This window comes from Protopterus annectens, chromosome 6.part0 (genome assembly GCF_019279795.1).
Source record: "Protopterus annectens isolate FY-2018-M chromosome 6.part0, PAN1.0, whole genome shotgun sequence".
In the NCBI taxonomy this organism is placed as follows: domain Eukaryota; kingdom Metazoa; phylum Chordata; order Ceratodontiformes; family Protopteridae; genus Protopterus; species Protopterus annectens.
Window position 1 is genome coordinate 1,269,911,064 of NC_056737.1, and position 72,089 is coordinate 1,269,983,152.

A 72,089-nucleotide genomic window follows, 5' to 3' on the forward strand; every position below is an offset into this window, starting at 1 on the left:
AACTTTCTGTAGTCCAGAGGTCAGTGTATGTAACAGTGTTATATGCCCCTCTAAGTTAGTCTATTGGGGGGTATGCACCATAAATAACCTAGGCTGTTACCACATGTAAGAGATATCAGGAGTAAGCTGCCTTAAGGTATATGGATGTAAATTTCCATATATTTCACCTTGGGAGAATTGCTGGCCTACTGCTTCCTGCCATACAGACTGTTCTGTTTGTCAGTGTGATTGTGATGGTTTCAGTTATGCCTTGTTATGTAAGAGATACATTCCATTGTGTCAACTTAAGTCTTTTCCCCCTTGGGATTGCATACAGAGTGTAGTTAGAGGCTGCTGAACTACACATCTGCATTACTTACTGTTGATTGATTGTTATCCTGTGGCCCAGTCTGTCTTTACTGTTATACTACTTGCAGGCCTTTGACTGGACAGCAACATATGTTATGCTTTCAGATTACTGTATTAAGTGATCTGCTTGAGAGTTGCATTAATTTGTTTGTATGCATTTCAAAGTATAAACAGCTATATGGCATGGCATATATAACTGTGATAGTACACAAATAAAACTTTCCTATGTATGCAAACCTATGTGTGGTGTCATATCCTCTGACTTCTCTGTGGGTATATGTTTCAGGCAACAATTGTCTTTTGTATGGGTGACTCATATGCTGTCTATTTGATAAGGTGGAAACTGTAGGAATACTGGTTGTTCAGTATGGTGTGCACCCTCTAAATATCTTATGTCCTATACATATCTCTGTGTGTGTATGTGTATTTACACACACACACACACACACACACATATATATATATATATATATCTATATATATATATATATATATATATATATATATATATATATATATATATATATATATATACAAACACACATACATCTACATGTATAAATACATTACCTGTACTGTTTAATGACTGTTCTGGATGATATTTTTATGAAAACATCAGGTTTCCATGTATCTGACATGGCTTATTGGTAAGCCACTTTGGCTATGATGTGCAGGGCTCTGGGTTCGAGCCTTGCAGAGGCTGTTGATTTTGTTGCTGGGCAGAACAAGGGCCGTTGAATACAGAGTGATTAAGGCACTTTTAAGCAGTTGTAAGTGGGTTTGCATGGGTTTGCATGGAAATAAGCATTGCTAACTTCTGATTACAGTTTCTTATACTCAATTAGCTTTTAAATTGCTTACCATGTGTAGGCATTGCTTACCCCATGCAAACAAGCTTAAACCCACTTACTGCTGCTTAAAAGTGCTTACTCTCCCTTACCCTTGCACTAATTTCTTTAAAAGAAATGAAAAAGGGTTGATAGGAAATAGGGGTAAAAGGGGCCAAAGAGAGAAAGACAGTAGGGAAAATAGCTAGGGATGTGCAGGATGGGTGTAGGTAAGGTCCATAGCTGCCCATTTCTTCTACAGCAACTGCTGTGCATATACACTGATTTTGGAGATAGAGCTGGACACTCAAACTCCTGAGAGAGGGGTGAGGACAACAATAATATGTTGTGAAGCCAATTAGACCAGATTACATGTGTCCAGTGGACACTTGTGCGAAATGGACAGCTATTAATGGGGCGAGATTTTTTTGGGGAACAGATTGTCCTTTTTTTTTCAGGTGAGAGTGGGATGTTGGGGAGGGATAGTAGGTATATTTGGGGAGGTAGGTTTGGTAGGATAACAGACAAGACAGACAAGACAGCATACAGGGGTGGTATATGACACATGTGTGGGGTAAACACCTTGATGGGGAGGGGTGTTTGGAAATCGGAAGCCCATGAACCCCCTAGTGGAAACATTGAGACTGAGGTCTCCACCCATGGGCAGTCACTACTGCACCTTCACAGCCCTGAAAGTGGCTGTGCTGAGGGCTGAGTAGGAGGGCCAGGCCGACCCTCTAGGTATGACACGCGGCCCTCAAGCTGGCATAGCAGATCTCCAAACTCCCTGCGGAGCTTGCTATGCACCATGCCCCGGACCTGGGGATGGGTGACAGAGTTCTGTCTACATCCACTCCCAGGGGGATGAGCCCCATCCCCTGAGGCAGTCCACTCGAAGGTGGCACAGGACCACTGGATGAGGAGGTTCCAGGGTGGACCCCAGATGTGCTGGTGCCTGGTGCCAAAGCCAGATGAGGTGGGACAGGTGGGTCTGCTGGGACTGACCTTCCCAAACGTGCTATGGTGTTTCAATTTTACAACATATGTGGGTTAGTAATAGTCAACACATTCCAGGATTAGGTATAACAGCATGCATAGATATTCCCATTAACCCAAAACACCAGATATGGAACAGTTGCATAGCAAAGAGAACACATGCATGTATGGAACCACAATGGCCATTACAACAGCATGCAGGTACATTGATGGCAGCATGCCACCAATGTGGGAGCATTTCAACAAGCACATGCATAGAAACAAGTTTAAATAATTATCAAACAATAGGACATATGTCCCAACAGTATATTTAATGCAGCACATACCGACTGAGTTGTGTATTCAGTTTATTGTTGCAGATATGGTGGGGGGAGAACAACTAATATATTCCTGTAGTTCTCATTACTTTCCTAGTTAGTGCTATGATCTTTACCTTACCGGTATTAGTACACTACCCTATGGCCTTAGTTTGCTCAGTGGTATGGATGTAGACAACTATATACATGAACTGAGTTTTACCTGCAGTATACACCTCTTACCTGGTATACCTGTGGAGGTATTATTTGTTAACACTACCTAACTGTTTCTACACATATTCCCAAATTCCAGGCTGATGTTATGCACATACCTGTCCATCTTTTATTGCACACACACTGGGCATGTCTTGACTACATGCAGATAAACCGGAACATATTTTGACTATTGCCCTCTTAAACCTTTGGTGAATTGTACAATGACAGGTTTGTTTTGATTGACATTTTCCAAATATGTACAGGCCTGACAGTCAGTTATATGACATGGAATGCTGCCTATATTTCAGACATTAGCACACTGATATGCTAGGGGACAGGGTAACAGCTGGCAGATATGGGCCAATTAACTGGACTTTCTGTTCATTTCTGCACACTTGAGGGGTATGATTCTGCATACAGCTTACTACCACTCCCAGGTTCGAGCCATGGCTGTGTCTGCTAAAAATAAAACAGTGCCCATTATAGTTGAGTGTGCTATTTAGATATTGCTGTGTATCTCTTCTCTGATTTCTGTCTATAATTCTCCTGTGATTTTACACTCTGACCTTGTAATTACAACACTCTTATACAGGATTTCCTAGACTGTTTTATTATGTAGCACAGTGTGGGTGACAGTAATGAGTAATACCTTATTATTCAGAGCAACTGCAACACTAACAATGCCATACAATACCAGAGTAAACAGTACCAGTACATGATATCAATCTTTTATTTCTATGCACGGTTTTTGTACCTGATAGACCTGTGGGGGCAATGTTTGTTAGCACTACCTGAATGTTGCCACACATATTACCAGATTCCATGTTAGTATTATGCACATATGCCTCACTGTTACTGCACGCACTCTGGTCACAGCTTGATAACATGGGAGTGGAGATACTTGGCTTATTACTCTAATAACATTTTGGGGTGTTGCTAAAGTGACAGGTTTGTTCTTATAGATATCTGACAATCAGTTGTATTTCTTATTTGCTGCCTAAATGTCTGAGATCATTCCACTGATTTGCCAGTGGACAGGGTAACAGGCAGCAGATATGGGCCAGTTTAGTGGACATTCCAGACATATCTGTATAGTTGTGGGGTATAATTCTGCAAACAGCCTACTACCACTCCCAGGATTCGAACCACGGCTGTGTGTGCTAAAAATACAACAGTTCACTTCTCAGCTGAGTGTGCTATTTGGATTATGCTGTTTGCCTTTTCACTGTTTTCTAAGTCTCTCTTGGTTGTACTATATGACCTCTCTTGATTACAGCAGTCATATACAGACATTGCTACACATCTCATTTATGTAGCACAGTGTGGGTAACAGTGGGCAATTCAACAGTACTATTAAGAGATTGCAACTCTACATTACCATATGATACCAGAGTAAACACATGCAGTCCAGCAGTTAGACCTTTATTGTCAGGATATTATGCCTTTATTTACATACAACCTTTATGAGACTCTTCCTGCCATATTCTCTGGTGTATGCAGTACTTGCTGTAAACAATATGGGTTTAAAACAGGTGATTAATTCTCTACTAATTTTAGATTTATTTCCTGTGACAGTACATGCAAGAGTATTACTAACCTGCCTCACATTATAACCATTGCAATCTACAGGCATGGGCTTCCTGATTCGCAGCCTGCTCATCTGCCACTGTGAAGGACATAAGAGGAATATTTAGCCATACCTATCCATAATATACATGAGCTGGCAAATTATTAAACAGGTAGTGGACTGATACACATGGCTAGGACATCCCCTGCCTCCTAGCCTCTTGGATCCACTGATCCAAGAGATCCCCTTTCTCTGCTTCGGGTCGGCATAGTGATGCCTGACCTGCTCACCAGCACCTCAGCACTTTATTACAATGACACCTCACATCTGGGCTTAATGCAGTACTCCAGTTCACATATTTATGTTATGTAGTAGGTTATACAACATAAAACTGTATATAGATTTCTTTCACATGTTCAGTTTGATTTTCCTATAGTGAGGATCTGTTTGGTGATACTTCAATCTTACGGACTGCTGTAATGGTCTAGTGGTTACCTGCTGTGACTATAGTGTATTGTGTCTTGGGTTCAAGACCTGCACAAGCTGTTTATTTTGTTTCTGGCCAGAACAGTGGCTGTTGCATCTAGAGTGATTAAAGCACTTTTAAGCAATTGTCAGAGGATTTGCATGGGTTTGCGCAAAGGTAAGCAATGCTAACCTCTGGTTAAATATGCTTACAGAGAGTTAGCTTCAATATTGCTTAACCTGTGTGCACATTGCTTATCCCCATGCAAATGGGCTTAAACCCACTTACTATTGCTTAAATATGATTACTCTTACTTAATAGTGTTTACTCCCGCTTACCCCCACACTAATTTAGACAGTAATGTAAAATAGTTCTTGGGAGGTGGTGGATTTGGAAACTATGGATTTATTATTCATTACACATTGTACCTTCGATTTGTATCCCTGATTCATGTGTACATATACTGTATGGGACACTTGTGATTTATCTGTAGATTTTACAACATTATGACAATGACACAACATATCTGCATTTAATGCAGTACTCCACTTCACAAATATATGTTGTTTAGTAGGTTATGCAACAAAAAAATATTGTTCATAAAGTGATTTGATATGGAAAAATAAATGTATTGGAGTGAGACTCGAACCGGGAATGACTGCTCGTAATGCAAATGCTCTGCCCACTACACTATTGCAGTTCTGCTTCATTTGCATATATCTTGATTTTTATCCTCTTTTGCCATTTAAGCCGAAAGAAGAAGCTACAATATACAAAGCTAAGCGATGGGCAAACCTGCGCGCCTATGGTTAAATTGTATCTATTTCATAAAAAAAAAAAAAACAACTTGTTTATATTTTAACTATTGCTCTTATAAACTTGGGGGGATGTTGCTGGGGGTATGCGGACACCTATGAGCGGTCTCGCTCATTCTTATTGCTAACCTGCTGTTCTTGCTTGCAGGGGCATGTATAGTCTAAGAGATCTGCTCTCAGACATGCCCCCTGCACTCGTATACTCTCAGTGTCTGTTTAGGAGCTCAGGCAGCGCGCCTTCATTATTATGCATGGCGCGCTGCTGTCCTGCTCCTAAATGGCCACTACCGTGCAGGACTAAGCTATTCCTGCATGGAAGTATAGTGAATCTGGGGAAGATGTTTTTTTACCTCAAATTATTGGAAATCTTAATAAATATCAGTAATAATCCAATGAAAAAATAAATCATATTTGTAGCAAATTTATAAAATTCTTAAGTTACATTTCACATATTTAGATAATTGCTATTTTTATTATTCCTTAAAAATTAATAATGAAGAGTTCTCTGAAGAATACAAGAAAATAGTATTAACATCTACAGATAAAACCACATCTTCATTATATTTGGAAATTTTTTATTTGGAAATTCTTACACAGAGCTTTTGTCACTCTTAAAATCACAATTGTGTATAAATCAAAAAGAATTAAATGCTGGAGCTGTGACTCTTAAAGTGCTGATTAGATGCATATGGTATTTGCCCTTTTTGCAAAGAAATTAATAACTTCAATCACGCCCTATTGTCAGATAGATGTAATATTTCTAAATCTTTAGTTTTATTTAATGTTCTGATTCCTGAGATAATTCCAAATAAACAAGTGCCTTTTCTTTGGTCTGTTCTAGCTATAGCCATAAAAGTAAGTATTAAAATTGCAAAAGTAAAGTTACCTTCTCTTTGTTGAATTTATTTATATGGCAACCATTGTTTGCAGTAGTGAACTGTATATTATAAAGATGAGAACTTGTAACATTAACCAAACACACAAACCTCTCACGTAGAGCGATGCACGGCCAACCAAACTATGCAAATAACACCACGGCCAGCAATTACTGTTCCAAAACCATTTAATAGCAAATATACAAAGGATATATAAAATATATATCCTGCTCCAAACCGGTTCCCCTTCTTCAGTGGAGCTAAGAATTGTGAAAAAGCCAACATCTGATTCCCTTTAATAGTGTCAGTACACATTATAGACCAATCAAAATTCAAACATCTTTTCAAACATATTTTCTTAATATAAAGTAAACCCAGCAACCATATTATGAATATACCTTGGGGCTAACACAATGCCCTATATGTTAATATATATAAAAAAATATAATAATGGAATAATAATAAATGAACATAAAATAAAAAATAAAAATAAAAATAAAAAGTAAAATACACTGAAATATTTGCACATTATCAACCTCAAATCTAAATATATGGACAATTGATTAGGATATAGAAATAATACTTCATAAACGTATATCATTCAATATTTGATAAATAATCTATGTTATATAAGATATATCAATCATAATAATGCATAGATATATATCACAAGAAATATATTATAGGTGATCATTAATACCTGGCGGGAATAATGCACCCAAATGTATGATCCAGTATTTTTCTTTTTCTGTCAAAATGTTGTCCCAGCCTTGTTGGTGACTCCTATCAACAACAACTCTGTCAATAATAGTAAACTTAAATTTTGCCGTGAGATGTTTCATAGTATGTAAATAAAGGGCATTCGTAGATATTTTGTTTTTAATATTACTTCTATGTTCCCCAATTCTTATTCTAAGGGGTCTAGAAGTCTTTCCAACATAGAATGCAGAGCATTGACACGTGGCAAGATATATCACCCAACTCATCGAGCAATTGCCAAAAAATTTTAGATCATAAACTTTACTAGTATTGGCACTACTAAAAGATTTAGTTTTATTAATATCCAAACAAGACATGCAATGTCCACAAGGATAGGTGCCAATCAATTCTTTGCCCATAATGGTGAGCTGTTTATACCTTGCCCCTCCACTGCTATGATGTTTAAAGTGTGAGAACATAGAATCTAAAGTTTTGCCCTTTCTATAAGAAAATTGACAACATGTCCCCAGATGTTGTCTAAGAATGTCATTAGCCATTAAGATATTCCAATTTCTCTCTATCACACCTCTAATAACTTGATTATTTCTACCATAGGTAGTGACCAATCTCATAACTTCATCTCCTTTTTTATCTTGATCATGATCTTTATATTGTATGAGTTGGTCCCTACTTTTTGTCTGACATATATTTAGCAGATTTGATATCATAGAGTACCTCTATCATGGAATCTATTTGTAAGATCCAAGCTGGCTATCTCATAGTCTTCATGACTGGAATTAATTCTTTTAATGCGACAGAATTGAGATTTTGGGATGTTCCGGACAGTGTGGCGGGGATGCATACTCGAGGCATGTAACAGTGTATTATATTCAGGATATTTCCTATATATTTTTGTACCTAGTGTATCATCAGGCTTCCTATATACACTGACATCCAAGAATTCAATATTGGACCTACTACTATTAATAGTAAATTCAATGCCCCAAGGGTTACTATTAATGTAATCCACAAATTCTTTAAGATATTCAGCATCCGCCCGCCACACCATCCAACAATCATCAAGATATCTGCGCCAGATATCTATTTCTACAATGTAAATGTTGTGAGATGTGTCATAAATTAAGTATTCTTCTAAGTACGCCATAAATAGGTCTGCATATATGGGTGCAAAAGATGCACCCATAGCAGTACCTTGTAACTGCCAATAGCAGTCACCTTGAAAGAAGAATACATTTTTATTCAAAACATGCTCACACATACAAATCAAAAGTGTATTAAATCCAGGCCTATATAAGTTAGATTTCTCAAGCCAATATTGTAATGCTTGAAGACCCGCCCAATGGGGAATACTCGTATATAAAGATCTTACGTCCAAAGTACAGAGTAGCCAGTCTGGTTCAAGTTCCATCTCTTCTATAATTTGTAAGAACTGTGTAGTGTCTTTAATTCTAGCTCTTACCTGAGTTAACAAAGGTTTTAGATGTTCTGTCAAAAAAACTGAAAGTGGTTCCGTCAAAGAACCATGGCCAGACACAATTGGGAAGTCAGGGATTTATGGATTTTAGGCAATAGATAAAATATCTGTTTATTAGGATCATTAACAGTCAAATGTTTAACAATGGTGTTGGACAAAATGCCATTTTCAACTGCACTACTCAGGAACTCATCAATTTCCTGTTTAAAAGTAGTGGTAGGATCAATGTCCATTTTCTTATAACATTTATGATCTGATAATTGTGTTAATCCTTCCTGTATATAATAATCTATATCCAAAATCACTACTGCCCCACCTTTGTCTGCCCTGACAATAACAATGTCATTATTATTTTTTAGTTCCTCAACTGCCTGTCTTTCAGTGTGCTGAATATTGTCTGACAAAATGTTAAAGCCATATGGAGGAAAATGTAAATCCCTAAGTACTGCCTGTTGAAAGGCTGTAACATGCATATTAGCAGGAGGTTGAAAAGTAGATTTGAGAAATCTAAATTCAGTAGATCTTTGAGCTGTATTATTTGTCTGATCTGAAAAGAATATCTTAAGGTTTAAACGACGGCAAAATTCCAAAATATCTTTTACAGTTTGATATTGATCACAAAAGAATCCGGGTACAAACCCTAAACCTTTATTCAATATTTTTTCTTGTTCCAATGTTAATTCCACTTTAGACAGATTGAGCACATTTTGAAATGTGGTAGTTGTATCTATTTCAAAAGAGCCTGCACTATTCCATCCATTGATTCCAGATCTGAACCTATTGTGTTTTCTTCTTAGGTATATTTCTTTTTTATAGGGTGAGGTCAGAAGTAACCACCTCACTATCAGTGGAGACTCATCACCTGAGGTGCTAGTATATGTCTGTTCTCTATTTTAAGAATAGGTCCTTAGCCTTGGCACCACTCCTACCCATAGACATCTCTTTAAATCTCACTGATTTCTGAAGCTCAAAGGGACGTCCCCTAGCATAATCATTGACGTCCCTGTGAAATTTTTTGACTTTCCTCTCTTTCGTTAATTTGTCATACTGGGTCAATTCTTTTGATAAATTAGCAACCAACATACCATAGTTAGTGTTAGATTCAAATTGTTTACAAATACTACTTAGTTCTTTAACCTCAACGATATTCAAATCTATTGTCCTTTCATAATAATCTGTCAATATTTGTACAAACTTCATAGATCCCTCTTGAACTGCCTCAAACCACTCATTGGTCAGCCTCTCTTCAGATCTGCTGACCATGGGCTTCAACTTAATTCTAAGTCCACGTGGCACTAATTTTTTATGCATATAAGCCTTGAATAGGCGTAGATGCCATATATTTGCTCTCAACCCTTTAAGGGCTTTTTCCAAATTACAAAATGCAAATTGGCATCCATCACTAGAAGGAATGGTCTGTTGATTAATAGAACTGTTGCTTGAGATCGATTCCAGTCCAAAGACCTGGATATCTTCTCTATCAGCACACATACCCTGCAAAATACTATCCAAATTCATGGTAACTATCTCAGCAAGTCCAAAATAGGGAGGTAGCGGTGCCAAAACTAAAAAAGAGGACCCAGATGACTTATGCCAAAACAAGGCACAAATATATAGTATCCAATATTAATGGAATCTATACAAATACCAGCAACTTAGGGGAACACAAGCTATACTAAGTTAAACTAACCAATATTAGCCAAATTACATAAATCCAGGTAGATGGAAAGCCTTATAAGGACCTAAAAATGGCCAATGGATGAATAATAGTTCAAACTACAAAATAGAATCAGTTCCAAAAATGAATAACCAATCTAGTCCAATTATATTTTTTTAAATAACATAATCTTGTCAATAGCAAGATAAACAATCTCTACCCTGCAAAACATATATAATACAAAAATATTGAAAGATAATTTCCATTTGAAAATACAATCTTATATCACAATAACCAATTGACTGATGAATGAAACTATTCTAACATAAACTCAAAAATCAGTTCCTATCAGGTAGTCTATATGAACATAGCATGCTCAGATATAGGTAATGCAGAAAATTCTAAATATTAACAACTAATAGAACACACAGTCTATATTCTAGTTTTTGGTAAGACAATAGTATTATATTTTCATATCTAGCACTTAAAAGGCATAAAATACCTTTATGTTATTCAATCCAGCAATATACCAATATGTTTGGTTATATAAATGTGACACAGTATGTAATGGTGAAATCACCCTATACTGTATATCAAAAATGTCAAATATTGGTATTATTGGTATATTAGCATATACCTATAAAGGCCTCTGGACTATACCAAAAACCTAGCATAATCCAACCCTCTCTAGCATGTGATAATATTCTGTCCCATCCAATATCCACAATTCCTAGAACCTCAGGCCAGTCAATATTTAAACAGAGTACACAAGTAACCCCAAATATAGACTTATCATTGTGTAGACATAATTATAACCATAGGTTCAAACACACTTTAACGCATCACATAATAATGCATTAAGGAATAGACAAATACACAATCTATAACAATTTGCTATAAATATGTGTATAATATCCAATGTAACCCCAACATAATATAACCATATGTCAGCATAATTCTGGATATCATAAACCTAGATGTCTAGGTGCAAGTCAGAAATTAGGAAAATATATAAAACTAGTGTAATCTTTTCGTATAGCCCTATGGCTTTAACATTTTGTCAGACAATATTCAGCACACTGAAAGACAGGCAGTTGAGGAACTAAAAAATAATAATGACATTGTTATTGTCAGGGCAGACAAAGGTGGGGCAGTAGTGATTTTGGATATAGATTATTATATACAGGAAGGATTAAGACAATTATCAGATCATAAATGTTATAAGAAAATGGACATTGATCCTACCACTACTTTTAAACAGGAAATTGATGAGTTCCTGAGTAGTGCAGTTGAAAATGGCATTTTGTCCAACAACATTTGACTGTTAATGATCCTAATAAACAGATATTTTATCTATTGCCTAAAATCCATAAATCCCTGACTTCCCCACCAGGCCGTCCAATTGTGTCTGGCCATGGTTCTTTGACGGAACCACTTTCAGTTTTTTTGACAGAACATCTAAAACCTTTGTTAACTCAGGTAAGAGCTAGAATTAAAGACACTACACAGTTCTTACAAATTATAGAAGAGATGGAACTTGAACCAGACTGGCTACTCTGTACTTTGGACGTAAGATCTTTATATACGAGTATTCCCCATTGGGCGGGTCTTCAAGCATTACAATATTGGCTTGAGAAATCTAACTTATATAGGCCTGGATTTAATACACTTTTGATTTGTATGTGTGAGCATGTTTTGAATAAAAATGTATTCTTCTTTCAAGGTGACTGCTATTGGCAGTTACAAGGTACTGCTATGGGTGCATCTTTTGCACCCATATATGCAGACCTATTTATGAGAAGAATACTTAATTTATGACACATCTCACAACATTTACATTTGAAAATATAGATCTCTGGTATCTTGATGATGATGATGTGGTGGTGTGGCGGGATGCTGCTGAATATCTTAAAGAATTTGTGGATTACATTAATAGTAACCCTTGGGGCATTGAATTTACTATTAATAGTAGTAGGTCCAATATTGAATTCTTGGATGTCAGTGTATATAGGAAGCCTGATGATACACTAGGTACAAAAATATATAGGAAATATCCTGAATATAATACACTGTTACATGCCTCGAGTATGCATCCCCGCCACACTGTCCGGAACATCCCAAAATCTCAATTCTGTCGCATTAAAAGAATTAATTCCAGTCATGAAGACTATGAGATAGCCAGCTTGGATCTTACAAATAGATTCCATGATAGAGGGTACTCTATGTTCGATATCAAATCTGCTAAATATATGTCAGACAAAAAAAGTAGGGACCAACTCATACAATATAAAGATCATGATCAAGATAAAAAAGGAGATGAAGTTATGAGATTGGTCACTACCTATGGTAGAAATAATCAAGTTATTAGAGGTGTGATAGAGAGAAATTGGAATATCTTAATGGCTAATGACATTCTTAGACAACATCTGGGAACATGTTGTCAATTTTCTTATAGAAAGGGCAAAACTTTAGCTTCTATGTTCTCACACTTTAAACATCATAGCAGTGGAGGGGCAAGGTATAAACAGCTCACCATTATGGGCAAAGAATTGATTGGCACCTATCCTTGTGGACATTGCATGTCTTGTTTGGATATTAATAAAACTAAATCTTTTAGTAGTGCCAATACTAGTAAAGTTTATGATCTAAAATTTTTTGGCAATTGCTCGATGAGTTGGGTGATATATCTTGCCACGTGTCAATGCTCTGCATTCTATGTTGGAAAGACTTCTAGACCCCTTAGAATAAGAATTGGGGAACATAGAAGTAATATTAAAAACAAAATATCTACGAATGCCCTTTATTTACATACTATGAAACATCTCACGGCAAAATTTAAGTTTACTATTATTGACAGAGTTGTTGGTGATAGGAGTCACCAACAAGGCTGGGACAACATTTTGACAGAAAAAGAAAAATACTGGATCATACATTTGGGTGCATTATTCCCGCCAGGTATTAATGATCACCTATAATATATTTCTTGTGATATATATCTATGCATTATTATGATTGATATATCTTATATAACATAGATTATTTATCAAATATTGAATGATATACGTTTATGAAGTATTATTTCTATATCCTAATCAATTGTCCATATATTTAGATTTGAGGTTGATAATGTGCAAATATTTCAGTGTATTTTACTTTTTATTTTTATTTTTATTTTTTATTTTATGTTCATTTATTATTATTCCATTATTATATTTTTTTATATATATTAACATATAGGGCATTGTGTTAGCCCCAAGGTATATTCATAATATGGTTGCTGGGTTTACTTTATATTAAGAAAATATGTTTGAAAAGATGTTTGAATTTTGATTGGTCTATAATGTGTACTGACACTATTAAAGGGAATCAGATGTTGGCTTTTTCACAATTCTTAGCTCCACTGAAGAAGGGTGGAGCAGGATATATATTTTATATATCCTTTGTATATTTGCTATTAAATGGTTTTGGAACAGTAATTGCTGGCCGTGGTGTTATTTGCATAACTTGTAACATTACACATTCATATAAATCTTGACTTAAACTTAGAGTTGCTTGAAAAATATTAATTGTTGATATATATATATATATATATATATATATATATATATATATATATATATATTTATATATATATGTATATATATATATATATATATATATATATATATATATATATATATATATATATATATATATATATATATATATATAAACTTTGATGTATTGATCAGCTGTGAACTTATATAAATAATTTGTTTTATAATTTTATTTGTTTATCTAGTGTTTTAAGACCAAATAAATAAAAATAATTGATAATAGATTAATTACTCTCACACTCCAGTGTAAAGATAGTCTTTATAGTCTTTGTCTGTGCCCCTCAGCAGGGCTGTGATGACAAGGAAAATAGAGTCTTCTGCCATTAGTAGCAGGGTATCCTCCACAAATTGAGACAAAATGATTTGTTGTTGATAATACATGACTTTAATGCTCATATTGGAACAGACAAATAGGATAAAACAAGATAAAAGGACTGCATGGGTCCATACATGTGGGGCAATAAATGGAGACCCCATTCTAGAATTCTAGATTCTGGATTTATGTCTGGCAAATGGCTTACTGATGACTATTACATGGTTCAGCAAGGCACAGAGATCATATGTAAGAGTGGTCAGCTTGCATCTCAGATGGACTCTCTACTAGTAAGCAAAGGGAATTTCAGTCAAATTAGAGATTAACAGTCATATCCAGTGAATTGGCCAGCCCCAGTATAAACCACTGGTAGTCAAAATCAGCTACATGTAATTGAGAAACTCTAAAATCAACAGTGATTAGGGTGAAAACCTGGACTTTGATTGGAGCGAAAGCATGGTGGTATGGAGAAAAAGGTGCATTTCAGATGACTGGGGAGTAAACATTCTAATGCCAGTATGTAAGGACATACAGAACATTCAGTAGTGTATGCAGTAGAGAGGTATAAATCTCTTGTCACACTGCATGAAAGTGCTGAAAATGGTGACTGATAAACAAATACACTGAGTAGTAGAAAGTAAGACTTGAGATGTTCAGTTCAGATTCAGATCAGGATCCAGTACAATTGCAGTTTGACAGACAATAAGAAGTTGGAAAGAGGGCTAAAGTCCAACTGGGCATTCCTAGGTGTGTGGAGAAGGCTTATGAATAGATCTAAATAAGGATGAATTTGGAGAGTCCAACAATGGTTCCCAGTCTTGAAAACATTGGTAGAAACACTGCAGGCTATGTACAAGAACTCAATTACACAAGCACAACACTGTTCATATTCATAGTGGGTTTCTCAATGGGAGTGGGTGATCATTACTGTTTATCTCTGAGCCCACTGCTGCTTAGGGTGGTGATGGATTGTAACAGCATACATGTTGGAAATAACAGATAAACAACGCTGCTATATTCAGGCAATGTGGCACTGCAAGCAGACTCTGAATAGGACCTTCAGAAAATGATAGGGGGCTGGAATGAAAAACTGAAAATGTGGGATGATGCTTAATACAAAAAAGACAGGTGGTCATGGCAGCGAATGGGGAAATAAGAAAAACTTGAGATAGAATGGAAAATAGTGGAACCGGTTAACAGCTTCATGTATCATGGAGGCATGGTCAAGCAGAAAGAGTATCTGAAGTAGGAGGTCAATCCTAGAGTCAGTGGAGCTATAGCCAGTTGGAACAAAGTATCATGGGTATTGTGTGACAGAAAATTGCAATAAAACTGAAAAGTAATGCGGCTAAAACAGAGCTGTGACCAATACTACTGCATGGTACAAAATCCTGGGCATAAAGCCAGAGTAGCTGAAGAAGCCTAAGTGAATGGAGATGAAGTACCTTAGACAGGTAATAAGATGTACAATGTGGAGCAGATGAAGAAACTGGGACATTAGAGCAGAAGCCGAAGTAGCCCCACTTGCAGAGAAGATCAAGAACAGACTACATTGGTTCAGTCACATGTTTAGAGAAGCAGCAGATGATTTTATAAAGAAGATTTGAAAAAGACAGAAAGAAGGAAACAGGAAAAAAATAGGTCCACCCAAAGATGAATGTCATACAGGAGAGAAGACTTGTAACAGCCAAACATGACTGTCAAAGAAAGTAAATGAGTGGTTAGGAATTGAGAGAGATGCTGACAGTTTATGTGACATCCTGACCCTTTGAAGAAATAAGAAAAAGTTGATTTATGATGATGGTAGAAATTAATTCTAACAGAATGCATTTCAAAAAACATTTAAATATTAAATCCGTGTGAAGACTTCTAACATGGTTCTATATGCAGGCACCAACCCAGAGAAGATAAGAATAAACATCATGTACTAGATTTCCTTGTACAGTATTACAACTGACATCAGTGTTGCATCAAAGTTAATCTGTCATTTGTAGCTCTTTCTCCTGCAGCGGCATCATCCACCTCCTACTGCCTGTTTATGAGCATTGCCTTTACAGGGACGCAGGATGAAAAGCCAAACCCTCTAGTTGTCACTATAGTATTATGCTCTATCAGTGCACTTAATGACAGTATTTCTTACCTACAATGTGACTCAAGTGCCTGCTGTGACTCTGCGTATTCCATCACTGCATGGCGTATTTAGCCTTGGTGTGTAATGCACCTGAGGGGGACTATTGTGCATTGCTTTTTTAAGTTCTTAAAATAAGGCTTCAACAACCTCTCACTTGCCCTTTACTATTATAGAACAATTATTGCCTTTGTAGTTTCTTAGAACTTCAAAGTTAAGAGGAGAGAAATGCCAGCTTGCACTTAGAATATCCTCTTTTTGCCTCTGTTACTGAAACCACACATTAAAAATGATCAGCTTCATCTCTGCAGTACTATGTTTAGTATCAAGGATATATGTGCTTTCAGTGTGAATGGTCCAAAATCTTTGTAAAATAAGTCTGGCACGCCTGCATGTAGTTATGGAAACATTTGTGTTCCATGTCAGCCTTCTGGCACTTTGAATATAAAGAGATTTGAATATTATCCCCTATTTTCCATTTTGCTGAGTTTCAGCAAAAGGATCTTTTATTGTCTATAAAAATGAATTTCTTTAATTTTGCTTCTACAACCAACACTCTACATCCCCAGTGTTTCATTCTTTGAACCCCTTCATTTCTTCACATTTGAAAAGGTTATTCAAGCATTGGATAGAGGGCATAATGTTCACACTGCATATCTTGATCTGGTCAAGTCATTTGACACCATACCTCATGAAAGAATTGTTAATAAGCTAATAGCTTTAAACAGTGATCCCTATATGGTAAGGTGGATAGCCACCTGGCTCAAGGATAGAATTGACATTGGCCATGTAGTTGATGCCAGTGAGAAGATGACCAGTGGTGTCTCCCAGGGATCTATGCTTGGCCCAGTCCTGTTCAGCATTTACTTCTCTGACCTCAAGTGCTGTTAACAATGATGTTCAGTTAATCAAATTTGTTGATGACTGCAAACTGGGCATAACTGTTAATTTATTTATTTATGTTTTTATTTATTTACATTTGTAGACTGGGAAAGTTCACTGGGTCAGAAACCCAACTGCCTAGAGGTAAAGTCACCTTTCAAAATAAATTAACACTAGTAAACACTTAGTCTTTAGGAAAAAGGGCTGCAACTACATACCGAGAAATGTATTATTATCTCCTTTGGGAAGCTGATAATCATTGCAGCCTGCATCATTAACAACGTCTCATTATCAAAGGAGACTGTGCCTAGCAATCTAGGTACATGGGTAGACAGCTGCCTCTCCACTGATCACTATGTCTCTCAGGAAATCCTACTCCTTCTTCTTTTCCCAGTTAGGGGTCACCACAGTGGATCACCTGTCCACTCATGACTGGCAGTAGAGTTTTACAGTGTCAAGTTACCAGCCCGGCACCCAGCATTCTACTGAAGGCACACACTCACGCATTCGTGGCTAGCACCAATTTAGAGTGTCCAATCCACCTACAGCATGTCTTTGGGATGTGGGTGGAAACTGGAGCACCTGGAGGAAACTCACGCAGCCACAGGGAGGATGTGCAGACTCTGCACAGAAGGCACCCCAGTCAAGGATTAAACAGGAAAACCTCTTGCTGTGAGGTAACAATGCTAACTGCTGCACCACCGTGGCTGCCCTAGGAAATCCTACCATATTTCACAATTAATTTTCAATGACCATGGTGGCCACAGTGGTGCAGTAGTTAGTGTTGTCACCTCACAACAAGATGTTCTCTGGTTTTATTCTCAGCTGGGGTGTCTTCTCTGCTGAGTCTGAGTATCCTCCCTGTGGTCATGTGGGTTTCCTCCCACATTCCAAAGACATGCAGTAGGTGGATTGGACACTCTAAATTGGCTGTAGGTGAGAGCGAGTGGTATGAATGAACTACCATGGCAGAGCTTGCCACCTGGAAGTGTAAGCCTTGGCTCAAGATGATTTTCACTGTGGAAGTGACACCCTGACCCCAGGAGCAAAAGGGGATTGAGGACAGATGGATGGGTTTCTTCCAAATCCAAGGAAGTGATTCACTCTTTATATTCTGTCCTGGTCAGACCCATTAATGAATATAATGCACCCTAAGTTAAGTATCTCTCTATACACATAAAAAAACTCAAAAATCTGCAGAGGATCCTAACCAAAAACATCTCTGGCCTCAAAAAATGTTAGTTACCATGGCAGACTGAAAGCTTTGACCCTGTGCTCTGTGTTTTACAGGCTAAGAGGAGGTTTGCATCTTCTTTATCACACCCTTAAGGATTCTGCTTTCCTTGGCCTCATTTTTCTCAGTAAATCAAATAGTGCAATCTGAGTAGAACCATAAATTAAATTTAAGCGTACATCAAGAAATAAATAATACAAAATGGAGAGACAAGTTCATCATTCAGCATCACTCTCTCTTTTCTCTGGAATCAATTTCCTCTGCAGGTCAGGCAATGTAATTCCTTGTCATTCTTCAGCTGCAACTTAGAAAAGTCATCAGGTACACTTAAATTTACACCAGGACTAACAGGCCCCTTGTTCTTTTTGGAAAATGCAGTAGAGCCTGTGGTTGGTTATTGGCAAGGTGCACATGGCCTGTGTTCTTATTACCTTGTATATCCTTTGGTTCTATGATGCTATTCTAGCTGTCAAAAGTGCTCCTTTGTGAGCAAATATCCAGAATGACAGTAAGGATTTCATCATCATCTGGCTATATTGAGGTAGGCACTTGTATCTCTGCTGGAATTAGAAAAGCCTTGTCATATATCAAACATGTGGCCATATCTTGGCTGACTGATTTTGCAGAAAGGGCCTGATTTTGTGTAATACTTTTTGTTTATTACTTATAATATTTGCAGTTTTGTGGCAAATCATTTAGGACTACAGTTACTACATAATGACAAACATTTGAATTTCAAATATTCTTATAATTCAGAAAAAAATGCATGCTGATGCAAAGTGTTTTATTCTAACAAGTTTCTAAGTATATATAAGCAATGGTTAAAATCTGTCTCTAATCGTAGGACTTTGCCCTCACTTTTTTGACCTTTCCCTTATTCTTGAGAAAGGTGGTGTATGTAAGATAGAGTGGCATGTGTCATGTCTTTTGCAGGAACTTCCTTAGAAAATGATTACTATTTTCTTTTATCCTCACACAAGCCTGTCAATTGACCATTTGCTTTTGGCATGCACTGGAAGTGGAGACAGTATTGCTTACTGCACATGATTTTTACAGAGCCATTGCTGCTGCTTCTTCTTCCTGAAGTGTGCAGTTCCCTGATTTCAGCTCAGTGTCATGAATGGAAGTCTCTCATGCCTATTAACTGTCCACATTTTCACAGAATGCCATGATGTTTGCCTCTTATTTTTGGATTGTTCCTCATAAATTTTGCAGTTTTCTGACAAATCATTGAGGATTGATGTCACTAAATGATACTAAATAATGACAGACATTTGAGTTTCACACTTCATTTCCCTCCACGGTGGGACAGCGGTAGCATTGTTGCCTCACAGCAAGAGGTTCTCCTGTTTGATTCTTGGCTGGAGTGCCTTCTGTGTGGAGTCTGCATGTCCTCCCCGCAGTCGAATGGCCTCTGAAAGACATGTGTGAATGGGTGTGCCTTTGCTAAAGGATGGGCATTGGGCTGGCAACTCTGCACCATAAAAATCTACTGCCAATCATTAGCGGACCCGAGTTCCGCTGTGGTGACTTCTAACCGGGAAAAGCCAAAAAGACAAACAACTTCATTTCCCTCAGAAAATATATAATGATGCAAAATCTGTCATTCTAGCAACTTTCTACATTTATAGGAGCAATATTTAAAATCTGTCCCTATTTTTTGTGCCTTTGTCCCCCATTATTTCTGGCTTTGTCCACATTTCTTGTACTGAAAGGTTAAGTGAGTCCCTAGATGTCCAAAATGTTTCAATGCTTTATGCTGGATTAAAAATGGTGAATGTTAAACAGATATTTATTTATTATTTATTCATTGACTGGGAAGGTACACTGGATCAGTAACCCATTCTCAGTGGTGGCCTGGGGAGAAAAAATCCAATTACAGAAAAAAATTTAAATCAAGATTAATAACAAAAACAGTGTACAAAAACTTATATACAAATTTCTAGAGATTAGTAATATACAGAGTAGAAAATATACAATCTGGTTAGGTGTTAGTAATACACATATAATATCTCACTGGCATTCATTGTATGGAGGTAAAAAAGCCAATAGAAACATACATATTAAAATTTCATTTATATACCCAAACTCAAGAGAAATTTATGATGATATAGACAAGACAATAACTGACATCCATCAGCTCATGTAGAAAAGCCAATGAAGTCCAGAGGATATACAAATTAGTACTTGAAACTGAAAGGAGTCATATTATTCAGCAAAATTTAATAGATTGTTTACAGTGGTCTATAGTTCTTGGCACAAGTACAGATGTGATTGTTGAGAAAGTGACTTTTTTGGGCAGATTTGAAGTTTTTTTATGAAATAAAATTGTATAATAGAGGGGGGTAGGGAATTCCATAATTTTGCTATGAAATGGGAGTACACACTTTGTCCAGCTCTCTTGTTGGATTTGGATACGTTTATAGGATGCTTATTAGTAGACTGAAGATTCCGGAAGGGGATGTAGAATAGAATGTAGTGAAGGCCAGTTCTCTGGGTTATATATTAGTTTATGAGCAAGAGTTAGCAAGGTAGTGGGGGAATTCAAACCATTTTAATTCCTTAATGACCTGGAAGTGGTGTGTGCAGCTTGGTAAGCCAGAGGCAAATTTTGCAATTTTATAATAAGAAGATTGTAGTTTATTACTTAGAGATGTGTGAAGGTTAGTAAAGATGGGAGGACCATAGACGAGGGAAAGGAATAGGAGGGCATTTGTCAGTTTTATATTTGTGGCTTTATCCATGTAGAGTTTATGTCTCTAGAGTTTGCCTAGTTTAATTTTTTTTTATTGTATTAAGAATATGTTTTACAAAGGATAGTTTGTCATTTCTAGTAATGACTAGTAATTTTACTTTCTTCATTACTTAAATTTCAGTATTTTTTTTTGAGCAGTATATTTTAAAGTCCTGTGGAGGTGGTTTAGATAAAAATAGTAGCAGTATAGATTTTGGGGGCTTTAGTAGTCGCTGTGCTTCCTTTAGCCAGGTTTCTATGGCTGAGAAGGAGATCTGGGAAGTTGCTAGAGGAGGAATCATCAGTGTTTTGGATGAGTTAACTTTGTAGGGAAACTGTGGAGATTATTTATAAATACATTAAAAAAGCAAAGGCCCAAGAATGGACCCCTGAGGGTTTCCCATCTTATTAACCAGTTAAACAGATTGCTGGTTTTGCTATCTGACAGATTGTTGTCTGTTGCTCAAGTAGTTTGCGAACCAAGTAAGGATATGTTTGGACAGGACCATACTATTCTTGCTAGTTGTTGGAGTAGTTTAGTATGCGATACTGTATCGGAAACTTTGGATAGGTCTAGTAGGACTACTGTTGTCAATAGACTGGAGTCCAGAGCTTTGTTCACAGTATCAGTGAAAGAAAGTAAGGCTGTAGTAGTACTGTGTGCAGGACGAAAACCATGTTGGGTAGGGGTAAGGAGATTATTGTCAGAGAGATGTTTTAGTAGTTGAGTGTATATACACTTTTTCAGTATTTTAGACAGTGGTGAGAGAATGCAAATAAGTTGATAGTTAGTTAAATCATTAGTATTTCCACCTTTATGCAGTGGGGATATGATGGATTTCTTCCAAATTTGAGGGACTGTGGATTCTGAGATCAATTGGTTAATTAGAATATTGATGGGTAGGCTATTACATCAGCACAAAATTTCAAGTATTCGGAAGGGAGATTATCAGCAGATAAGGAGCATGGTCTTAGTTTAGTTAGCAATTTATATACTACAGAGGTGGGCACAGGTTTTGGAAGAATATTAGATTAACTGAGGTGTTGTTAGGGGTTATTTTGTGGAGTGAGGTATGTAAGCTGGGATTCTTATGAACAAGGTCAGAGGTGATTATCTTATTGTTGGGGGTTTGTTTGTTATGGGTGGGGGTTCTCTGACAATTGTAAGAATGGCTGCCTATAAAGTGGGAGTTGAAAATATGGGTTGTGTGTTATGGGTCTTTATCAGTGGATAGTGATGGGTTTTGTATGGCCGCAGAATTAAGGAGAGAAAAGACTAATTTCCAGAATTTTGGGGGGTTATTTCTTTGGCTAGATAATTGCTGTGAAAAATAGTTTTTTTGGCATTTTTAACCGATTTCTTGTCTTTGTTATAATATGAGTTACTTCATGAGGTTTCTGCTGTTTGTTCTGTAAGGGATTTTTAGTAACAGCTAGAACTAAATGACCAGCTGTTTCAGTAACATGAGTTCAATGATACAGAATATTTATTTAGGTTATAGACGTTTAGCATATAAGGGTGAGGTGGATGATTTCCGAATGGGGTTAGTGATAGAGCTCCCCCAGTTTACCTATATTATTAGACACAGAAAACTAACAGCAAAGAACAAACTGGGTAAAACAGCAGCTGTACGGCTTAAAGTCCACTTAATCCACCACAACAGATTATATGATAAACCAAAACAAGATTTAATGTAAGCGCTTACACTGGAAACATTTTCCAGCTTCTTCAGACTACAAACAGTAAAATACTTAGAAAAAACACCCTTTAAAACAATTAAAAAAACGAACTGCCAATAGAGTTCATTACCCCTCTTGATGTCATATACAAGCATTTAAGAATTAAAGCTGCAGGGGCTTACTCCAACTTAAAACACACTAGGATGCTTAAGCAACCTCACAGCACCATCATTAAAGAAAATAAAGAATTTTTTTTGAAAAATAATTTTTTAAAAAAATAAAAATAACAATAGCTACAATACTGAATTTGTGTACTATAAATAACACCTTAAAATTATATCCTTTACATGGTCGAGATACGGCTATGTTAAGTCGCTCATAGATCTAATATACTATATTTTTATAAAGTAAACTATGATATGTGAGACCAACAGCTTGGTCTTTAAAATAATTTTTTGAAGAACTATTAGAACAATAACAAAGGCTTTGCCAATGTATACAAACCATACCCATTTAAAGAACTCATTACAACACAATTTAAATCACCAACATTTAGGCACATATACGATACTACAGATTGTTGATACTGTGGACTAAGCAGGTAATATTAACAGACTACAAACCTACATGATGGATCGTGTATGCCTTAAGTCCACCTAGTCTCCTAACACTAAACTATTCACCTAGCCAAAGCCTTCTTTTTAAGCAGGCACTTAATGGACAGGGCTTCATTTAACCCCGGTAGGATGTGCGCATCTGTCAAATTTGCCAGCTAAGTTCAGCTTTTTCTAATGCCTGCTCCCAGGGACCCCCTCTTAAATTTCTTTCTATTTTTTCTAACACTACAAACAAAAACCTATGTGTTGGGCAATCCACGATATGTTTAGCTAGGGCATTTGTGATGACAGAATTATTGATACTATAAACATGTTCATAGATTCTTTGTTTAATTTTCCTTTCGGTTTTCCCTATATTGAAAGCCTCACAGTGGTCACAGACAGCTACGTAGACCACCCATTGAGAATCACAATTGAATTTAGCATCCAATATATATTCTGTATCTCTAATAATTATCTTTCTTGTAACTTTAACATAGTTACATTAATGGCATCTACCACATTTAAACATGCCTGTGTGTACCTTCACTATTTTTTTGGGATTCTCTACTAAATTTTTCAAGTTTAAACCTCTTTTATAAGTAAACTGGGGCACTTGACCTAAAGTTCTTCTTAATGCATGGTCATCTAAAATAAACCCCCAGTTTTTAATTATGATTTCCTTCATAAAATGAGAATCCAAAGAGAAGGTTGTCAAGAATCTAGTGACCTGCCTATCAGTGGGAACTTGGGAAGAATTAATCTCCATCTCCAGTTGTGGCTCATCAAAATGGACATCATAACCTTTCGAAACCAAAGGGGAAAAGTAGCCTGTGCGTCTTTTGTTAATAAATTCATTGAAAATGAGTTCAGTGAACGTCTGAGGGTAACCCCTTTTGTTAAACATAGATTTTAACAAATCACGTTCCTTAATGAAATCATCAAAATTAGAAACCATTCTTGCTGCCCTTACTGCTTGCCCCTTGACTACTGCTTTCTTTTGATGCAAGGGGTGGCAGCTTGAAAAATGTAGGAATGCATTCGAATAGGTGGGCTTACGGAAAATGGTGGTCCTAAATCTGTTATTCAGGGTATCTTTGGAAAGGTTGATGTCGAGATAATCTATCTCATCATAACCTATTTGGTAGGTGAATTCAAGAAAATTTGTAAACTTCGTGATCTCATCTATAAATACTTAAATTAAAACTGCTTCACCTTTCCAAATGAGGAACATGTCATCTTGGTAACGTATATACCAAGTTACATGTTCTCTAAATATTGAATTGTTAAACAAGAATACCGTTTCCCAGTAAGCCATCACACTATTCACAAAAATGCTACCACAGGGGTCCCCATGGCTACCCCACTTTTCTGCAAGAAAAACTGGTTCTCAAAAAATAAAAAGTTGTTATTCAAAACTAACTCTAACAAAATCTCTATAACATTGATGTCTTTGTTGTCAAGCCCCTTTGAGATGGAGAAATTCTCTAACCCATTCTACACCAAGTTTTTGAGGAATAACGGTGTACAGATCTTTAACATCCACTGTGACAAATAACAAACTGTCATCAAAAACTATCTTATTTATATTTTCAGGAAACTGCCAAGAATCATGGCATATGTGGGGCTCAGATCTAACAATAGGTTTTAACTTGGCATCCACAAATTTCGCACATGCATAATTGATCGACCCTCTACCATCCACAATCGGTCTAAAAGGTGGATTGGTGAGGTCTTTGTGGATCTTTGGAGTCCCAAAGAATTTTGGAATAATGGGTGCTGGCATAGTTAAGTAGTATAGACTATCAATATCAATACTCCCTTCCAAAAATAAATCATTGAAGGTGTTATTGATTGACCTGTATTAAGTAGTATAGACTATCAATATCAATACTCCCTTCCAAAAATAAATCATTGAGGGTGTTATTGATTGACCTGTATTAAGTAGTGTAGACTATCAATATCAATACTCCCTTCCAAACATAAATCATTGAGGGTGTTATTGATTGACCTGTATTAAGTAGTGTAAACTATCAATATCAATACTCCTTTCCAAAAATAAATCATTGAGGGTGTTATTGATTGACCTGTATTAAGTAGTGTAGACTATCAATATCAATACTCCCTTCCAAACATAAATCATTGAGGGTGTTATTGATTGACCTGTATTAAGTAGTGTAGACTATCAATATCAATACTCCCTTCCAAACATAAATCATTGAGGGTGATATTGATTGACCTGTATTAAGTAGTGTAGACTATCAATATCAATACTCCCTTCCAAACATAAATCATTGAGGGTGTTATTGATTGACCTGTATTAAGTAGTGTAAACTATCAATATCAATACTCCCTTCCAAACATAAATCATTGAGGGTGTTATTGATTGACCTGTATTAAGTAGTGTAGACTATCAATATCAATACACCCTTCCAAACATAAATCATTGAAGGTGTTATTGATTGACCTGTATTAAGTAGTGTAGACTATCAATATCAATACTCCCTTCCAAACATAAATCTTTGAGGGTGTTATTGATTGACCTGTATTAAGTAGTGTAGACTATCAATATCAATACTCCCTTCCAAACATAAATCATTGAGGATGTTATTGATAGACCTGTATTAAGTAGTGTAGACTATCAATATCAATACTCCCTTCCAGACATAAATCATTAAGGGTGTTATTGATTGACCTGTATTAAGTAGTGTAGACTGTCAATATCAATACTCCCTTCCAAACATAAATCATTAAGGGTGTTATTGATTGACCTGTAGACTCCATTCACTTGGTTAAGACTAACCTGTTCATACACTGTACTGTCTAAGACAACTTGCATTCTGCTTACATAATCATGCTGATCCATGAATATTAGCCCACAACCCTTATCGGGTTTCATAACTCGCACTTTACATGTATTTAACAAATCAATAAATGCCGTTTCCTCACTGTCGATGTTCTTACACTTATTGGTATACCATGTATTGTTCACCAGCAACCTTCTGAAATCAATTTCACAAGCTTTTTCAAACAAAGCTAGAGTGTCTTGTAGCTGTGGGTTAAACAGGCTGGAAACCTTTAAGTTATTAGTCTTTCTTATTGTTCTAGTAGTTCTTCAAAAAATTATTTTAAAGATCAAGCTGTTGGTCTCACATATTATAGTATACTTTATAAAAATATAGTATATTAGATCTGAGAGCGACTTAACATAGCTGTATCTCGACCATGTAAAGGATATAATTTTAAGGTGTTATTTATAGTACACAAATACAGTATTGTCGTTATTGTTATTTTTATTTTTAAAAAAATATATATTTTTCAAAAAAATTCTTTATTTTCTTTAATGATGGTGCTGTGACGTTGCTTAAGCATCCTAGTGTGTTTTAAGCTGGAGTAACCCCCTGTAGCTTTAATTCTTAAATGCTTGTGCATGACATCAAGAGGAGTAATGAACTCTATTGGCAGTTCATTTTTTGAATTGTTTTAAAAGGTGTTTTTTCTAAGTATTTTACTGTTTGTAGTCTGAAGAAGCTGGAACATTTTTCCAGCGAAAGCGCTTACATTAAATCCTGTTTTGGTTTATCATATAATTTATTGTGGTGGATTAAGTGGACTTTAAGCCATTCAGTTTCCATTTTACCCATACTATTACTTTTAAATGTGTCCAGTGGAATGGGTTCTGTATGTTGAGTTACCCTGAAAAACCTGGTGATTAAACATCACAGTTTTGTGAATGTGCTGGATAAACTATCTTGCACTGCATGTCCTTCATGGTTAATCTCTTTGTGCAAATGACCAACACACCAAAGCCCGTACTCTGCAGCAAACCTGTACACAAGATGAGGTGCTGTCAGTGAAGCTATAGGCACAGATTGATATCATAAGTCACGTGAGTGTGATAAGAGCTTCTTCCTTCCAATGAATTTCCAAAATAAATAAATGCCCACTGGAAAAGAAGACATATCATTTTAAAAGATTACCCTCTGCGGTTTCCCTACAGGAGACCATGTGATGAGACCTCTCTATTTTAAAGCAGTTCCTGAGTTTTAGGAAACTCTGTTAACCAGCTATTATCATCATATTGGCATACGTTTATATATAGTATATTCTCCATGCTAACCTTTAGGCATCTGCAATGCTAGCATGGACAATGTAGGTCAAGCTATGACTCAAAGGGCCACATTATTTTTTTCATTTTTGTAACTACAGCTTTAAGTATAGTATGACAGACAGCTGCAGTTTCAGTTAATGTGTAGATTCAAAAGTAATGGGAGCTTTACACTGCAAATGTTAATTTTCATTAAAAAAAAGAAAACATATCACTAAAGCTCAGTGATATACCATTCTCATAGCCATAATGGTGCAAAAGACATTTCCTGGCAAAAGTTAAAGACTGTACCTTTACATAACAGAGGAGCATTAAAAAGTAATGATTCTTTCCTGGTCACAGCTTCAGTGTCCAAATTAACATGCTGTGGTTATAACTTTTTTTTTTTTTAATTATTTACTGAGTTTGATTTTATAATTTTAATAAATGATATGAGTCATGTGGACAATTTCTATTACAGTCTGAGAAAAAGCATTCCAGAAATACAACATAAGGAAAGATCAGGCAGGCCTAAGGTTAAGTGTGAGGGCTCAAGACCTACCAGCTGATCCTGGTTGGCCTCAGGGGGGGTTGGGTGTATCTGGAGACTGTCCAACCTGGCACCTGGCAGATTGTAAATGCAGCCCAATGAAGAAACTGATTGAACTTGAACTGTTGTGGGAACGTGCTAATGATACAGGGCCAGATATTGGCAATATTGCATGCTCTGTAGTGTTTAGGCTATACATCCATTTGATAACGACGTTTATTAAATTCCTACCTTATGCACCAGTTTTCTTGACAGTAGCGTACATTGTCCCTATAAACTTCATGATTCACGAATTAGAATGTTGTGCACATCAACATATACATGAACTACATGGTACTTTTACTGCCTTTTTGTTGAGGGGGCTGATGTACAATAGCTTCTTTCTGACATTTCATTTTAGATCACATAATAATCATAGCCTTGGCTATCCAGTGACAATAAACAATTCTTATATTGCTTCATTCAGCACTTACTTTAGTAGATTTACAGTGTACATACAAATTTACCTGTGTGGTTTGATACACTGATCATCAAATGGTAATGACTCATTTTAAAGCCATAATTCATTTTGTAGAAGTAGTCTGTATTTTGTAGCAGCAGTGTGTATACAGGGCCATTTTAATTTAATTGTGACTGACAACAGTGATTACAAACCATCAACATCTTCAAAAACAGAATGGCTACAAAATGAAGAAAAAAGTATGTCCTGAATCCTGCCTATTAATTTCTAAGGCCTATATGAAAATGGTACGGTTTGATATTGACTTTGTTGTTATTCTTCCTACCTTTTTTATTGTATTAACATGTTTCTCAAGCTGCCAGATTTTAAGCTAAACAAATCATTGTCTCAACTTCCAAGACCACTTCAACAAACCCAGTCATTAAGTAAGGCAGATAACCGCTTAAATGATAAAACTTGATTCATGAATATCATTCTAGTGGACAGCATAGGTTTCATAAAAAAATAGGAGCACCACAGCAAATGAATCCTACAGAACCTGAGCTGTCAGTGTTTGGTTTTCTTTGTTGCAGTGTAACCATCAAATCAAACACTAGTTTTTATATATAAAATCATTCAACATGTGTATGTTTTGGAAGGGTGTTAGAATGCAAAGGATTCTACTGAAGAGTCAAGCAACATACCACCTGTTAAATCCAGTTAGCACACATCGGTTGCTTAAACAGCAAGGACACTAAGGAACAGAAATTCTCAGCTCATGAAGACAGTAAACACAAGGGCACTGATGAGACAGTTAGAAATGTGGGTGTCAGGCAGAGGAAAATATACACTGACAGTAAGACATGACAAAGAGAACAAGGACATTTTTGTAGGAATGACTCCTATTTTTCATTAAAAAGGATGAAGGGTAGCTGGGGAAAGTAATGAGATGTAGTTCATTGAGGAACCACAGGGGAAGGAAATGCTGCAGAGGCAAACAAAAGAAAACAACAAAGACCAAGGCAGACAGCAGTTGTAGAGAAACAAAATGTGAGAATAGCAGTGGATGAATACAGTCAGACAAAGGGCAGACACTTCATAATATGGAGGGCTGGACAACAAACAAGGATGGGGAATGATGTATAAGGCATGGAAACGCATGGACAGAGGATAGGGCAGGGTACTTAGGGGATGTGAAACCAACAGAGAGGCCAGGCCATGCACAGGTTAGCCACTTCTATGTCTAACATGTGCAGGTTGTCACTTTCATGGCCTGAAGAGGTAATCCATGGTGATGAGGCAGGTATCCAGTCTTTTGTGCATTTAAGATAGCACTGCCCTGTGTAGGAGAGCACAGCAGACACCTACAGGCTACTATCAGAACAGAGGCCTCAACTTTCTTCCTTAGCAGTTGCAACAGGGGTCATCCATGAATCCTCCAATTTGCCTTTAGCAGAGTGGTTACCATTCCTTTACCATATGGTGGATCTGTAAATCACTGTCAACCACACACCACAGGCATCAGCCGACTCAAGCTTAAATGATTACTGTCACCCTCTGCAACCACCACAACTGGACCTACAGTAGGAAGTATGAAGAGAAAACAAAAAAGAGAACATCTGGCAAACACATACATTACACATATCAGTACAACTGCACAGTACAGTATAATACAGTACAATACAGTACAGCAGGGCACGTGCCACATGCATTCTGCTGCCAGAACATGCATTCTTTCCTCCTGCAGCATCCCTTTATATTAGCCAGCCATCTCCTGGATGCTTTTAAGAAATTTAATTAAGGTTAAAATGACATGTAAGGGTAGCTAGCTTAGTACTTACTTATGAACCTTTATTGACCCAGCAGTAACTCCTGATAGTAGTTCAAATGGAGGAAAAACAAAACATTATTCTCTGCTTTGGACAGTATAAAAGAGACCTGTAGTTACTGGCACCTGAAGTAGCCATGTCTATTCAGTCAGGTCCACTAAATGATCAAAAAAGGTAGGCCTGTGCAAACAGATGCATGTTTGCTTGAGATGCACATCATAGTGCAGCAGCATGGTGCTGTCTAATGTCCTTGTAGTGTAGAGTCAGTGCACTTTGACCTTCAAGATGCCATGAATGAGCACTTCAAGCACATATCCCCAGTCCTAAGATGACCAAGAGCAAGCAGGACAGAGCTGCATAGTGTGGATAGTGTGGTCTCTTAAAGGAGTAATTCAGAGATGCATTATATTCCCTCATCAACACAAACTGCCACACTAACAGGTACCTGCTGGCATGATATAAAGCTGGTCACCATAGAGTGAGAGACTGCACCAAGACAATAAAATGTGGAATCAAGAGCTTACTTAAATAAGACAATGGACTTTGAAATTAATCTATTGAAGAAATATAACATCTGGTAATGTACCTTTGTACTGCACTCAATACCCAGGGAGAACAACTGAAACAAGGACAGAGAGGAAGTTGTGCATGTGAGTATGGGAAGACAGCACAATAGCATGGCTCTCATAACCAACTTTGGGGAGATACACCAGTGCCTATGTGCAAATAATCTGGGATATGTCACACAAGACACCATGGACTCTAAACTTACAGTGAGGCATGATAATGCAAATGAGAAGTAGCTTGTGTAGACATACAAAGGTTCAATATGTTGCTATAGAAAGAAGTGTCATTATACCATGTCCTTTGCTGTATTTCATATAGGAAAGGGAGTAAGTCCACAGTATAACAGGAGACAGGTATGTGGCAATGGGATCCATACAGATGCTCAACTGCATCTTTCACCGAATCCCAATTTGGTGAGCATACTTGCACAAAAGTGCTGTTCACTGAAGCAGCACTTTCGAGTAAGTATGCTTGTTGCTCCGGTCATACTATGGTGCGGTAAGGGAAAATTCCCTTTTCCCCACTGTAGTGCAACCTCGGAGTGAGAATATTAAAGTAGGGGGGTGCAGGGGGGGGCTTGTCCCCCCTGCATTTAAGTACATTTTGTGTTTTTTTTAACATACTTTAACGAAAGCGCTTTTTCGATGAAAGTGCTTTCATTAAAGTGTGTTCGGTGGTAATGGATTTGGGCTTTTGATCTTTCGATCAAAAGTTCTAGATCCGTGGCAACATATGGGGGCAGCATACAATCACAAGGAATATCCACAGACAGCCATGCATACACACACACACACACACACACACACACACACACACACACACACACACACACACACACACACACACACACACACACACTGACTGATATATGCAACCCATTGGTGTAAACATGTTGTCATGGGCCATAAGAAAGGTAGTGACAGGAAAAGATCACCATCTAGGAAACTGGGGTTATACTGCCAGTCCTCTACACACACAGCATATACATTTTGGTCAAAGGTAATGAGGACAATGCCTTTGGACATAATAGAATTATATAATATGATAGTGCCAACAAGAACAAGGCATGGGAACTTGCCAAGGAAAAAACTAGGATAGGAGGTAGACCACCAAAGTAGAAGCAGCTTACAGAGATGGATAAGTTCCTTGTGACCCTGTCTGCAGATAGGGAGCAGATCTTCATCCATGGTATTGACTTAGATGTTGGAGCTGATCTGGTTATGACAGCATGAGTATCTGCAGGGGTTACACCAGGTTAGTATTACATTTTACATTGTCATATTATCCAGCACACTACATGCAGAGTAGGACTTATTCAGCAACAAGTACCTGTATATCTGTCTTACAGGTGCCTCCAGTCCACAATTGCAATGTACTGCTCATCAAGGAATGTACATTGTTATATGCTCTTCACAAATTATGTACATACACAAGTGAGGTTTAGGATAGTGTTTCACTTCTGCCACAGGCATCTTCTTTTATACAGTGCAGATGGCATATGTGAGCTGCACTGCTTTTGAGCTGTTTATATGCCCTTGTAGGAAAGATGCATACTTGTGTGAAATGCCACAGTAACCCAAGCCTGTACCTGATCTGGTTGCAACATCCTGCAATACTGAACAGACGTGCAGGTAGTGATTCATACACAGGCTTCTGCCATGGACACCACTTTGGAAATGGTGAGTATGCTGCATGTTTTGCAGGATAATTTATACCACTTATGCGGCCAAAAGGATGGCATACAGCACCTGCACAGTGACATGCACTACATAGCAGGAAGTAGACAGTGCTGCTGAAGCCATTGATGGCTAACGTATTCACTGGCGCCTCCATGATATTAGCTGCACTGTGATCTTCCTCTGCTGGTCTTGCTGTCCACAAATATTGAAGGGTCTAGATGTGTGGTGGCCAGTAACATGTCAGGCACATACAAATGACAATCCTTTCTTGATACAGCACCACCATTGACTTTGGGCATTAAGTCTGCAACAGAATCTGTATCTGGAGTCACATATGATAGCCAATGATGTTACAGATGCTCAACCCCTAGGACTCATCACCAGAACATGCCTCCTCACATCAGTAGTTTTACACCATCAGTGTCCCCTGCAGGCAAAAGGAACCCCATCCAACTCAAGGCCATCATCCTGGTCATGAACACCCTTTCATAGTGCACCTGAATGCTTTCCCAGTTTTGCACCATGCCACAGAACATATTGAACCTGAGATCACAGGTCACTACATGATGCAAATGAAAGATTGCAATTATATGTTTGTAACACTGCAGCTCCACTCTGCCAGTGGATGTGATGAATGACTTCCTGCAACATGCTGTTTTGCTATGTGGCTACCACAACCTCCTCCCATAGCCTTGACCCACACGTTAGAATTTTACGGCGCTATATAAATGATAATTACTATGCTTGCCCTGCTCAGTTTCTAACTTGTGTGGGTAAGGTAAGATAAAATCTGCTGCACTGCCTGTATAGTGTGGGTGTGAAAATGCATACATAATTTTATTCTGTGTTTTCTGCAGCATGTGGCATGATTGTGAGTCAAATACAACCTCCTCACCAGTCTCTGGATCTCCTTCCATCCTACTGTCACCTGATTCTTCTCTGAATGTCCTTCTACTAGTTTGCCACTCCAGTAGGGATGGAAGGTTTTGTTTGGATGTTTCTGTGCTGGTGTATCTTTTCCACACAACAATTTTATCCAACATGTGGCAAACCACAGGTACATGCTCATGTCTCAGGTGAACACTGCAGTCCCTCACTGAATGCATTGAGGCATAGAAAACTTCTCTCCAGTAGGCAGAAACCATGTTTGAATGTGTTCTGTGCCTCTCAGCTTGCAGCATTATAAGATGGAGTTAACTGCCATGGTTCCAAAGCATATCAATCATCCTCTGCATCACAAAACAGTGACACCATTATATGTGCCCTGCTACCCAAATGCACAGTAACTTTAGCACTGGCATTTTTACCAACCTATATGTGTACATTCACTCCTAGTTTGCTACATATGTCTCTAATGGACATAGGTAGCCTGTAAATGGTAAATCTCCTAGACAGCTGATGGTAAATGTTTAATCTCCCAAGGCCTTGCTTACACTTATTAAGGGTACCACAACTTTGTTAGAGATTTTAGATGTATGACTAAGCTATAAAAGGTCCTTGTGGTCATTAGTCTAGTAAACACCTTTGATCCTATGAACTTATGACCCTGTAGGAAGTCACCCGGCACAGTTTGTTGGTATACATCAGACATATGCCATGTACAAAACTTTGGAGCTGCCTGACAGGAGCACAGAAACATTATGGATGGTATCCTGGACATTACTTCACCTGAAATTGAGGGAGTTGAAGTCCATCAATTTGATCCAGCTGACAACCAGTCTATGAGGTTTGGCCTTGATGGTAATGTGTGCACAATCCAAGGGTATCAGGTAAATGAGAAGCAGTGTAAAATTTCCACATATTGATGGTTCTCTCACTTGCAGCTTCAGGAGCCATATGTGATATTCCATATAATGCAGCATGATATGAAGGAAATGGAGAAGAGTATGTGACACTCATGCTGCCATATTTGTAATGTGTCCCCTGTAGAATACTGAATGGCTCCTATAGCTAAGATGGCTAACGCTATCCATACAGTAAAGTCCATTAGCATGGGCTGCCCATGCATTCCATTTGATTTGTCTTGTTGCAACACAATTTGATTAGCTCCTGTATGGTTTCCATATCCTCACAGAACTAGTCAGCAATTTGCTGGGCAGCCAAGTGATGGTACATTAGACAGTGGCATTACAATCTGCTTTGTGCAGAAGACTAGGGCATACCACATTGCAGACACTGGCTTCAAAAGCTCTGTTACATCTGCTGTCACAAATACTGTAGTGTCCTGTGCACTGACAATTCCTACTATTCAGAATAGGTGAATGTCATGGTACAGCAAGCATTGTTTATAATATCTATATTATGAAATCAAACAAAATAAAACATGAATACCCTTTCATCGACACATATGTGTTGAACCCACAGGTAAGCGAACAGCCACACCATCGATTTTTTTCCAAGGGAAAAAAATTGGTAGGCCAACTACACACGACACACTATTACAAACATTATGAAGTAGGGGGCTTCGCACCCCAAAGCCCCCAATGTGGGGGTGGTGCCCCCAACCCCCATAACTAAATATACTAACTCCGAGATCACACTACAGTGGGGAAAAGGGCAGATTTACAACAACGGCCAACCGATTTTTTTCCCTAGGAAAAAAATCAATGATGTGGCCGTTCGCTTACCTGTGGCTTGGACACATATGTGTCGATGAAAGGGTATTCACATTTTAGTTCATTCAAATAAGTAATATTGACCCTCGTTTATACATCTTTAAATCACTCTGCCACGTATGATTCTATCATTTGTATAACTGCAACAGCGTGCTTGCATGAGAAACCTCATTTCCATATCGTTACTTGATCACTTAAGTACACTGCATTCCAAGCTATTTTAAAGCTAGGATAGCCAGCACTTGTGTATCTGAATCACCTCCGTCCTGTGTTTCACTGCTTTCTGTGCTACTTTGTTCAGTACAGAACAGTACAGTGTCTATGTATACCTGCCAGATCTTAGAAGATAGTTTTGATATTTATATTGCTTTTCTTATATTTTTTTAATGACCATAGCTTTTGAGTCCTCATTCTGTCTGTATGGCAGTTAGCACTAGGTACAAACATGCCGCCACACTAAGTTTCATTGTGGGAGTACCCTTCTTGCATGTCTGCTGTACTGTATGATAATTCACTATTTGTTGACATGTCTTTTCATGCAATGAGCTATCCTGCTTTGGAATTCCTCGTAACCTACGCTGCAGCGACCCCAGCTGTATAGTGTTAATGTAGACGGAGAAGGGGCATGGCACACAGTACGGGCATATTGAAAGGAAAGTAGCACCCCTTGATTTAAATTTCATTTTAAAAATTCAGTTGGTTTTCTGAGAAATGGTACCGATATAGCAATTTTGTGAATGACTGATCTTGATTCAGTTTCTGTACTTATACAGATGGAATGAACACAGCATCATCATTTCACAATGATTTTCCTTAATATTTGTACAGTGTCACTCACCTCAAAGGCAAAGGTGGTGTACAATAATATGAAAACAGATCATGAATATGATACAAGCCAGTTCATCTCTACTGGACTAACACACCAGGCCTATTGTTCCTCCATTCAGGCTCAGTTATTTTGCATGGTAACAGATGTGAGGTGCATGCAAGCTTTGAGGATACTGGCACCTCTTTTCACTACATGAGGACTTCCATATGGTTAATCATTCTTGTAAAAACAAACAGTGGCTCATAAATCTCCCTATGAACACATAGAGGCTGTCAGTGCTGTGATATAGTATTCAATACCATCTGAATAACTCTGTGAATATTTATGTGCTTCTACAAGACAATGATAAGTCCTTCTGATGTGTGTGGCATGCAGGCTGAATGCTTTTCACTTGAATCTTTGATTTGTTATGTTGTGGCATTGTCCCTGCAGAATATCTATATTTGGAGTGGTGGGTTCTGTGTATGTGATGGACATACTGCGTATTGCCTGCTTATTTATTTACTTCCTTCTATTGCAACACTCCTGAATTTTGTATCTTTCTTCTGTATCTTTCCTGTTTGTCATCCCTAACCAGTTAGTGATTGCTAAGCCTGTATCCCTATAGGTGTGGAATGTGCCTTTGACTGTGTTTGACAGCATGGGACTAAGCTAGAGACTGTGCTCGCTCTGACATTAATTGCTTTTGACTGAATGCTTTGATTAGCACTCCAGAGAATACTCACACAGTTGGAATAAATAGTAACTAAACGTCAGTACTGTGGAAGGAGCAAGTACTTGATGGCTAGACATTTGGTTTAATTTCCTGACATATGAGTACGCATAATGCAAATGTTAAGAGGAAGACTTTCTAGAAGCTTGGAAATTCTGTAAGGGTTCCACTGTCTGAATGAGGAGCACTTTCATACTTATCCGTAAAAAAAGAATTGTACAACTGTGAACAATGAGATCAATGTTGGCAATCAACATATGAATAAAGAAAGCTTCTTAATAATGTAAATGCTGTTAAGAATCTGACATATTTATATATGTCAGTTTGCAGAAAAGATAATTAATATAGAGCACACATTGGATTTGATAGTATTATTCTAGGTTTATATAGGTTTCATAGATATGTTCCAGGTTTATATAATTCAAATGCCGACCTATAAATGAATCTCTCAGACCTCTCATCATTGTTAATGAACATGTATTGTAGGTGTCATCCAAGGCTAAACTATTTATTCCATGGGACTTGACAATATACCAGTTGTTTATTAAACAGTATTAAGCAAACCCTATTGCACCCACTGCTTAAACTATTTAACCTGAGTTTAGCCATGGGATTTGCCCTACAGCAGTAGTGATGCCACTTCACAAGGGGTCAGACTACAGAAATGATAGGCCCATCAGCCTGATAGGTCTTATTTGCATAGCCACGGAACATATTACAGCTGACCTGATAAGCAATGATACTGAAAATCTCATCAGGCTATAACTACAGCAGTTTCACTTTGTTGAAGGTAGAATATGTCTAATGAATCACATCAATGTCTTTGAAAGAATAACACCAGCTGTCAACAGTGACCATGCTGTCCATACATCATAACTTGAACTACCCAAGGCATCTGACACCATCTTCCATGATAGAATAGTTAGTAATCTCACTGCATTATAAAACGATCCTTATGTGGTAAAATTGATAACTTGGCTAAAAAGCAAAACCTACATGGTACGGTTAGCTGATGCCTCATCTGAGAGCATGAAGGTGGCAGCTGGTGTCCCCAGGACTCAGTGGTGGGATCTCATTTATTTAGCATCTACTTTTCTGATCTCCAGACCATTAATCAAGGCCTCTGTCTAATCAAGTTTGCAGATAAGATTATAAGAGTTAATTTAAATTATGCCCCTCCTAGTTAACATTTTATACTGATTTTTTAAAATGTATAGTTTATATATTTCCAGTGGCAGCTGGTGACTTCAAATCAAAGGGAGGCTGCATGAGACAGCTGAATGGGTGGAGCCAATGAGAAGTGGTGTGGCCAACTAGAAGGGGATGGAGCTATGCTAAAACCACTAAAACTGGGACTTTAATTAAATGCTGCCTGGGTGACAAACTGTCATTGTGAGAGTCTAATCAAGACAAAATGAAGTGTAGAAGAAAAAAATATTTCAATGCATTGGCTACAAGACAGCTTACTTAATATCTAGATAAATATATATAAAATGATAAATTACTTTTTAAATACATTACTGGAATGCGAGTCAAAATTAAGTATGAAAAAACAAGCAGCACTCATCTCAAACCACTTCTCCTTGCACTGCAGTTCTAATTATAATTTATATTCAGATTTATAAAAGTACCAAGCAACATGCTGAAAGTAGCATTCTCCGTTATACCCCCACTTGCAAAAATGTTTCTTATCCAAAAAATACCTGCCGCCTAACAACAATTATCTATTTGTTTCATGGGGAAAACATGATCAAAGTAAAAAAATGAACAGCAAACAAGAAACAAGCTCAAGATACATTGCTTAAAGGATTACTGCACAGGTTATGGACCACACATGATTAGCATTCTGTTTAGTTTACGGGTAAAGCCTGCAAAGATGACTGGAGGTCTTCAACCAATGTAATGATGTTCTGACAATACTGTAATCCTGTCCTTTATTGCAAATAATGTCATATGCATTTCAATACCTAAGGAATACGTTATCTAGTTATGTAAATGTTCTCTGCATGGCAACAACAAAAAGGCTTTTAATGTTGGTAATTCTTTAACAGTATATTTATTAAAGCTTACTTGCATCTTACAATCTCAGGCAAGATTATCTGATGGTCATTAAAGCATTGCTACTTAATCACAGACCAACAGGTACTGCAACAACATGCATTTTCTGAATAAGAAGCATAAATCAACAGTATAAAAATATGACAGAAAAACAAAACATTCTACAAAATCAAGGACAGATGAAAAGCAACTGTAGTACTTGTGCCTACCTTGGATGGGGGGGATACTCTGGACACTTACACTGCATAACTCCTCCTAGCCTTGTTTGGACACTTCAAGAGTCACGACATGGTGGAGTGGGGTACAACAGGTATGTCACAATTTGAAATGTCTCTGGCTGACGGTGATCGCCCTGACACATTTGTCATACCTCTCAACCTCAAAGCAAGAAATCTGTACAAAGCCTTAAATAGAAGTAGGACAAAGGGCCAAAAATAAGGATGATTTTAAATATTGCTCTTATAAACTTTGAAAGATAATAGAATTGTAGGTCTTGCATTAATATGAATTTTCTGAAGGGTATGAAATCTGAAACTTAAATGTCTGTCATTATTTTCTAGCTTCAATCTTTAATGATTTGCCACTGATTTGCTAGAAAACCAAAATGTTATGAAAAGCAGAACAAAAATGTGATGCACACATATAAAATAGCCACACAATACTGCTGGGAACCTGTCAAAGAAGGGACACTTTTTTAATATTGGTACTGTTAACTTGAGTAGCTGACAAAATAAGAATCTACGTGCATTTCTGAAATTAAAAGTAACCTATAACTCTGATAATTACAATTACTTATCAATTGCAAACCCTCCACAACTTCTTCCAGATTTGCCATTTTGTGGAGGGATTATTAGGGGGAGAGCAACACTTTGAGCTAAAATCTGGGACAGTTGAGGGGTTTGGATATACCCAATTCTATAAAGCGATTTATTTGCATGTACCTCTCAACCTCTTAATGCAGGAAATCTGGACAAGGCCAAATATATTGGGAGAACATACAAACCGTACTAAAACTGCTCTTGTATAAACTTAGACAGTTGAGAGAATAACAGGTCTTGCTTTAGCATGAATTTTTTCTGATGGGTATGAAGTCTGAGACTCAATGTCTGTCATTATTTAGTGACTTAATTCCTAAATGATTTGCCAGAAAACCACACATTTTATGAGGAACAAACCAAAAATAATAAGCAAAAATCTATTAATTCTGCAAAAATCTGGACAGTTGAGAAGTATAGTTCAGCCAGAGCTGTCAATGAGTTTGGTCGAATGGGGCCTTTCCCCTGCAGCCATTCCAATGTCCCTTTATTTGGCTATTTCACCCCATTTACCATAAACACTGTAATGTGCATATTGCTTTACTTCTATGATGATTTGAATTTCATTTAAAAGTTTTATTTTATATTTTACAGCACAAACACTAATAGTCATCTGCTAAACAAAGCAATGCAGTCTCACAATGAAAATAGACTTAGCATTAAATCTTCTCTGTCCTTGAAACTCACATTCATTGAAACAGCATTGAAACCCACATTCCAAGAAAATACATCTGGCCAGTGGCAGATAAAGATTAACTTTGGGTTGTTTTCAAATCATAGGCCACTTGCACAGTAAACATACATGTGTTCATAGGTTCATGGGTAGGTACTAGGCTATCGGCCCAAGGGCCTAATTGATATAACTTCCTGAGTGTATTAAATTATATTCCTTGTATAATACAGTACAGTTGTTACAGGGCATTTTAAATTTATTGTTTTGAATATTTTTCAAGTAAACAATGAAACAAAATGCATGCACCAATAATGACAAAACTGCCCAGTTCAGAACATTTTCATCATAAAAATCTACTCAAACTTCTACAGTCCACCAGTATCAGTAAATATGCACAATCTCTGAGAGGTAAAAGTCATCTAAATAATTCCACATTAAAGAGATCTGTAACTAATGAAAAAGTTGTTGCTAGCAAACAACTTTATATTTAATTGTTTCATCTACAAATAAAGTGCCTGTTGCCCTTGAGGAATAAATTGCCTATGTTACATTAAAAAATGATAAGCTAGTAATACTGCAATAGGGAACAGATGGCAAACTGATAACAGGCTCATAGTTACTAGGTATCTCCACCAGAGGACATTTTCAGAACTGCAGCATCCACACCCTTTAAAAGTGCAACACAGTACAGTATCAGTAATGTATCTACCTACAGTGGGAGTAGAACCCACAGCCTTCTGCATCAAAGGCAATTACACTACCTGTTGTGCTATTAACAATGCAAGCAGGCTTAGCACAAGCAGCACTAAACTTCTCTTCCCATTAAGCTCTCAGCTGCTTGTAAATTCCACTCGACACTCAACTGTATCTCTCAACTTTGCAGCACAAGAAATCTGGAAAAAGCCAAAGCCCAAAAACCAGGGACACATTTTAAACCTTGCTTGAATAATCTTAGAAAGTTGCTAGAATAAAATGCTGTTACCACCATGCATTTCACTGCCAATTCTTGAACCCAGGACCCTGTGCAAAAAAAATGACAACCATGCCAAATCAACTGTGTCTTGAAGCATGGGAAAATAAACTTAAATAGCTATCATTTAGTGAATTCAGTTCTCACCATAGCTGTCAAGCTCTTAGCACAAAACACATGGACAAAGCCAATAATGGGGGAATACAGCCCCCAAACATATTCAGTGAATTCAGTTCTCACCATAGCTCTCAACCTCTTAGCACAAAAAAACCTGGACAAAGCCAATAATGGGGGAATACAGCCCCAAAAATAGGGACAAGTTACAAATATTTATCTTATAAATGTAGAAAAGTGCTAGAATAAAAGATTTGTATTACCATGTACTTTCTGAAGAATATGAAGTCTGAAATTCAAATGCCTGTTATTATTTAGTGGATTAAATCCAGAAAACCACAGATTTTATGAGGAACAGAACAAAACAAAAATACGAGGCAAACATTTGAGCAGTTTTCACAAGGGGTGGTGGGTAGGGAATTCAGGCTCTTGCTATCTGCACCTGCACTGCACAGAGTTTGAGCCTGCATTATTCTCTAACCACTACTGTTGCCTGAGTCTCTCTAGCCACCAGGTATATTCATCTGGGGCATTGCACACACGCTCACATGCCCCTTACCTGAGACTATCTCTGTTGAAGAAATCAGCTCCATTGAAGATCCACTACTTTGTAATCCCTGCGCTGAGAAAGGAAAACATTCCTACAAGAGCAGGTTGGATATTCAGCCTGCAGATGATGTAGTCCGGTCCCCTTCCATTCTATGCAGTTATAACTGCATAAACTTCTGAAAATGTCTGTAGTCTGCTGCCTTCTGCCTAATCCGGACTGCTCTTAAACCAGTCCTGATTCTGCACACATGCTTGTGTAGTTCAGGGAATGCTCACCCACATGTGCAGAGTCCATTCCGGGAGTCTTTTTTTATTTTCTTTTTTCTTTTTTTTTTCATTTTCAGCTGGAGGGGTTGCAGTCCTGCAGTCCAATAGCATGAACTGCCCCTGTCCCATTCACATTGTTAAAGAAAAGAAGAACACTGCTATTATGACAAAATGCTTTTTAATATTGATGCTGAGTTAGAGGAGAAACACATCTGTGTACTTTTTTATGAGAAAACAGGAGTAATTGGGTACGTTAAATTATAAAGTGTGCTAATGCTGACTTATATTATCCAGGGAAGTGAATATACTGAAGAGTGGGTTGCATGAGAATGTTTCAAGTGATGGAGCATGTCCAGTCTTAATAGTGAGAGTGACCTTGGTCAATCCTTTGCTCAGCTAGTAATAAGGTTTACTGACCTTGGATCTGAGTATGCTTACCTTTCTCTAGAAAATGCAGAGGCCTCTACTTTGAAAGCAGTAGTCTGAAAATAAAAAATGTACATTGTTCACCTATATGTCTGTATGTACTTTAAATGTAACAAGAGGTTGAAGAGGCATTACTGGGGACTGGTTAAACATTTGAATCCTTCTGAAGGAATATAGGATGGCAAAGACAGGTCATAGGTGCTGAAGCAAAAGGGGTTGATGGTACTAATGACAAAGAAATTACTTAACTAAGGTTGGATATCAAGGTGGTGCTTAAAACAAGAAAGAAGAGCTGTTTGTCTAACAGCTAAGGAGATGTTATTGTCAGTAAGATTTAACTCAATCTCATGGAATTTAAAAGGATTAACACCCACTGTTGAAAATCTAAAACATTTATACTGTTGAAGAAGCATAGTCAAGGTGTGATAGTGTTGTATAACACTTACCTTTCATCTCAAGTGCATCATAGGATTATAGGAGATTACTAGCCTAGCTGTTTCATCCCAATGCAACATCATAGAAATGCAAGTCAGTATGCAATATTGCATTTAGTGATGACTGCCCATGTCCAGGAGGCTTGTGGGCTCTATCCCTGGTAAGAGTTTATAGTGCCCCATCCACTCATCCAGGTTCCTCTTGAACAGTGTCATAGAGGTGCACTGTTTCACATTGATTGATAGCTTGTTCCAAAGATGCGGCAGTCACTGGGAGATAAATCTGTCTCTCCAGCATGACCTATTAGCTCCAATTTGATGTACGGATATGCAGCAAGTTCATTAAGTTTGGGTATTGGATTGCTCTGTAGGCCAGGCATAAGTCTCCCCTAAGAAGTCATTATGTTACAGAGTATAGCAACATGGACATAAGTCGGTCTGTGTAAGGCACATGGTGGAGTCCCTTGATCTCCTTTGTTAGAAACCTCTGAGGTCTCTCTAATTGCTACAGGTGCTTAGTATGGTACATGCCAGATGGGGCATTATACTTAATTATGGGATGGAGAAGTGCTGAGTATAGGAGAGTTATAACTTCTTTTGCTCTCTAGCTGATGCCTTTACTAATCAAGTGTGCTATGCAGAAAGCTTTCCTTACTACAGTAGACACGTGGTGGTCAAAGTTAAGGTCACAGTCAACTTGTGATCCCAGGCCCCTTACCATTTCATGGGTACTTAGGGTATTGTTGTTGATTTGATAGTGTGAGGGGACATTGTTTGTACCAAAGGGAATGATGATGCATTTTTTTGCATTCAGTTTGAGACCAAGACTAATACACCAGTCTCTGGCCTGCATGAGACCCTCCTGGAGTATACTGATAACATTTGTAGATTCAATAATTGCACCTAGTTTGCTGTCATCTGCAAACTTAGTCAGCCATGACCACTTAGTTTTGACTTTAACTTCTGAGAAGTATATACCAAACAGTAGGGGACCTAGCACTGAACCATGTGGCACCCCACTGGTAACAGGTCTGCTGGTTGATGTAGAGTGACCTACTTTGATAGTGTGTGTCCAGTTTGTGACCCAGTTGGCAACCCATCTTACAAAGAAGGGGTTTACATTCAGTTTATTAAGTTTATTGGTAATGACTGAATGTGGGATTGTTTTGAAAGCCTTTACCAGGTCAAGGTATACTGTGTGCATAGATTTGCCCTCATCAATGGCCTTGGTCACATTTTCAAAGGAATTCACCAGATTTAACAGGCAGGATCTGTCTTTCACCAAGATGAATTGGGTATGATCCAGGGTTTGGCGGTCACCTATGTCTTTATTTATGAGGTCCTAATGATGTGCTCCATGGCCTTACAGATGAGTCTTATGGGTCTGTAATTATCTGGGTCTGTTGCTAGGCCAATTTTGTGGAGGGGAATAACTGTTGCTGTTCTCCATTCCACAGGAACAAAGCCTGTGATTAGGCTATGATTGAAAAGGGTACTTAGTTGTGATGCTAGTTCATGTTTTAGCTTGTTTAAAAGAGAGCCTGGTTTGTCTTCCAGTTCCATAGAGGCTGTGTTTTTGCCTTGGACAAGGCTTTGAGGACCTGCTCTTCAGATATGTAGGGTGGGAGGAAGTATGTACGAAGGCTAGGTTTACTGTCTCTGGGGTATCAGTGTGTGTGATACCATTGGTCACTAGTTCTGCACATGCACACCTCCTACCCTTTAGGTTAAGTACATAGCTGTAAAAGGCCTTATGGTTATCCTTGGCTGTACTTTCTTTCAAAGGAGCCCTTAGAAGATTTAACAAGTTGTCTTATTTGCCTGTTGAGGCTGAGGAGGGTGTTTTTCCATTGTTGTGGCCTTGCTTTTCTTTTCTTGAAAAGCAACTTTTTGCATTTATTGTAACGTTTGTTGATGGTGGAATGGTAGGTCATGGAAGAACTAGAGCTGGTTTTGCGTACAAAACTGTACTTTGTCCATCATGGCAGCTTATTTTACTTGGGGCTCTGACTTTGATTCTTTCTGGTACGGCCAAGCTTATACACATCCAAGTCATTGTACAGGGCTTTACTTTAAGCTTTGGCATAGTTACCACTTCCAGCTTGGAGTGGAGCTTGGAGTGCATTTAGACCTTCACCTGTGAGGGTATAGTTTGCTTTGGTGAAGTTATTTGCTATGATTTCTCCCTGTGTGAGCTCTGGTGTTAGTGCCAGATTAAAGATGACTGATTTGTAGTCATTTTTAACTAATAAGGGTCTAGCAAATGTGGCAGTTCATTTGTTTGACATGTTAATGTAGACCAGATCCAGAATCCCATTAAATAAATAATCCCAGCATGACTGCCACGGCTCTAATAACAATAATGTTTATTATAACAAAAAGGTCAGCGCTTTTGAGCTTAACAACCACTTTTTTAGACCATTAAATAAACAAAAATAAATAAATAAATAAAAAACAATCAAAATCTTAAAATAACACAACCCGACCAATCAATGTTTAATTGTCTGAAGAAGTGCTTGTTAACCACAAAAGCATTCCCCTTTTTGTCATAATAAACATTATCATTTTCAGAGCCATGGTAGTCGCACTGGGATTATTTATTTAATTTGACTCTGATTCATTTACTGTCTTCCTAGTTCAACTTTCACCAGCCCACCACTTCTTTGGATTTTTCCAGATCCAGAATGTTTGTTCCCCTTATTGGAGTATGGATAATTTCTTCCAGGGCATTTGAATTAACAAAGTCAAGGAACTTTTGCACTAATGAGTTAGGACTAGCGTAGGATTCACAGTTGATGGTGGGATAATTGAAATCCCCCATGACCAGTGTATTCAGTAAAATATGGATTGTCTCCAGTTTGGTTAAGTAGGCTTCATGGGCATTGTGACCATGGAGAAGGATCTATAACTGGCTATAACTTGAATGGGGTTCTTAACCATGGTTACCTGGACCTAGAGTAACTCCATGAAGTTGTCCAGTCTATGTAGACAGGAGGTGAATTTACATCTAATATAGATTGAAACACTGCCTCCTTTGGTTTTCGCACATTCATTTTGCAGCCTGAAGATGTGGAAGGCATTGTAGCCTTGCAAGGCTGTGTACTCTGTTGAGGTCTTGAAGAAGGTTTCTGTGACTGCACAGACATCTACATCTTCTAGTGACAAAAGTGCTTCGAGGGAATGCAGTTTTTGGTTTAAGCATGACAGGTTGTTAAAGTTTAGTTTTGATCAGATGGTTTTGCAAGCTGTGTGTGTGTGTGTGGGGGGGGGGGTGTAGCATCATTAATAAAACAAGGATGCCCTATAAAGATAAAGAAGAAAGTGGTGGATATCTATGGAAGACATTTTATATAAAGACATTTTAGATGGACAAACTGTGATAATAAAGGGTGCACCACTTGACCATAAATCAGAACTGGCTAAAATAATTCCAGCTGGAATAGCACTCAAAGAAGAGCTAGTAATTTTGGCAAGAGATAGGAGTATGCATGTTTTGCTTAACTGTCCAGAAAATGCAGTTTTAAATAGAGAAAAAGTGCACATATAATAAAGATGCAAGAATTGGAATGATGTATGACTAGCTATACATGGTATTTGTTTATTTGCAATTTAATAAGAGGTGATGGGCTATATCTGTTTTCACATAGATGTCAGACATTTTTTGCTTGATCATGCCATACACATTTTATGCCATAAATTATTGAAGACAAACAATGAAAACGTGGAGACTAAATCTTTAACTCTAGAGGGGAATGGTTTTGAAGCAGGGTTTAAAGCAGTAGAAAACACCAACACACCATGTAATAACGACTTTGAGGGGGATGATATCATGAAGATGAAGATGGGTAATTATCACAATTATAACAAAGGAATACAAAGAGAAAGTGCTGCCTAGTTCATATAGACTGATTTCCATGTTAAATCATGTTTACAGAATATTTTCACTAATGATGACAAAGAGACAGGACCAAGTGTTATTGTTTTAATCATTTACATCACAGTTTATGCTGAACAGAAAAACCTTTGATAATTTAATGAAAATAATTGATTTGAAGGAGATGGAAGTAGGAAAGGATGGGAAGCACTGATTTTGAGCTTTCATGCAGAGAAACGTTTAACTGAGTATGCCAGGAAAATTTAATGAAAGTTTAACATATGAGTTTTCTAAAGAATTTTAGAAAATGTTGAAGAATATTTATAATGGAAGATTTGCAAAAGCAAAGATGGAACCTTGGATATATATTCTATTAATGTTATCACGTAACAGAAGAATGAGGCTGTGTCCAGTGCCTCCAAAGGTATTTCAATATATATAATACCTACAGAAGTAGTAAAAAGAAGATCAAAGATTTAAAGCTACCTACTGAGAAGTTGCACCTACAAGTTTTCACTGCATCCATATGATTTGTTAATTTATACAATCTTTCCAAATTAAAGTATAGGTAAGTTTTGTAAAGAATTGTTGCATTTTGGAAGATTTTTCAAGCTATAAAGCAAATAAGGAAAAAAGAAAACAAAGCTATTAGGGTAGAATATGAATTCTCAGCAGCAATAAAGGCAAAATTTTCTTACGTACAGAAGACTGATGATTTATCTGTACAATAACAGATAAGAAAACAAACAATAGCAACATTTTTCATCATAATGTGTTCAGGTAACTGATTAGTCTATTGGGAAATGTTTAAGATATTTTAATATATCTTAGTTGATAAAATATGCGGCTGGTTAAAAAGAAATGATGGGTCCAACAGAAGATTAGTGTAATAGTATGCATTAGTTGATGAAATGGAGCTACAAAGGATTGAATTATTGTGAAGGGTAGACAGAAGAAAATCACTGAAGTTTACAATAAGTCTAAGTGAAAAATGTTATCAAAATTATCTTAAATAAGTCATTGTAAGTTTAAAGGTTTTGGTGCTTACTGTATGGAAATAATCAGCATAAATGATCATTTCCTATTTGGACAATACCTATTGGTTATTGATGAAGACTATACAGATAATGGAGTTTAGGATAAAATCTGGTGGAAACAACGTCCAAGATTGGTCAGAGATTGATAGAATAAAAAAGGATCTCAAAAGTCAACGTGGAATGTCTATTACATAACCTTTAAATAACTGGGAAATTGCACATCAAAAGTTGAAGTTGGAGAGTTGGTCTAGGAATACTGTAGTGTTGTTTAGGTCAATGTCCAAACAGTTAAGAAATGGAAAGGGAACAAGTATATAAAATAGTAAAATAGCAAAAAATTTATAAAATAAACTTGTTACATTTCTTGCATTCCTTTGCTTGATAAAACCAATACTAAGTCTGTCCACTAAGTTAACTATGAGGAGACAATGAGCCTGAATTTGTATTACAAAAATGAACAAATTGTTTGTTAATTTTTGCTACTTTTCCACATCCCATACAGTATTGTTGTTAGTCTTTAATTCTATATTACCAGTCTCAGAGTTCTATGTATTTTAATTTTCAGTAATTTTCTGTTGAGAACATCTCTTAGATTTTTATTCAGTTTGTCATAATGCATTGATTTACAATAATCATTGGAAATAGAAAGGCACTGGTCATGATTAAATGTTTTTATTAGCAGTTTTAAAGCTAGACAACAGATTTGACCTTGAAAGCTGTGCAGAGCTCTCTCATTATTACAGATTAGGCTAGCTTAAGTGTACCCATGCTTGTGCGTGTCCTCACAAGCACACACACACACACACACACACACACACACACACACACACATACTCTTCAATGTTTTTGTATGATGGGGAACTTAGTTCTGTAGCAATGCTGTGAGCTGATATAAGACAATCACTAACAGAAATATTCTCTAAATGTGAACTTTGAGAAGTAATTCCCTCTCATATAACAGAAAATAGATAAAAGGATACCTTGAGGAAGAATGCTATGGCTTCATATTTGACATAAAATGCTTTTTTCATGCCTTTCTTACAACCACTATGGCTTATAATAATGTGGAAAGACTTGGATCTTTTTAAGCAGTAATGACATCTGTTCCTCCTCCCCAAAAAAGTAACATGCTTGTTTCATATTGATGCATTTATAGTAATTATTTGAGAATGTTATCCTTCCTGACCTAAGTTTTCTAATGATCACATATTCAAGACTCATCTTCATGTTACTCATAACTTTGTCACAAAAACTTACAGTCAAGTTTTCAGTTCAGCTGTAAACATGTTTCTCACAGTGTCTGCTCTCTGTAGTTGTATGTTCCTGCTTCTCATATTTTAATCTAACTCATAAGATGTTTCCAGAAGTATTTGAATTTCTACAGTAGATTATAGATTTCATTCTTTCAGCTAAAATGTCTATACTTCTATATATTTTTCTTCAGTACTTATACAAATAGTATAATAGCCAGAACAACTACTGATCCATGTAGAAAATTTTTATTCCAAATGGATTCGGTTTACCATTACCCAGACTGACCCTGTTTCCAAGCCTAATATCACGAATGGCAACCCTCACCCTTAAGAGACACTGCAGTTGCGATCTGAACTGACCTTAAGCCTTTATGTGTTACTGTGGCATACAGCCTTAATGATTGTTTCATGAAAAAAATGAATAGCCTATTGTGCACACTTAATTATAACACGCTATAACCATGCATGTCTTCATTTGGATGAAAGCACTTATTAATCTATATGTGGCATTTCATCTGGCTTCCTTGTTTTATTGTTTATTTTTTTATGTCTTTATTTGTATCTGCATAGCACTCACTTGTTGAAATGTTATTTGAATAAGCATTTGCTTAAGTTAGTTTGTGCTCTGGCCTCAACCACATTATCAGTGATGACTTTCATTGTCAGTCAAAGAAATTCAAAGAAATACAGCAGATTTGTCTATCATGACCTCTTCATAGTAAGCCCATGATCCCTTGTGGTTTACATCCATATTGTTTCTAGATACTTCAATCATCACCTTTATTATTAATTGCTAATTTCCTTATTTTTGAGCATAACATCAGAATATTTCCAGCATCTGCATTCTTGCCATTATTCTGAACAAAAGTTAAATCCTTTTATTTCAAATCATCATCTAACTCACTTTTCATCTATGATTATGTAAGAGTGTTAGCTAATGCTTGGTACTACTAGAATAACCATCTCTACATTCAGTTTTGTAGATCATTCACAACCCTTTCTTTCCTAAAACACACACAATAGATGTAAATGTCAGTGGTCGGATTTGCTAACTATACTTTGTCCACAAATCCCTTCCTCCCACCACAAACACAAAAAACACATAAAATTGTAATGTGGTCATTGTTTATTACATGACTCATGCAGCTTATAAATCAATAGAGTGGCATTTCATATGCAGGAAAACAACAGGTCAATCATAATAATCTATTGCAGAAGGTTCTTACCAACCACTTAGCTTTAACACTTCACACTGTAAGTTTGTTTACACCATGCACCTATGCCACTCAACCCACAAAATGTACCACAGTATTCTTCTCACTCCTGAACCATTATCACTTTTGGGCAGCGTTACCATGCTGCTCACACCAACTTCCACCTCTGGACCCAGGAAAAGAAATGGGGAAAAGGCGACCACCCTCTCAGAGGACAAAGTCCCAAAAAGCCTTAAGATAATAATTATAAAACTGTACCAGATTAATTGGGAGAGGGTAGGAGGGCTACATCAATAAACCCATGGCATAAGGCTGGAACTACTCACCCATAAATATACCCTCCTTTATCTCCCCCTATCCATCTTGCCTTGTACTCGGTTCCCATGACATGTTCTTGCTCTCCCCTAACCTTCCTTGCCCACCATCTCAAACTCTCCTCACCTTATCACAACCATTTCCTACACTTCCTATATCCCAGACAGACATTCATGGACAAAAATATCTACCTGGAGAGCAAACATAATTTTTCTCATTTTAAGAATCCTAAGAATAAGCATTCCTCTACTATTATTTTTGCACTGCATGTTATAGGCCCTGTGCTGTTACTTTACTATATGTCACTGTGTTTTTTTATAATTTAGCTGTCTTAACTCTTGTTTATGTCTGTCTTCCTTTACGTTATTTACTTGTTTAATTCTGTTTTTGTACTTACTACTATATTTTTCTTTATTCTAGCCTTTCTTGTCACATCATATGATCGTTTTCTTTCTTCAAGACTTTCATATTTGTTTTACAAAGACATAAACTACATCTGGAATGACCAATTTAATTTATCAGTTTTGTTTTCCATCTCAGTTATTATCAGTTTACAAGTGTTTCACCACAATAGGGTTCTGCTTTGTGAAACACTGCAGCTCCATAATCTAACACCCTTTACTTTTGACTACATTGACTCATTGCTTGACTTGACTGTTTTTATTTATCTTTGTTAAGAAAATAGTGGACTGACTCACAAGGGAAGGGGCACTGTCACTTGCACAGATACAGAATAGGTACAGGGAATTAAACCTAGGACTACAGGATAAATCTTGTTAATAGCTCATAGCAGCTATTAATCCTGTAGGGCGGCCATGGTGGTGCAGAGGTTAGCGTTGCTGCTTCACAGCAAGAGGTTCTCTGGTTTGAACCTTGGCTGGTGTGCCTTCTGTGCGGAGTCTGCATGTCCTCCCTATGATCACGTGGGTTTCCTCCGGGTGCTCCGGATTCGACATGGTGTAGGTGGATTGGGCACTCTAAATTGGCCCTAGCCCTGAATGTATGCATGTGTGTGCCTTCCGTGGAAGGTTAGGTGCCAGGCTGGCAACTCAACACCGTAAAACTCCACTGCCCATCACGAGCAGACAGGTGATCTGCTGTAGTGACCCCTAACTGGGAAAAAGCCAGAAGAAGCAGCCATTAATCCTGTACACTATTTAATGGACTGAAAATATTACTATCAGGTGCTCATTTGTTTCTAAAATGCCGTTCATCTCTTGATCTGAAAGGATTTCTTTCTTACCACATTTGTAAATAAAAATGTTTAAGTAATTTTTCACAAGATGATAGTTTACAGTGACATGTACTTCTGACTTCCACCATCTAGTGTATCAGTAATTATCCTTTTTGCAGATTTAGATGCAGATAGAATTCTACAGGTATAATGTGTATGGCCATGACCAAACACAACTGCTCTCTACCTGACGTTGCAGTGCACAGAAACATATTTTTGTTCGGTTCTACCTCACATAAACGAAACACCATAACACCGACAACGCAATCACCAAAACCACATAACCGACAGTACAAAACCACGAAATTCCACATGCCCGACAACGAAATAACCGACGGTACACAAACACGAAACCTCATACAATTCACACACCACAATCAACAAACAAAACACATTCCCCATCCAAAAACCACATACACAACACAAGCACACCAAAATCCCTACAAACCCACACTAAACCTCACATACACAACTACCTACAACCCTAACCCAAACCCTAACCCTAAGGTCCGTCACTACCGCACACTTACCTGACCCGCTCCCTAACCCTAACTCACTTATCCCGCCCCTAACCCAAACACAATCACTACCGCACACTTACCTGACCCGCTCCCTAACCCTAACTCACTTATCCTGCCCCTAACCCAAACACAATCACTACCGCACAATTACCTGACCCGCTCCCTAACCCTAACTCACTTAACCCACCCCTATCCATACTTACCTTACTCGCACCCTAACGTCCGTCACTACCGCATACTTACACAGCCTTTTCCCATTTCGGCATCCTCGGCATCGGTGCTTTCATCCGTCGGGTCGGTCTTCTGCTTGTCGATCTTCTAGGTCCCGTCGCGTCGGTCTTCTGCGCTGTCGATCTTCTGGGGCTCGCGATTTCCGTGTCGATGTTCTGGCGTGTCGTTGAAGTGAGGTAGAACCTTTTGTTCATAGAGTATTATCATCAAGAGGTATAAAAATTATAATTTTCTGTTTCACTTATTTGTTTTGGTTATTTGATTATTTAAAATGTATTTGTTTTTACTTCTGGTTTCAACATTCCTTTAGGCAAGTTTATAGCTTTCAGTAGAAAAGACACAATCTTTGGCAGTATGATTATATGTCTTCAGAACAGCAAAAGTCATTTTAGAATTACTTGTAGAGGCTGTCGCTGTATTAGACAGTGAAAGAAATGGAAAGTGTGCGTGAGTTTGTGTGTGTGGGAGGATGGGTGCATGCTTGTGCTTGGCCACGCATGCATGTGCATGTCTGTGTCTATGCCTAGGTAAGCCTGTGTAAAGAAAACACAGAATTGTGTTTCGATACCTTAATTAGTATTGTCCAGTTTCTTTTATTTTGCATTAGCTAGGAATGTGGGTAATGGCTATAGGCATATAAAAATGTAATTAAGGCAGTGGGTATGTCAGTTTCAGTTTGTGCTGATGCCTGCTTATATTCTTCATGTGTAGGAACTCACACACATCTTACTCATTTATGATTATATATACATGCATATATAGGGAGAGAGAGTGAGAGAAAGAAAGATAGATACAAACATAGATATAAATATAGACATACTAGATATAGATATAAATATATTATGGGTTTATGTCAGAAGACTGAGTTTTCGGAAACTCAAACTTCATATGGAAGACATCATATGTTCGACTTTCCAAAAACTTGAAACGTTTGTATGGAGACTATGGTACAGTGGAGATCAGGGATTTTACCCTCTTCCCCACTGTAGTACAGTCTTGGAGTTGGAATAAATAATTTGTAGGAGATGTGGGGGTGCAGAGGGGCTTGGCCCCCTGCAGAACTGTAGATTTTTGTTGTTTTGTTTCATTCAAGTTTCCAAAACCTTGACCTTCTGACATAAACTCATATATTATATATCTGTACAATTTGTATGTACATTATCACAAATATTAATCACATGCATTTATATATATATATATATATATATATATATATATAAATGTGTCTGTGTGTGTTGTCTATTGCTCATGTATATATTATACCAACGAACTGATACAGACACACACACACACACACACACACACACACACACACACACACACACACACACACACACACACACATACACACACAGGTTTATAGGTAGAGAATATGACTTGAGCCATCAGACGTTTAGCAGCTTTGCCAAGACAACCCAATGTTGAGTGTTCACGCCTGTATCAGAAGAGGGTTGGACAAGAAAGGCCCAGGGAGAATGTGTGAGTGCCCATCCAATTGCCTAGGTTACCTTGAATGTAGCTAAGGTACTACTTTGTTTAATATGTAGGAACAGTTTATTCCGTAGGTGGGTAATATGTGGGATAACAATGTGTCACACCAATGTGTCCCATTGTTTTGTTACTAGGGATTGAATGGTTTTCTATGTGTATTTGGGGAAGCATTAGTTTTACGATAATATCACATATCAGAACTAAGAGGAAGTGGTCCTTCATGTTCTAGTAGGTCAAACATAGATCATTGCAGAAGAATATTTGTGAAACAGAGTGCAAAGAGAGGGCATTCAATGGGTGTGAATAACTAATGGACTTAAATCCCTAATAGTTTTGATTAGGAGGCTCTGATGTCTTTCCAGCTGAGTGATACAGTAAAGGGGAAATTATATTCAAAAACAGAGTAGATAAAACATTGCTGTTGAAGTAATACTTTCATGGTTCTGGTTAGTTTGGCAAAAATGAAGTATTTTCTAATTACAGTTGAGACATGATTAATGAGTAAGTGTGGGACCATCCACAAGGGTAGCTAGATCCCTAATGTCAGTGTTGCTTTTAAGAGTTATGTGATCTATGTAATATGACAAAGATATATTTCTTTTACCAAAGTGGACAATACTATTATTTTGGCACTTAGTTTTAAGTCTTATGAACCAAAGACCCAGGGCACTGTGACACAGATCAGACAAATCAATACCAGATACAAGAGGATCTAGTACTGAGCCTTGGGAAGCCCCCACTTGTAACAGTTTTACTTGCTGAAGTATTACCTGCAGCTCTAACAACACTAACATGTTATGCTAACAGCCATATTTAAAATAAAAAGACAAAAACAACAAAGTCAGAGTAAGTGTGCCTTTGTTGCAACAAGGCTTCTTCAGAGTGTTACCAAAGGTACATACACTCCATATTTTTATATAACATTTGAAATTAATAAAAAAAATACAATATAAAATACAGCAGCATTTTAAAAGAAGTAGATAAAGAGGCTGCTACACTAATAACTGTAAAGCCATGTGTGTGTCCAGCATACTGGTAAGCTTAAAGGTAAAACTAAGTAATACAAGGAGTAGACAGTGACCCTTTTATCAGTGAAAAATTCACTAGTGATTGCATAGATTCAAAATCTAGGGCAGCAGTGTGAATACAGACATACAAGACACATTAGAAACAACTAAAATGCATGACCTGTCTTTCCTAGAGGTGGATTAGGTTTTTTCCACATCTCTTGTATACAGGAAAATGTGAAAACCAAACATGGTCTAGGCAGGATTTGGAAGGAGTTACCTGAATAGAAGGAATGAGCAATCATAAAAATAGCAGAAAGAAGATGGAAACCTGAGCTCACATCCCAGTGGATGTGAAAGCTTATAGACAATGTAGTTAATAAAAATGTGATTGAAAAGATAAAATTTAAATGGAGGTTGAAAAAAAAAAAACAAGCACCAGCTGGCCTTATGGAATGTACTAACAGATACACAAATTTTGAAACATGGATATGATGGTCCAGACAGAGAAATGTATTCAGTATACTAGGGAAAAGGCTGAGTAAAAAGTATAATGATCATAGAGGGACTGCAAACACTCCCTTCCCAGGTGCAAAGACAGCTACACCCAGTTATACTTTTTGAATTGGTTAATGTTGAAAAAATAGGGCATCAGCTCTATTAGTACCATGCTAGATATTAATAAAAAATACATTTTAGGTTCAGAAATCATTGCAGTGGTCAAAAATACCAGAATGGAAGAAGGGACTTATCTGTAGAAGTGTGCCTCATTACTGTCAGCAATAAAATGCTTCTATTAAAATTAGGGGAACCCCCCGGAATACCCACTAACATATGTGTTTTAAGGAGAGGTTCAAACTAGAACAAGGACAAAAGACCAGGACAGTACTATATCAAAAGAGGACAGAAAGCCAAATCCGTATGCCAAACCTCAGAACCAAAGCAAACACACAGAAAAGATGTTGTCCCCAGGAATCGTACACAGCAAGCTAAAAGCATTCACCAGTAAATCATAGTAAGTAACACAGCTGAAAATCTAAACAACTATTTAATACATAGCTAAGCACTTTGGTTCATGGGACATCATCAGAACAACCATAAAACACCAATGACATGAATACATACATCCAACATTACATTACATGACTAAGTTACAGCCAATAAAATTTATAGTATACCACAAAACCGAGATTTAAAATAGGAAAACTGCTCATGCCTTGAAACTGGGATGAAACTGGAATGAAGCAACAAGGAAGGGGAGAGGATTCAGACTATCAGCTGTAAACAAGCGGCTTCCTGTAGTCCAGAGATTGAGTCTATCAGCTTCAATTTGGCTTCAGTCTGACTCTGACAGTCCTGTGGGGCAACTGTGAAACTGGTCTAGGCTCCTTAGTCTGGACTATATGCCTACTAGGTACTTAGCCACCTACTCAGCAATCAGTCAGTACAGTTCTGAAGCTGTGCTTCTGTGAGAAAATGAGTAAGGGGTGTTGTGTATATAATAATGAAGTGAGTGATTCCACAGCAGAAGTTGAGGTATGTTGCAGGGTGCTGTGAAACAATTCAGTGGTGCATTAAGAATAAAAAGTTGTAAATTAACAATAAGGTGAGTGAATTGTATATACTGAAAGATTAAGGGAAATAGATGATCCATGAAAAGGGTCTTTAAAGAACTTGTTAGGATATAAGAAGGCAGAGAAAGAGAGATCAAAGAGTGAGGAACATGAGCCTCTACCCTAAAATACCATTAAATCTAACTGCACTAAGAGAAATAGTGTTCGTAATCAACAAAACCATTTTGACCATACAGGAAAAAGATGTGTCAGAGGAAACAAAAACATAAAGAACAAAACCCAGAGATTTTTGACGTACGTAAAAAAGAAAGATGGATATGGGAAAGAAAAACAGATCTGGTATATTGCAATATTTATCCAAAGTAGAAAGTTAAACTAGACAATACAAAAAGAAAAAAAAAAAACAGCTCCAAAGATATTTGAACAGAAATACAGAAAAAGGCACCTGGATATGGAACATTTCACAATACAAAAGATTAGAAAGCAAAGAGGAATGTATCAATGAGGGTTAGTAAGATAGGTTCCCTATTATATGATCGAAGATGCATTCTTTCAAATGCGTCTTGATCGAACTTGAAAGCATGAAATGGCAAAATACTGAAACGGCATATAAGCAAATTCTTTCCCTGGGAAAGAAATCGCTTGGCCGTCTTTGTTATTTTGCCATTTTCATCACAGTAGTGCAATCTCAGAGTTGGTATAAGTAGGGGGAGGTGGGGGGCAAAGCCCCCCACTTTATGTAATGTTTTAAAATTTTTTTGTTTTTTTTCTTTTTTGGAACAGTGATTTTTTTCCCTGGGGAAAAAATCGCTGTTCTAAGTGTTCGGGATTGTAAGTTTTCATTTGCATGGGGTCGATAAATCAGCGTTAGCATTTTTAAGCATTCGCTGATTTAATATAGACCCATAAGATAGAAATTAAACAAATAGAAACTGATGTTATGTATTATCTGAGAAGTGAAGGATTTAGTATCAAAAATTCAACATAGGGAATGCTGTAGTATGACGTGATTATGGGCCCTCAGATTAAGGAGCAACAGGTGCAGCAGTTGGAATATGACTAAGATTTGCAACCTGATAATGCTTTGGAGCCTTTGGTAGGCCTGTGGTATGAAAATCTAGTTGAATGTGCACAGCAAGGGAAGAAACAGGGAAGAGACAACTCCGGTACAAGTAATTTTGTGGTGTGATGCTCTAAAGGGTTCCCATATGAAGGAGCAGCAAATGAAGCTGGCTGCATCTGAACAGGATATTGCACAGGAAGATTTTCTTGAATTCTCTGTAGATTACTTGCAGGAAACAGTGAGCAAAAGAGATGCTCTCATTTCAGAAGATAATGATTTAAGAGAAGACCTGCTTAATTTAATAGAGATGGATAGGTGTATTAATATAAATGAAAGAAATAGATTACAGAAAGTAAATAAGACCCAAATGTGAGGAAACATGAACACAGTATGTATATGTGCAGCTAAACTAATAACGGATAATGTGCTACGTACCACAAAATTAGAGAGTTGCAAAGGAAAGGATGGAAACAAGCAAACTGCCATTATAGTAGCAATGAATAGAGAAAATTATAAAGCAATTAAAGACAAGAAGCATCACTGTTAGAAGAATATACAAAAGGGAATACATTATCAAAGACAGAAGGATGGTTGCAGTCAAATTAACACACAATATAAAAAGAGACCAAGATTAATCATATAATATTGCCAATAATAAACAAAAAATATCAGCAAAGTCAGAAAACCATAGAATATATAAAGAGTAGCATACAAGAAAAATACAAAATAAGCAATTTTTTTCATGTCCCAAAAAGACTTTTTAAAGAATTAGGAAATAGAGCAAAAGGAATAGAAATACTAAAAAAAATAAATAAATAAGCACATTTTGAAGAAGTATTTACAAAGATCACATTGAACATAACAAAAACTGTGGTGGTGGTGGTGCTGCGGTAGAGTTGTCACCTCACAGTAAGACATTGTCCTGTTCGATTCTCAGATAGAGCATCTTCTGTGTGGAGACATGCGTGAATGGGCATACCTTCGTTGAAGGTTGTGCGTCAGAGCCGGCAACTCGGTACGTATAAATCTACTGCCAATCATTAGCGGACCGGAGTTCTGCTGTGGCAACCCCTAACCAGGAAAAGCCAAAAGACACAACAACAACATTGAACGTAACAAAGGTACTTAACTGATAGAAGAATTAAAAGAAACAGTAAAGAGCTGTAATGTAGAGGATATAAAACTGACCAGAAACATTGTAACAAAATTAAGAAATGTTCCTAATTGGAAAACACTAGGCCCGATGCAGTACTGAACTTCTAGCTGAAAGTATTAACATTTTACACAAAGATTTAGCCCTGAGTAAAAATTACTTACATGCATCCCAAATGGACAACAACCTGGTTACAATAGGAAAAAAATACTCAAGAGTTAACCCACAAGCTATCCTAAAAACCGTTGACCAATAACTTACCTTTTGACAAATTATATACTGGAAATGGTGCAGACCATGTTTATAATCATTTAGAAAAAAAAGAATAGTCCCTCAAGACAATAGAAGAAAAGAGTAACAAAAGAAAATCATGTGGAACAAATGTTCATTTGTTGCTAAGCCATAATACAGAATTGTAAAAAAGGGGAAGAATTTAAGTATGTTGTCGATAGATTACAAAGGAACATTTGACAGCATCCCGCATTCATCGGTAAAAGAATACTCACGGATATATAAGATATACCAAAAACTGTTTAGTTACATTACAGCAATCATGAAACACTGGCAAAGAAGTCTGTAGTTGAGCCATGACAAAGAGCAAATTATTATTCCTGGGATAAAACTTCAAAGTGGGATACTCCAGGGTGACTTTTTCTCACGCTTGATGTTTTGTGCTTCCCTTAACCAATTAAGCTGTTTACTTAATAGATTAGGTTATGTAAGCCATGGTGGTGCAGGAGTAGCATTGTTGCCTCACAGCAAGAGGTTCTCCCATTCAATTCTCAGCTGGAGCGCTTTCTGTGTGGAGTCTGCATGTCGTCCCCCCAGTCGAGTGGCATTCGAAAGACATACATAGAATGGGCGTGCCTTTGTTGAAGGTTGGGCATCGAGCTGGCACCTTGGCACTGTAAAAATCTACTGCCAATCATTAGCAGACCGGAGTTCCTCTGTGGCAACCCCTAACCGGGAGAAGAAGAACAAACTTAATAGACTAGGTTATGGTTGCAATTTGGCTCTGAGAAAGCAATCTTGTTTAAAGATTTTTCATCTACTTGTTGTGGCTGCCTTAAAACCATATAGTTCATCAGATGAGGAGTTGAATGCACAACTATAAATGGTTAATTCTTTCTAACATTATATAAGAATGACATTCGGTCTTGACAAGTGTGTAAAAGTAACATTTAACACAGGAAAGTTGCAGCACCAAGAAAATATAAACCAGAGTCAGGAATGTGATAGTATGTGGGAATAGATGAAAGAAAAGCAACCTGACCAGAAACATTGTAACAAACCTGATCAAATACAAATAAAGCACAGTAAAGAATATTTCAGAGAACTAAAACTGTTATTAAAACTGCCTTGATGGCTAGAAATAAAGTCTAAGATTTGACACTGGGATGGTTAAGGAGAGGTGAATCAAAATCAGAAGATGAAAGGATAACAACTGCAGCCCTGGACAGTGGAGAACATTTACATTAGTTTACAATGTCCATTGAATATGTAGGAGAAAGAAACAAATGCAGGTTTCATAAAAAAGGAACACACTGTGGCACGACTGTTGCACTGGGGATTGTGCAAACACTACAACATAGAAGTAGCTCAGAAGCATTGTAAACATGAATCGCAAAGCATTATAGGTAATGATGGTGTACATCACATGAGATCATGCTTTACCAACAGTTCAAAAAATAAATGTGAGACAACCAGATATATTAGTCCACAAAAAAGACAAAACTACCATTGAACATTGAAATCGCTACATCTAGTGAATACAGTGTTTTACATATAGAAAGACATAAAGTCAAAAATATCAGGATTTGCAGTTAGAAATGTAACAATCTGCATTCAAACTGGAACACACACACATACACACACACACACACACACACACACACATCTATATATACATATATACATACATACACACACACACACACACACACACACACATATACATATACATATATATATATACACATGTATATACACACACACACACACACACACACACACACACACACACACACACACACACACACACACACACACACACACACACACACACACACACACACACACACACACACACACACACACACACACACACACACACACACACACATATATATATATATATATATATATATATATATGATCTCACTGAGTTATGTCCTTACTGAGCACTATCTTACTTGCTGTCCCTACAATAAATCTGTCTGCTTTATACAAAATAAAGCACAGCAAACACATTTTAGTAACCAGATTTTACAACCATGCTATACTACTGCTTTAAAATATATCACATGACAATTTCTTCCAGTATAGAGTTATAAAATTATTTATGCTTGTCATTCAGATGAATTAAATGAGTTATAGTAATGTATATGTTTGGAACATAAGTTTTTAACACAGTTTATTAAGCTGCTGTTAAGTAGATTTTCAAAAACGTAAACCAAATCCAAAAATGAGTGGTCAGGTATAGCAGATCAAAATGAACTGTCATCAGATCAAATCACTGCTACCCATGATTCCCTTATATATTGTATCACACCCTATCAAACAATCAAATAATCAAGTAATTAAAACATATAACAAAATTATGTAAACACTAAAATCAATATATAGGTCAGATTTATGCATCATGTTGTCATGACAACAAACCCATATTGACTAAAAATTTTTATATATATATTTATATATATATATATATATATATATATATATATATATATATATACATGTATAAATGTATATGAGATATATAAAACTCCTAAGAATATATATATATATATACATATGTATATTCAATATAACAAGATGACATCACTATATGGAACTTATAACAAACACTTCCTTATATTGGAAAGTGAATAAACTCAGATGAACTGTGAACATATGCTACCTGAGCTTAACATTTCATTCAGACCTGAGCCTCTATCAGCTCTTAACCTCATAATCCAAATGATGTTCATTACCTAACTCAACCACGTTTAGCCAATGCATTATGTGTGTTACCTTTTAAACTGCCAGGTATACAATTGTGGCTGCTACCTGAGTCATGAACTGTATATGTGAGTCTGGATGTATAAACACTATATCATTGTCCATGTATATACATTGATTGCAGTGTCCACATGCCTTAGTATAACTAGGCTCTAACTTTAGAATAACATAATAACCTTCTAAGGTTCATTTGTTCCTGAATAGAAAATGTGGTTCCTCTTCATCTGTACATAGTATTGACCAGTGCTTACTAACTATATCTTTAAGAGCCATACAATCATTTGTATATGGTAATGAAAATTTGACTTCCTTCTTCATGACTTGATCTAATTGGTTATCAATCTCTTTAATACTATAACCTCTCTCTACTAATCTATCTTTTAAATCAATAATTCCTGTCTCAAAACCTGTGTTAGTGGCATTGAGTCTATGTTCTTAAATATGTGGTGTGGCTGTATTCACTAAACCATTATCCAATTTCTCAATAAAGAAAGTCTATCCTTTCAGTAGAATGGTTCATTGTAAATACCAAATAATTAGTAAGACTATTGATCATTGCAAGAAATTCCATCAATGTTCTCCACAGAATAAAACATCATCTAGACTTTGTTCTCCCAATGAGCTTTGATACAATAATTCATTGAACATGGGGATGTTAAATCTATCCAGGTGAATATGTACTATGATATATATGATGCCTACATCATTAGTGAATAATGATTGAATGTCAAGTAACAAATATTAAGTCATCAATATCCACTATCTTAATGACACAATCATATAATTCCAGCAAAACTGCTTGGAATCTCTGAGTATATTGGAATTATTGTTTAACCCTGTCCAGAAACTACTGGTCTCATGGGTGGGTCAGAAAACCTTGTATCAAAGGAACTAAAGGATTGATGATTCTAATATATTCAAATAACCATGTCACGATTAATTTCTAGATAAAACTTATCACTCAACAGATTCAACATCCATGATAACAACCTGTCCCCTTGTCAGCTGGTCTTATCACTATTGTTCCTCTGTAAACTCTCCTTTCTAGTGAGTCTTCCTATATGCATTATTATTGCCTTCGGATGAAACTAAGTCCAATTTCCTTTTCTGTCATATTCATACTCTTATTATTTAATTTAGGTCTAACAACTCTATCACTGGCTGTCTTGTCCTGATTCAATATTTTATTCACAACTTGCACATTGGGATAGAGGTTCATCTCTTGTTGTTGTAACTACACTAGCTCCTGTGTCATTTTCATGTATAATACTGATTACATCTTCAGTGTCCCCATTGGTCAACCTAAAGTCTCATATACTGATTCCTGTACTACACCATTGTCTATTGAACAAGCGGCAGTCCTCAAACCAACATTTAAAGCACTAGCAGTTTAGGTAACAGGAACAGGATGATTATCACTAGCATTGCTATACAAATTCTGTCCATTATTTCTATCAGTCACAACAGTGCCTTCTCTGTTTGGGTACAAAATATTCTATCAGCAATTGCATATATTGTTTCTCCAAATCTATTAAGATCTGCTTCTGTGTATAATAATGTAAACCACACCCAAGAATGAGCTTCATCATCAAACAATCAAATAATCAAGTAATTAAAACATATAACAATTCTTAAAAATCATGTACTTTAAAACACTAAAATCAATATATAGGTCAGATTTATGCATCATGTCCCATATTTAACTTTATGTGTCATGACAACAAACCCATATTGACTAAAAAAATTAGACATTTACTTACTACAAGAAACTGTATCATTTAAACTCATTATAACTGACATATTTTATGAATTATAACATAGATATTTAAGTAATTATATAAAATAACTCACATTTAGATGTTAAAGAGTTCATTTTCCTTCACATAGTCGCATTTGTATCATTTCTATTTCCTGGTAGAGTGTCATTGCTGAATCTGTGATGTGTCAGTGTGATATCTAGGTCAAAGGTGAGACTAGCTGCTTTCAGCTTCTCTGTGAGAATTCTGAGAGTTGAAGATTTTGAAGTAGCTCATGGACACTGTGCATGAGATAGCCCACATCCCAGATTGTCTCTCTTAACATTTTGGCGGGAAACTTATTAAAACTAGTGACAAACATTCATTTAGCAGTGTAAATGCATCTAAACATGACAAAACCTTCACAATGTATTTTACAGGTTATTACAGCCTCTATGTAAGTGAAATTAAGCCCAAAATTATTAATAAGTAATAAAACTCAATATTTTTGTCCCAACTCAATTTTTATGCAAATCTTATTATTTACTGTGTCTATATGATCAAAAGCATTTCTATATATTAATAAAGAAAAGAAAAAGAGAGTAGAAAGTAAAAGAGTGTAAGGAAGAAATAAAAAAAATGTAAGAGAAAGCTATAAGTAGTATATACAATGAAATATTACTTACTGTTTATATTAATAGAGTTAAAAATAAAACATATTATTTACTATTATTTAGTTCTAATTATTATTAGTTAAAGCATGACAGATTATTTACAAACAAGCATAAGCAGTGTAATCAAGAAAGTATAATTAGGAATAGCATTTGAAGAACATATAAACTTTTTACAAGGAATAAATATGTTATTATTCTATTAATCATATTTTCATTACTCTTCTCTCCCTGCCTTCCCCCACCCTTCACCCACTACATAATCTAAATAGAATGTCATTGTTTAAACAAAGAAAAGAAGAAAAGGAGAAGAAAAAATAAAAAGATAAAGAAAAAAATATATCAAATTACTAACCTTACTTCTCCTTTTCAGAAAGAGAAACAAGTTGAATCACAACTTACCATTAAATCTCCAGATATTTTGACTAGTTATGAAACAAAACATTTCTTTGCACACAGAGAATAACTTTGATTAAATCTTTTTCAAAATATTTGTTGCTTCTTGGAAATGCAGGAACTATATTTAAAAAGATTAATAATGAAATAAAATGAGAGAAAAAAAAACCTAGAACAAATCATTTGTTTTTTAGTCTCTTCTTCTTCTCTGAAGTCTTCCACGAAGTTTCAGTTGCCAGTCTCTTTAATGAAGGACTAGCCCATTCCATTTCTTCTATTTTATCCAAAATCTTATTTTTTTTTGATAAACAGTAAAGCAGAGTCTAAGTCATCGAAAATTTTAGGACCATCAGGAAGGAAGATTTTAAGCTTGGCAGGAAACAGAAGGTATGTTTTAAACTGTGCTTTTTTAAGCTCCCTTATTAGTGGCAAAAACCTTTTCTTTTAGCTATTACCATGGAAGAATAGTCATTGTCAAAATGCACAGTTGTCTCATTAATCTTAACAGGAGCTTTAGCCCAAGCAGATTTAAGAACCATCTCTTTATCAAAAGATGATAAAAATCTAACTATAACTGATCTAGGATAGTTTTTGTTAGAGTTAGTATTAGCTATAGATCTATGTGCTCTTTCGATACCAAAAGAGAATGCTTCTGGTAAGTCTAAAGTTTTAGGGAACCATGTTGTTAAAAAAGAAGTAATATTGTTACCTTCAATATTTTCTGGCAGTCCAAAAATCCTAATGTTATTGCGCCTAGATCTATTTTCAGGTCATCCAGCTTTGTTTGTAAATGTGTATTTTGTTTTAGCAGAAACTCAATGTTGATTTCCTCTTCTTGTATTCTATTTTCCATATCATTCACAGCTTCTTCTATGCCTGTCATCTGGTTCTTCTGTTGTTGCAGGTCTATATGTAACAAGTCTATTTGTTTTGTAGTTTTTTCTATGAAGGTGTCTATTTTAGTATCCATTTTATCCATCTTAGCAGTAAGTTGCTGGATTATAATTATCAGAGATTGAAGTTTTTTCTTGATGCTGGAGTCTTGAGAATTTGTCTTACTGGAACTCATTCCAGACTGATAAACTGACAGGAAAATTTTCAAAGTGATTTCTGACAGGAATATTGTTAAGATTTCCTTTCTTTTTTAGATATAGTTCAAGAACTATATAAAACAAACATATTTAGAAAGAAAATTACTTCAAAAATTATTTTTTTAAGTAATTAATTCCTGTCAGTGTAATAAAATTGGTGGAGCTGAAGAAATCTGCTGCTATCCTGTGTTCATCCTTGGCCACGCCCCCTAATTTGCACATTCCTCACATCTGTGTTGAAACTGTTTTTCCCCACCCCCCTCATTTCCTGCCTTGTCTTCAGCTGATATAATTGAGCTAGTGTTGTGTGTCCTGTTAATTAACAATCTGCATTCAAACTGGAACCTTAGTTTGAGAGACAGCCTTACAGAACTATCTGCAAATATATAGAGCTGAGTATATATATATATTTTTTTTTCTGTATTATAGAGCTAAATTGTTTGCTTAGATATCTGTTGTCTTACTGCTCTGTAAATATATAGAGAACAGTATATATTTTTTGGCTTTATAATTTGCACATTCCTCACATCTGTGTTGAAACTGTTCCCCCCTCATTTCCTGCCTTGTTTTCAGCTGTTATAATTGAGCTAGTGTTGTGTGTCCTGTTAATTATCAATCTGCATTCAAAGTGGAACCTTAGTTTGAGAGACAGCCTTACAGAACTATCTGCAAATATATAGAGCTGAGTATATTTTTCTGTATTATTCTGTATTATAGAGCTAAATTGTTTGCTTAGATATCTGTTGTCTTACTGCTCTGCAAATATATAGAGAACAGTATATATTTTTGGCTTTATAATTTGCACATTCCTCACATCTGTGTTGAAACTGTTTTTCCCCGCCCCCCTCATTTCCTGCCTTGTCTTCAGCTGATATAATTGAGCTAGTGTTGTGTGTCCTGTTAATTAACAATCTGCATTCAAACTGGAACCTTAGTTTGAGAGACAGCCTTACAGAACTATCTGCAAATATATAGAGCTGAGTATATTTTTCTGTATTATAGAGCTAAATTGTTTGCTTAGATATCTGTTGTCTTACTGCTCTGTAAATATATAGAGAACAGTATATATTTTTGGCTTTATAATTTGCACATTCCTCACATCTGTGTTGAAACTGTCCCCCCCCCTCATTTCCTGCCTTGTCTTCAGCTGATATAATTGAGCTAGTGTTGTGTGTCCTGTTAATTAACAATCTGCATTCAAACTGGAACCTTAGTTTGAGAGACAGCCTTACAGAACTATCTGCAAATATATAGAGCTGAGTATATTTTTCTGTATTATTCTGTATTATAGAGCTAAATTGTTTGCTTAGATATTTGTTGTCTTACTGCTCTGCAAATATATAGAGAACAGTATATATTTTTTGGCTTTATAATTTGCACATTCCTCACATCTGTGTTGAAACTGTTTTTCCCCACCCCCCTAATTTCCTGCCTTGTCTTCAGCTGATATAATTGAGCTAGTGTTGTGTGTCCTGTTAATTAACAATCTGCATTCAAACTGGAACCTTAGTTTGAGAGACAGCCTTACAGAACTATCTGCAAATATATAGAGCTGAGTATATTTTTCTATATTATAGAGCTAAATTGTTTTCTTAGATATCTGTTGTCTTACTGCTCTGCAAATATATAGAGAACAGTATATATTTTTTGGCTTTATAATTTGCACATTCCTCACATCTGTGTTGAAACTGTTTTTCCCCACCCACCCTCATTTCCTGCCTTGTCTTCAGCTGATATAATTGAGCTAGTGTTGTGTGTCCTGTTAATTAACAATCTGCATTCAAACTGGAACCTTAGTTTGAGAGACAGCCTTACAGAACTATCTGCAAATATATAGAGCTGAGTATATTTTTCTATATTATTCTGTATTATAGAGCTAAATTGTTTTCTTAGATATCTGTTGTCTTACTGCTCTGCAAATATATAGAGAACAGTATATATTTTTTGGCTTTATAATTTATACATTCCTCAAATCTGTGTTGAAACTGATTTTACCCACCCCCTCTAATTTCCTGCCTTGTTTTCAACTGATATAATTGAGCTAGTGTTGTGTGTCCTGTTAATTAACAATCTGCATTCAAACTGGAACCTTAGTTTGAGAGACAGCCTTACAGAACTATCTGCAAATATATAGAGCTGAGTATATTTTTCTGTATTATAGAGCTAAATTGTTTTCTTAGATATCTGTTGTCTTACTGCTCTGCAAATATATAGAGAACAGTATATATTTTTGGCTTTATAATTTGCACATTCCTCATATCTGTGTTGAAACTGTTTTTCCCCACCCTCATTTCCTGCCTTGTCTTCAGCTGATATAATTGAGCTAGTGTTGTGTGTCCTGTTAATTAACAATCTGCATTCAAACTGGAACCTTAGTTTGAGAGACAGCCTTACAGAACTATCTGCAAATATATAGAGCTGAGTATATTTTTCTATATTATTCTGTATTATAGAGCTAAATTGTTTGCTTAGATATCTGTTGTCTTACTGCTCTGCAAATATATAGAGAACAGTATATATTTTTTGGCTTTATAATTTGCACATTCCTTACATCTGTGTTGAAACTGTTCCCCCCCCCCCCTGTTCTTGGTTGTAGTTTAAATTTGGTGGCTTTTGCAGTGCCCGCCCCACTGTAGATTTGATCTAAGACACTCCCCCAGGCCCATCTCTTTACCACATTCTACCTAATAAACCCTTTCTGCACTTGCTTTTAGTCCTTTTTAATTTAATTACATTTTTTCAAACTGTGTGTGGACTAATATTGCTACATATTCAAGTGTGCCATCTTGCACTGCAAGAGAATTGTATTTACTACTGCTTCTGCTACTTTTCTGAAAAAAAAAATTCATCTGCTTTTACTGTACTTGTGTTTCTTCCTACTTTATTTTGCTTTTGCGTCATCTTAAAAGTACTCAATTGTATTTATTACTGCTTGGTGTAACTCATTCTAAGCCTTTTAGTTTAAACACTTGGGCTTCAGACCAGTTGTTTTACATTAAGAGCATTTGTGGTCTGCACAGTAGTGGCAGAACACGTAGCTTACATCCTTCTAAGTTGGGAACTGCTGATTGAGGGCTCAGTGTCTGTTATTCTAAAAGTGTATTAATTCTGGTTTAAGCACTTGGGCTTTCAGGCCAATTATTTTACATTAAGAGGGTTCGTAGTCTGTACTCTTGTGGGAGGAGAGGCTGGACTCTGCCCTTCTGAGCTGGGAATTTCTGGTTAAAGGCATATAGTGCATGCATATCTGAACTGCTTCTTACTGAAATTGGTACACCTTGTTTGCTGTAGCATAGACTAGATCCAGGCCTGCTGAATTTAGCTTTGCTTGTATAACTTGAGCACTAATCTAGGTATTCTTTAAAGTACTCAATTGTATTTATTACTGCTTGGTAGTAACTTGATTAAAGTGTAGCTATCATTCTAAGTCTTTTGGATTAAGCACTTGGGCATCAGACCAGTTGTTTTACATTAGGAAGGTTTGTGGCATGCACTGTGGTGGCAGGACAGGTAGCTTTCATCCTTCTAAGTTGGGAACTGCTGATTGAGAGATCAGTGACTGTTATTCTTAAAGTGTATTAGTTCTGGTTTAAGCACTTGGGCTTCAGGCCAGTTATTTTACATTAAGAAGGTTCGTGGTCTGCATTCTTGTGGGAGGAGAGGCTGGACTCTGCCCTTCTGAGCTGGAAATTTCTGGTTAAAGGTTTATAGTGCCTGCATATTTGAACTTTTCTTAATGAAATTGGTACACCTTGTTTGCTGTAGCATAGACTAGATCCAGCCCTGCTGAATCTAGATTTGTTTGTATGCTTGCTGTTTGTTTGCTTGTTATTTCCCTGGAACGCCAATTCCACCTAAACGCAGCTTCTCAGTGTTTCTGTGGATCCCTAGTGATATCTGCATTGCTTACTGTACTTATTTCCTTGTTTCACTTGAAAAAAAGTTACTGTTTGTCGTTTTTGCATTTAGGTTACCTGTAACACATTGCACTTAAGTTACCTGGCACTTGCTCACTAAAGCAATTATATAAGTCAGCACTAAAAATTAAAAGCACTACACCCTCACTCCCCATTGGCCCTTGTTTTCAATTATAAAGGAATTCCCAATATTATTCTAGCATGCCCAGAGGTCAGTTGTCAATCTCCTCTCTGGTCCAGCTGGTGAATCTGGGAATCTTGAGGCAATGTTACAACTGCCTCATGTACACAGACAACCCTCTCCTCCTCCCAACAAATTCCAACACATGTGAGAGATGCAACCATATAGCCAAACTGGAGGCTAAGCTCTCTCAACTCAGTACTGGCATAACCAGTCAGGAGGAGAAGGAAACCACACTCACTACAATTCCAGTCTCACATAGACCTACCACGACAGCAAACCAAACACATAATCACACAAAAACATACTCAGAGGCTCTAAATAAAGATCTGCCTAAGCAGCAGAGACCTCCAAAGCAGACACCCAAGCAACCACTACCCCAAAACAAAACATGTGCAACACATATCTCACAAAGCCAGTGTGCTGAACAGTCACAGCCCTTAAGGCTAAACAACACACCTGATACACTTGTAATAGGTGACTCTATCGTCAGGCACACTGACGTCCCACTCACCAGTCTGAACAAGGAGAAGGTCACGGTGAGCAGCCTGTCGGGTGCTAGGATCCGCTACATAACACAAGCACTCAGGTCACTCCAAGGCAGGTACAAATATGACTCAGTCATTGTCCATGCTGGTGTGAATGACCTGAGACGTACCTCCCTGAACTACATGAAAAGAGACATACAGGAGCTCTCTGAGCATGTAGCCTAGGCCGGTATGACCCTGACCTTGAGTAGCATCTTACCCTCACCAAGAATGATGCCACAATATGAAGACAAGATGATCAGTTTCAACAATTGGCTTAAGTACTGGTGTCATTCAAAGGGGATCCAATGCCTGTCAGCCTGGGATGATATGCTCGACAAGCCACGATGCTTCGCTAGGGATGGCTTGCACCTGTCACCCTGGGCTTCGGATATTGGCAAAGGCTCTTGCTACCCCCATAGTGCCTTTTTTAGGCAAGGCTCAAAAGACAAACCCACCTCCATAGGTATCACAAGGGATAAGAAACTAAGAGTAATGCTACTCAATGCCAGAAGTCTAAACCTCAAGATGCACTCACTCGAAACTCTCCTTAGCATGGAGAACATCGATATCTGTGCAGTAACAGAAACCTGGTTCAGGGCTCCTGAGAGCACCCCAGCACTACCAGGTTATACCTCATACCATGCTTTTTGGCCCCAAAACTTGGACTGAACCACAAAAGGAGGGGGAGTATTGATATTCATCAAAGATACCCACACCTCCAGGTTGGTGGAAAAGCACAAAGCATCAGAGACTATCCATGTGCAACTAACAGTGGGTAAAACTGCCTTCCAGTTTATAGCCTGCTACAGACCACCCTCCCAAACCCAGGAACCCCACTCGGCCTTCCTGAGAACACTGGAAAATATGAAGGTCTCTCCAAACACCATTATATTGGGCGACTTCAACTACCCAAACATAGACTGGGAGCATTACTCTAGCTCCAACACCCTAGCCCAAAGGTTCCTAGAATTCATAAACTCAAATGCTATGGAACAACTTGTTACCACTCCCACAAGAGGGGAAAACATACTGGACCTGATCATCACCAACATGGGGACTCTATGCTCCAGACCAGAAGTGTATCCCTCACTGGTAAGATCAGACCATAAACTGATCTCACTGGATATTCACATCCCGACCCCACCCCCTGCCCAGAAAACCACAGTGAAAAACTTCTCTAAAGCAAATTTCACACTCCTCAAAACCGAGGTGGAATCCTTCAAAGTTCCCGGGCCTGTAGAAAATACGGCCCAGACTGCAGAATCCTATATAAATGCATTCTATGAACACCTTCAGGAATGCATGGATCATGCAATCCCAAATAAAACCAAGACCCAATCCTCCAAAGGCAGACGTCCTGTCTGGTGGACCCCAGCCATAAACAAACTATACAATAGGAGGAGGAAGCTACTACATGATAGAGAAAAATCCCAAAAAGGGAAGGCTTCTCTGATCAGTATTAGCAAAAAACTAAGGGCACTCATAAAATCATCTAAGGCTAGCTTCGAGAGAAAAATTGCACAGGACACTAAGGATAATCACAAGGCTTTCTTTAGTTATGTTA